The 72,089-nt window shown below is 37.9% G+C and overlaps 3 protein-coding genes and 1 long non-coding RNA gene across 13 annotated transcripts; 1 reads left to right on the top strand and 3 right to left on the bottom strand.

The window, feature by feature from the left end:
* Positions 1-8,673: 8,673 nt before the first annotated feature.
* Positions 8,674-9,501, top strand: LOC121053150. The gene is made up of 3 exons (XR_005810912.1): positions 8,674-8,821; positions 8,953-9,287; positions 9,394-9,501. It is a non-coding gene; the product is annotated as an uncharacterized LOC121053150 (long non-coding RNA).
* A 24,962-nt stretch (positions 9,502-34,463) lies between these two features.
* On the bottom strand, positions 34,464-37,125 carry LOC112167865 (60S ribosomal protein L7a-2-like). Of its 2 annotated transcripts, XM_040507478.1 has the most exons (5): positions 36,494-37,125; positions 36,228-36,328; positions 35,671-35,733; positions 34,879-34,978; positions 34,464-34,774 (listed from the first exon to the last, which is right to left on the bottom strand). In XM_040507478.1, exons 2-5 carry the CDS (start codon positions 36,315-36,317, stop codon positions 34,770-34,772), a joined length of 258 nt encoding a protein of 85 aa, XP_040363412.1. In that variant the 5' UTR covers positions 36,318-36,328; positions 36,494-37,125; the 3' UTR covers positions 34,464-34,769. The 2 variants fall into 2 exon arrangements, 1 of the variants encoding a protein (XP_040363412.1); XR_002923974.2 differs by lacking the exons at positions 34,464-34,774; positions 34,879-34,978; positions 35,671-35,733 and adding an exon at positions 35,750-36,057.
* Positions 37,126-40,926: 3,801 nt separating this feature from the next.
* Positions 40,927-46,519, bottom strand: LOC112166826 (factor of DNA methylation 4). 9 transcript variants are annotated; one of them, XM_040505420.1, is made up of 11 exons: positions 46,053-46,519; positions 45,884-45,921; positions 45,382-45,453; positions 45,167-45,277; positions 44,554-44,619; positions 44,239-44,469; positions 43,997-44,075; positions 41,904-42,001; positions 41,709-41,806; positions 41,402-41,473; positions 40,932-41,247 (listed from the first exon to the last, which is right to left on the bottom strand). In XM_040505420.1, the coding sequence occupies exons 1-7, from the start codon at positions 46,351-46,353 to the stop codon at positions 44,043-44,045; spliced, it is 852 nt and encodes a 283-aa protein (XP_040361354.1). In that variant the 5' UTR covers positions 46,354-46,519; the 3' UTR covers positions 40,932-41,247; positions 41,402-41,473; positions 41,709-41,806; positions 41,904-42,001; positions 43,997-44,042. The 9 variants fall into 9 exon arrangements, with proteins under 9 accessions (XP_040361348.1, XP_040361354.1, XP_024159516.1 ...); XM_024303748.2 differs by lacking the exon at positions 43,997-44,075 and having other exon boundaries at positions 41,671-41,806; XM_040505419.1 differs by lacking the exon at positions 43,997-44,075 and having other exon boundaries at positions 40,933-41,247; positions 41,671-41,749.
* A 2,288-nt stretch (positions 46,520-48,807) lies between these two features.
* Positions 48,808-61,073, bottom strand: LOC112203817. Its single transcript, XM_024344732.1, has 3 exons — positions 58,800-61,073; positions 49,029-49,082; positions 48,808-48,906 (listed from the first exon to the last, which is right to left on the bottom strand). The coding sequence occupies exons 1-3, from the start codon at positions 61,071-61,073 to the stop codon at positions 48,808-48,810; spliced, it is 2,427 nt and encodes an 808-aa protein (XP_024200500.1).
* Positions 61,074-72,089: the final 11,016 nt, after the last annotated feature.

Here is a 72,089-nt window from a genome sequence, read left to right as displayed (position 1 = left end):
TGCTGTGCAAAAATCCAGAACTTAGACCAAGTGTAAGTTTAATTTATCTATTTTGCTTTCTTGACAATATATTCTTTTATTGATACCTGCATGTAATCCCAGGTCATTGAGGATTCAGTCTGATTATGAGTTGACTTCATGTGTTGCATAATGTCTCTTAAGCTGCTTGGACTTGTTTCTTGGTTTTGTGGATTGCAAAGACTTGGTTTTGTTTCTCCCCTATTTTGGTGTTAATCATGCATGCTTCTGTGTAGGAAACTGTCAAGAGACAATTATGGCGCCTACGTGATCCCCAAGGGAAGCCACCAGGTGTAATGGGATGGTGGCCTTCAAGAGCTGTGATCAACATTTTTATTGATAGACTTAGCAGCAGGAAAAGATGGCATTGCCAAGGTTGGGGGGCAAAGTGTGTACATGCAATAATGCAAGGCTTTGTTCCAATGAGGCCATGAGAGCGGCAGAGCTTGCAAAGCTAGACTCGCTAAATAAATTTTTGGATGTATATTGCTAGGAGAGTACCATTAGATCTACTCCTTTTGTAGATAAAAGATTACCTTTGCACAATCCATTATGATGCTTGATGTGGATTATAACAATTTCTTCTATATATTACTGTTAATTTAGTATTTTTTATTCCACTTCCAGCATATATAATGCATTGAATCAATCTATTAGGACAACAATAACCGCACAAAAAACTATCATATGTACACATATGTTCACAACAGTCATATAATAAAAACTGTTGTCTGAGATTAATATAGATCACGGATGCTATCAATGTTTTAGTTGTATGAATAATAGTCACACAACGGTTATAAAAAAAAAACGACTTCTGAATCACACACTATGCCAATAACCTCATCAGACGATAGACCTTTAACGACAGACAATGTAAAAACTGTCGTCTGAATATAGCAACATACCATGGTAAGTTAGTTTTGAGAATTAAGTTTATTTTCAAACAACAGTTATCTGTCGTCTCGTCAAAGGAGATAAATTGATTTTGTTTTGGGTCATAACTTCTTTTTTTTGTTTGTATTCAAACAACATATATCTGTCGTCTCGTCAAAGGAGTAAATTGGCTTTGGATTTTGTTGGAACTATTGTTTTTTGGCACAACATGAAGGAGTTTAGTTCCAAACTTTTAATGATTTCTCTCTCCCCGACAAATTTATCAAACCAAAAAGAATGGTTTCGCGCTGCACATTTTTCAGATTCCCTCATCATCCAATTTTCAGATTCCTTGATTTTTTTTCAATCTGATTTTGAGTTGTTGTCAACTAGGGATGAAGGGGATTAGACGAGAAAGGAAAAAAGAAGAAGAAGAAGAAGGAACAAGGACAACGAACAGAGGAGGAGAAAGGGAGAGAAGAAAAGAAAAGAAGAAGATGGGAAGGGAGAAAGAGATAGAGATTTTGGGCTCGATGATGAGTCGGTCTTATGGAGAGTTTCTGTTCTAAAATAGGATTTTGGTCTAGGAGTTTCGGGTACTCCAACTAGGAAGATGTGAGAATTTGATCTCATGATCATGGAATTTCACCATCGAAATTCCGGATGTTGAAGAATTGAAAGAAGTTGGGCATAACTTCTAGAGCCTTGTTTTCATTCTAGTTCTGGTCCTGTTTAGGATTTGAGGTGAATGACTTCTTTACTTTACAATTTTACTTGATTCTATATTGCTCTATTGGTTTATGCTTTGATTTCTATAATGTTGGGTATCTGTTGTCATGTAAAGAAAGCTTGTCAACAATGCATACAGATTGAAACTTTCACATAAGGGTTTCTGTACTAGTGCAGCTGCTAAAGTCTCAAGCTCCAATTGTGCTCAACCAAGCAATGTAAAGCTCTTGAATTTTTCACCCTTGTTTTATTTTTCTTGTGATTTTCGGAGGTTCTTAGGTCCAAGATGCGAGGGAGTTGACTTGTTAGCTAATGGAGCTCGTTTGAGAGCTGTAGGTAAAGATAGTGAGAGTTCTAGTGGTACAAATGCTATTTTGGGTTCGAGTTTTGATTTTGTTAGGGTAATGGTGAAGTGTGGAGTTGTTTTAGCAGTTATGGTTTGTGGGGTTTTGGTGTATGGGTCTAGGAGAGCTTTTGCTATGGAGGGTGTGGTCAATGCAAGTTATGGGGTTGTCGACAAGTGCATATTGATGTTCAAAAATGCTTGGCTGAAGACGCTGCTGGTTCTTCAAGTTTTTAAAGAGCAGGGTTTGATTTTGGCTACACTTTTGGGTCTCTTGGCTTTTTTCTTAATGGCAGAGACTTCGATTACCACGTATGGCCTTAGAAGGTAAAAACTTTATGTGTTTTGGCCTTCTGGGTGCCTATGTTTTGATATAGTTTTGTGTTTGAAGTGTATCAACTAATTAGTGAATGATAGACTGCATTAGAATCTTGGAAGAATGCGAATGATCTAAACCATTAAATTGAAAGAATGTGAGTAACTAACCTATTAGAATCTTCAATTAGCACATTTGCCTCGGAATGTATGAGCTTAATAGGTTTTGGACTTTTGGAGGCCTATATCTAAATAATGTGTTGTCTTTGGAAAGTATCATTATCCAGTGAATTTACACACTTTAGAATCTTCATAAGCATGGCAATGATCCAAACCATTGATTTGAAAGAATGCGAGTGAGCTAACCTTTCTTTCGTCATGAAGTTGAACATTTCTTTCTTATTGTAGAATTTACTTGTGTACTTAGTGTTGTCAATATTGGAGCAACTACTTTAGTTACAGAGGCTGCAACAACGATATTTGGTGAAGCTGGTGGTGCAGCAACTGGAGTAATGATTGTATGTCTCATTTTCCCTGCCTGATATGATACATAGTTGAAGGTTTTAAAGTCTGTTTGTGACAAACTGGGTGCTGGTCAGTTTAAGTTTTAGTGGTCCTTATATCATAGATATTTTGTATGATCAAGCTTCTATTGTTGAAAATGCCAATAACTTTTACTCTATCCTATATCAGTAATCTCGTAAAACACAACACTAAAATATATTTGGTATCTGGAGTGGACACCGAAGAGATGTTCTTTCATATATAACTGAGTAGGGTATTTTCTATAAGCAGTCTCAAGAGAGAGATTGATCAAATTCGCTGGACTTCTTATCGAGTGTCAGAGGTTAGTTTTATAAACATTGGATGTTGAGATTGTAATTTTGTTAAAATGCAAAATTAGTGTTCTATTTTTTCCTCTCCTCACTTGTTAGGGAAGGCCATGACATATGAGGAAATACTATTTGTATAGAACTGATATCTAATATTGCTCTTCTCCCTTTAATGATGCAAGGTTCTTATTTTACTCCTCACTGAAATAACTCCCAAAAGTGTTGCTGTTCACAATCCCATAGAAGTTGCTAGGTTTGTGGTAAGTTAGATTCTTTCTCATTTTAACGAAGTTCCACATGTGAATACTAGTTAGACGTCCCTGCCTTTTGGTATAGTATCTTTGTGCTTAACTTCTGTTACTCTTGCCTGCCTTGCTTAATTCAACGTGTATTAGTTTAATGCCTCTAGGTTAGGCCGGTGGCAAAGACTTTAGCATCTTTGATATATAACTTTCGAAAGCAGAATGAGCCACTTGTGACATGCTCATTGTAAGCCTTAAAATTTTATCTATCAAATGATAGAAGACTATGTCATTAATGATCTGCAATATGAGTTGCTTAGGCTTTATCTGTCAAATGATACAAGACTCTTTGGTGATCTGTAATATGAATTATGCACCTTTTAAGTGTAATCAGTTCGATGCATATTGTTTTGGGTTGCAGGAGTCATTTGTTTTTAGCGAGCAAAGAAGTGGGTTTTCGAATTGCAAAGACAAGGTACATTTGAAAAGTTTTGGAGTGACCACTTTTTGGATTGATATAACTTGAGTAACTAATATTCTTGAAGACTACTAACTCAGTCAAGTTTATTTTACTTCTCGTTTGATATTAGCAAATCCAACTTTAATAATGTTCTTGGCTGGAAACAAGGCTGACTTGGAAGAGAAGAGAAAAGTAGGGACTGAGGTATATACTCACTACTACCTTCCCGTGTTCATTTTTTTGTTACCTCTATTCATGAAGTATAGTCAACTATACATTTGCATCTCGATTGAGTGGTCAATGAGTTTTCTGCTTGATACTGTTAATCAAACAATTTGACTATAAAAGTTTGACTTGTATTTCATGTGTTTAGCCCAATGGTAGCTGAACTAATGTTGGTTGATGTTGTCACAGAAAAGTAGTCCTCACTTAGGAAGCAGAGATCTAGCAGGGCAGAAATGGTTAGGAAGCAGAGACGATACATAGTCTGCAGAAGGCCAGCAAAAAACAAATAGTGAAGTCTTTGACCATTGCGCAATAGATACACTACTGATTTTTCATGGGACAAGTACACTCTTCATGAAGGACCTTTTGAGGAGGTTGGAGCAACGTGCTGAAACTTTTAGGACCTTTTGAGAATACTGTTAAATATTCTTCATTCAAAGCCAGCTTTGTTGTATTGTGACAATAAGGCAGCTTTGCATATTGCAGCCAATCCTGTCTTTCATGAACGGACTAGACATATAGAGATGGATTGTCACTATATCAAGGACAAGATTCAAGATGGTTTAGTAGCTACAAAGTATGTCAGCTCTTCATATCAATTAGCTGATGTTTTCACAAAAGCTTTGGGAAAGGAAGTTTTCATTCCTCTGGTTCGCAAGTTGGGAGCTCGAGATATTCACTCTCCAACTTGAGGGGGAGTGTAGGAAAGTATCATGTAATATAACTGTATTTGATTTAGGAGATGACATAGGATATAATTGTATGTGATTTAGGAGATTACGTAGGATTCCTTTTCCTGTTTTAATTCCTAGATTGTAGTAAATTGTTGTCTTACAAGCTAAGACATCTCTTGTATAAACCTCCTTTGTACGTATGAATGAATAGACATCTTCAACCAATATTCATTTTTTCATGGTTTTCGTTTTCGGTCTGCCCCGTACCTGTTGACCAGATGGTGGAGAAAGTCAAATAAGACAAGTTATGGAGAATAAGTTTTCTGATATATTTTACACCCATTCTGTGGTGTATATATATAGGTTACAATCGTACTACAACGTACTACAACTCGTACTACACAACATATACAAGGTAAGTAGTTACAACAATATATTCCCTTGTAGTTAATTCCTAATAGACACTATGCCAAAAACTGCATCACACTACACTTTTTAGACAACGAAAAAAAAAATTTCCGTTGTGTGATCACTGAAAGTGCTTCACACAACAGGTTTAATTAGATTGACGTTGTATAAGGAGGTCGTACATCAATTTTTTTGGGTCCAAGATTATTGTACAACAGTTTTAAGGATTTGTCTGTTGTCTGAATGTAAAAAAAATTTCTCCCTCACCTTGCTCAAATTTGGGTCGAAATTTTGACTCACCTTGTACAACAGTATAGTTGTATATGTTGTATGAGCAAAATATCATACAACACATTTTTTATTTGTGTTGTGCAAGTCTGGAAGAAAATTAGATGTTCACAAACTCGTGCCAAAATGGCCAATTTTTAGGTGAAATGCAGGTCATAATTGTAAGATCCTACAACGGAATTGCCTATTTTTGTTGTGTGAATGTGCCTAGACGGGAGAAATGAGTTTTTGATTTGCACTAGGCGGGAGATTTGCTTGTTGGGTCCCTCTAGGCAGTGCCTCACTTGCGACTCGCCTCACTCTCGACACGCCCAGACCCAAAATCAAAACCCTTACTCGACTCGCCTCACACTCGACAGACCCAGAACCAAAACTAAAACCAAAACCCTCACTCTCGACAGATTCTCACCCTCTTGACAAAGCCTATAGCCAAAACCTCACTCTTCTCTCTAACCAAAGTCTCATCTCTCCACCGGAAAACTCATTGAGTCAATTCAGCCTCTCCAACCAAGTCAACCCGGGCGGAAACTCACCGGATAACTCATTCCCTTGGAGGTAAAGATTCTGAAGCGCTGTTGGCGAACGGGTGAGCTTATTGGAGCGAAGACTCAGAACTCCTCAAGTCTAGTAAAACCCTAGAAATTTTGAGAAAGCAAACTCAGTCTCTCTCTCTCTCTCTCTCTCACTGTGGACGACGAGAGCTCGCTCTTCCCATTTGATTTTAGAGCCGAGGTATGAAATCCTTAACACCCATTTGATTTCTCTCTCCTTTATCTGTTTCCTCATTAATTGTTCTTTGAAATCTGCATTCCAAACGAAATTTCAGATCAGATGAATTTTTCTGTTTTGTGCAATTTTAGATCTGTGTAGATCTGGAGATTTAGAGGTAGGGGCGTTTGGGTTAATGGATATATTGGGGGTTTTCGATATCACTACAGAATTTTCTTTTTCGTGGCAAATCTTGATCTACAGAGTGTGAGGTGCTTAGTTTGGGAATTGTCAGTGAAATGAAAGTGCTTTTGGTTTTAATGTGAAATGAATTTGGAGTATGTTATCTGCGTTGTTTTGCTGGCTTTGAACATTATGATGATAGAGTGGTTTAGTGTTACTGCAACTAAAAGTATGATTTTATATGTTAGTTCAATCATTCACAAGCCCAGAAGCTGAATTCAGATATTTCTCCTCACAGTGCTGGTAAGCGTGTGTTTGGTTTTTTTTTTTCTTTTTTCAAAACTGAGATTGGATGTTTCCTTTATCTGCATTTTCAATGGCTTTGAAAGCAACATGAAAAGAGGTGTTGTAAGGATAATTGGTATGAAGTATGGGGTGTGGGACACTATGTTGTTTTGAATTTTGATGGCTTAGTTTCAAATTGCTTTGGCTTGCTCAGTTTCTGCGGTGAGATTGATGAGAATAGAGATGGGAGGTGCTTTTGCTGATCTTCTCAATGAGAAAGGGAAGGGCTCTGGTGAAAACAAGATGAGATATGTTGAAAGAACTCCCGGGTTTTGCACACGAGATAGAAGATCGTGATTTTAGACCGGTCAGCTCTCCGTTCCTCTTATCTTTATTGCACTTCGAGTTTGTTAGGTACTATAACAAGGTCTACCTGTAAATGGGGTTTGAATTATGAAGCATAAATGTTATAGGTGAAAATGAATATGGATTTTATCCTGGTTTCTTGAAGCTCAAATAGCACTGAAGTCTTGGAGGTTTAATTATATTTTCTTTTCAATTCCACTGTGTAAGTCACGATATTGTTATTTTGCTTTCTTAGTTTTTTTCATGTAAGCATAAGTGATAACGGCTAATGGTAGAGCACAGAAACCAAACATTATTGAATTTACAATAGTATGAGTCTGACAGGTTCAGAAACAAGTAGGAGCAAAAATTTCCAGCATAAGGCACAATGTTTGGCATGGTGATTTTCATATAGCTCAATGTAGTTATATTATGTCTATTTTTTGGTGAATGAAAAAATGATGAAGGCTACTATTCAGTGTTTTATTATAACACTTTCTACCATGTGCCATGTGGATATAGAATCTGAGCAAAATGTTTGGATTATAGAGAATTTTGTCTTTGATTTTTGTTTTTCTGGATTCCATTACTTAATCTTAGTATTGCCTATTCATATTCTCTTTTGGTTTCTTTTTTTGGTAAACAAAGGCAAGATCTAGCTCTCACCATGCAACTTGGTCATTACTGATTTGGATTTGTAATGGATGATATGGTTTGTCTATCAGCCTATTGTTTTCTTATTATTAGCTTCTTTGTGCACCCTTCTTATTCTATAATGAAACCCCAGCCCTAGCTAGCCTGCATTAGGAATGTAGACTATTTTTTGCCACTCTACTTCTTTTGTCAGTGATCTTTAGAAGATATGCACATTGCAATGTATATTTGAAACTTAACCAAGCATAGAGCACCTATAATACTCATTTAGGCTATTCACATTTTCAGGTGTCCAAAGGATTCTGGTGATGATCGATCTTTCCATTGCTTTCTTTCTATCAGTTGGTAGTGAAAGTCTCGGCCTTTTCTCTTTTGCAGGACAATAGTGATTACAACCCCTTCATCAAATGTGACTGTTCTGATAATGTCATTTGCCACATTACCCTACTGTAATTTAGTCTCTTAATTATGTTCTTACTTAAGTTTAAGGGCAGCTAGCTCTTGGTTTTTGCTATCTTTGTTTGTTGTTTGATATCAAACATTATCTGTTTGTTAATTGGATTAGGGAATGAGTTTGAATTATTTAATCTTTTCTTATTTCTGCATAACTTCCCACTCCTCCCGAAAAATCAAGTAAAATGAAGGAAATGCTTAGTCCATCAGTGCACTTTCGAATAAAGTTCATGTATGGCTATATTGATTGAAAAAAAAAATTTGTTTTAGTACAAGCATATTGTGCTTCATTACATATATATGGAGCGACTGCAAACATTGTCTATATTGATGTTTTTTATCATCTAATTTCAATTTCAATTGTAACAGGTTCGCCTCCAAAATCTGATTGCTAAACTAAAGCAGTCGAGAGGGATGTCTATGATTTCTTCTCCTTCTCGGGCTCAATTGAAACGTTTTGGTGGTTGGTTATTGTTGGATGATCATGGATGTCTATGATTTCTTTAGCCTCTAGCTTATTTCAAATGGATTTCGGTTAGTTATTGTTGAATTATACTGCAAGTGTTTGTTTCTTCTGTTGCTATGAGTCTTCCATCAGTTTCTTTGGGTATTTCAGGCATTTGAGGGAGTTATACCAAGTAGATCCTGCAAGTTATATGCTAGCCATTTTCAGAAATGATGCTCTTAGGGAGCTTTCTTCTCCAGGGAAGAGTGGCAGCTTCTTTTACTTGACTCAGGATGATAGATTCATGATAAAGACTGTCAAAAAATCGGAAGTCAAGGTTAGTTGCTACCTGTTTCACTTCTATCTTTCTGACTTTTACTTTTCTGGCAACAAAAGTACATGAAATTTGGCTAGTACATGTTTTGCTTGTTTTACTGAAATTTGGCTATTTTCTTCTTGCCGATCAAGAGAATGACTTGGTTGAACGATTCATGAATGTATTAATGAATGTCAAGATATCAAGGTAAATTATCTTGAAGTTAAAATTTTTCCCCCCTGATAAACGAACAATGATTAACCTTTTATGTGCACAATAAGATGTTGGCACTTGGTAAGTCTTGTTCTGTCATGAACAGTATTGTTACATCCAACCTTCTTTATTCTTTCTTTTCAGGTTTCCTCTTATTTATTGTGGAATTCCATTTGAATTCCACCGGAATGTGTTTTATTATGAAGTGAAGAGATCTGGATCATAACTTCTCTACATTCTTGTAAAATGTCAGCAACAGTTCATATGCAGCTAAGTAAATATAGTCACTTGACTCAATTTCTCATAACTTTGTTATCATGTCCATGCCTCATTCACCAAAATGATTAACTAATCCTTCTGATATAATAAACTAATTTCAGTGGGAGAGGAAAGGCAGCAGCCAATACACCCAACCGGATATTGATCGAGTGCGAAATGAGTGGGGGAAGTTTGTTGTCAACATATATGTGCATGAGCCATGAAGTAGCACTCTTATTGCTGGTCCATTTTGCTAAGGAAAGCATCTTTTTTTGTGATTCTCTACTGGTACATTGTCATGCACCATGTGTTGCATGTTTTGGAACAATGGATATATATGTATAAGATTTTTGATGTTCCAAGTAGATGGGCATGCACTAGAATGCTTTTCTTGTTTAAAATGTAGGGTTCAATGATTAGTGGTTTGCAATGTTTAATTTGATGGTTTGCAATGTTTATATTTGGTATGTAAATGGATCAAATGCACAATTTAATTCAAGAATGGGATCTGTTCAAATAATCAGACAACAGAACAAATAATGATAACTGTCGATTGTCTGAATGGCAAAAAATGGGGACAAATCACACTGCAATCATTTATATCATACATCGGTTTTTAACAAATTACTGTCTTCTAATCTACACTCACACAACAGAAGCAATTAAACTCTATTGTCGCAAAGTTAATCAGACAACAAAAGAAATTGAATTATGTTGTCCCAAAGTTAATCAAACAACAGATATAGTCTAAGAACTGAAGTTTGAATATCAGTCAGACAACACACAAAATAAAAGTCTGTTGTCTAAGAAGCTTAACATACAACAGCTTCAAAACTAGCACTGTTGTGAGAAGGAAGCGCCGCAATTGTCGCGCAGCTGCGCCTGGCATCTGCCTAGCCACCTGCCGAGACATCACACAACAGTTATAACACATACCCGTTGCCTGTTTGTTTCTTACACAACTGTGTTCCACCGTTGTCTGAATTTTCAACAGACAACGGCTCACTCTACAACGGTGGCACTCCAAATCAGACAACAGTTTTCGTCTGTCGTCTGATAAGTTTTTTGGCATAGTGAGGGAACGATGACTCACACTAACACTCCCCCTCAAGTTGGCGCATATACATCAACCATGTCCAACTTGCTTAGTGAGTCATAAAACGCCTTCCTGGAAACTTCTTTGGTAAGTATATCTGCAAGTTGCTCTTCAGTTGGAACAAAAGGAAAGCTAATAATTTTGGCATCTAGCTTCTCCTTTATAAAGTGACGATCAACCTCCACATGCTTAGTACGATCATGTTGTACTGGATTCTGTGATATGTCAATAGCTGCCTTGTTGTCACAATACAACTGCATGGTATTTTTGAGTTTGAAACACAGATCACGTAACAGATTTCTTAGCCACAACAATTCACACACTCCATGAGCCATACCTCTATACTCGGCCTCAGCACTAGAACGTGCAACAACTTTCTGTTTCTTACTCTTCCACGTAACCAAATTACCTCCCACAAAGGTAAAGTAACCTGATGTCAACCTCCTGTCAGTGATATTTCCAGCCCAATCTGCATATGTGAAACCACAAACCTCAAGAATGTTGTTGTGTTTAGAAAATAGCACTCCCCTTCCTGGAGCTGACTTCAAGTACTTTAGAATTAGCATAACAGCATCCATGTGACTCTCACTCGGATTATGCATGAACTGACTCACCACACTCACTGCATATGCAACATCTGGTCTAGTATGAGCCAAATAAATCAAGCGCCCAACTAACCTCTGATAGCTAACTCGATCAGTAGGTACCTGATCTGGATACTCAGCTAAACAATGGTTCTGCTCAATAGGAGTATCAATAGGTCTGCAATCCAACAAACCTGCTTCTGTCAGCAAGTCAAGAACATACTTCCTCTGGCACAGATAGATTCCTTCTCTCCCCCTGGCTACCTCAATTCCTAAGAAGTACTTAAGCTCACCCAAGTCCTTCATCTCAAACTCAGAGGCTAGCTGTCTCTGCAGTCTATCCATCTCAACAGTATCGTTACCAGTGATTACCATATCGTCCACATAAATAATTAGAGCTGTTACCTTCCCTTGTTGATGCTTGAGAAACAAGGTATGGTCTGAGTTGCTCTGCCTGTAACCAACCTTCCGCATGAACTGTGAAAATCTTCCAAACCAAGCACGAGGTGACTGTTTGAGACCATACAGATATTTTCTCAATTTACATACAAAATCACCAGGAGAAGCAACTACATATCCTGGTGGAAGGCTCATGTACACTTCCTCGGCTAATTCTCCATGAAGAAATGCATTCTTGACATCAAACTGTTGGAGTGGCCAATTTAAACTAGAAGCGAACGAGAGCAGAACCCGAATAGTATTCATCTTGGCAACAGGAGCAAAGGTTTCATCATAGTCGATACCATACGTCTGAGTAAACCCCTTTGCTACAAGGCGTGCTTTGTATCGATTCACTAACCCATCTGCATTATGCTTCACGGTAAACACCCAACGACAACCTACAGCCTTCTTGCCTTGTGGTGGAGGCACAAGTTGCCAAGTATTGTTATTCTGCAACGCCTCCATCTCTTCATCCATAGCCTTCCTCCACTTTGGATCCCTCAATGCATCCTGCACTTTGTTAGGTACTGATACAGCAGATATTTGATTCACAAATGATTCATATGACTTAGACAACCTCTTAGTGGACATATAGTTCGCTACTGGGTATTTTGATTTGGCAGTAAAAGTAGGTTCATATCTTTTGGCTGACTGACCTTGAGTGGTTCTCTGTGGTAACACATATTGCTCAACATTAGACTCACTACTACTACTATCAGTGGATGGACATACCTCAAGAGGGTGATCTTCAGTACCAGGAAGCTGTGGGTCAGGGGTAGAAGCGATGGCAGGAGGGGCAGTTGTGTCTTCCACCTCATTCTGAGTGATGGAAATTGGTGCTTGGGCTTGGGTGTATGGAACCTCTGCTGCTGGAGAAAGCGAGCTAATAGTCTCAACCGGATCCGTCAAAATACCTCCTGGCTGTGTGGCTTCTCCTTCTCCTTCTGATTCCTCCCCCTCTCCATGATATAGCTCTTCAAAATATGAATTCTCCCCCTGAAGAGTTGTATCTGAAGAGGAGAAATAACTCATGTCTTCAAAGAAAGTAACATCCATAGTGACATAATACTTTCTGGTTGGTGGATGATAGCACTTGTACCCCTTCTGATAGCCTCCGTAGCCAACAAACACACATTTAAGGGTCCAGGCATCCAACATAGATCTCTGGTTTCTGGGTACATGAACAAAAGCTACACAACCAAAAACATGAGCTGGAAGATTATGAAATAATGGTAAGGAGACATGAGAGGCAAGAACCTCAAATGGAATTTGGCCCTGGAGGACACTGGATGGAAGACGATTGATAAGATGCGAGGAAGCATGTATAGCATCGCCCCAAAGATACTTAGGCATATGAGCACTAAAAAGAAGGGCACGAGCCATATCAAGTAAATGATGGTTTTTCCTTTCGGACAGTCCATTCTGTTCTGGTGTTTGCGGACATGTGGTTTGGTGAACAATCCCATGAGTTTTAAAAAACTCTTGGAACACGTGGTTAACATACTCATTGTCCAAACGAAGGACTTTAATAGTGCTATGATACTGTGTTTGAACAAGATTACGAAATGTTTGAAAAGCAGGGAAGACTTCATCTTTGGTTTTAAGAAGAGCAACCCATGACAATCTCGTACAATCATCAATAAAAAACACAAAATATCTCATACCCGATACAGTGGGCTCTCTAGAAGGTCCCCAAACATCAGAATGAATCAACTCAAAAGGAATAACACTTTTATTAGAAACACTAGGAGAATAAGTAGCACGATGACTCTTGGCCAAAACACATGTTTCACAATGTAAAGCTGACTCATCCACACCAATAAACAGAGTAGGCATGGTTTTCTTCATAAGACTAAAAGATGGATGCCCTAAACGGCGATGCCACAACCAAATTTCACTTAACTTATCAGAATTCGAAGTCAAAGCGGCTCGGGACTGTGCTCCTGGTTTCTCTCATGCGTATGTCGGATCCAGATGGAACAACCTGCCCCTCAGATACCCCCGACCGACTATCTCCCTGGTGAGAAGATCTTGAAAAATCACATACATTGGATAAAAGGTTACAGAGCATTTAGACTCAGTGTTCAACTGTGGGACAGATATCAAGTGATGAGATAAATCAGGCACATATAACACATTATGAAGTTCTAAAGTGGGAGTAATACGCACGGACCCTGACCCTAACATAGGAAAAGCCTCACCATTGGCGTTGGTTACATAGGACACTGGTGGGGAAGACAACTCAGTAAAATATGATTTGTCATAAGTCATATGATCGGAGGCACCAGAATCAATAATCCATGTATCAGAACCAACAAAGTTAGAAACCTTTAAAGCCATACCAATTTTACCTCGATCAGCTATAGAGGCTGTAGGAATAGCTCCACCTGCTATATGATGATCTTGGCCAGCTACTCCATAGAAATCTGGTTCTTGGACTAATTGAACAGCAGCTGCTTTCGCCTTAGGACGATAAACTTGCTTTTTAGGTTTCAGGTGGGGTTCAACTTCCAACAAGTCTCCCGAACATGCCCAAGGTCGTTGCAATAAGAACATTGAGGACGAGGGCGGTTGGTGAAGCCTTGTAGGAAACCTTGCTGATGAAGAGGGGCTGAATTCTGCTGCTGAAGGAAAGGTGCCGGTGACTTGGCCTGAATGGCTAGGCTAGAGACTTCAACCTGTGCATGTTTGACACTTTCCTGCTGAGACTCATCCTTGCGGATGTATGTAAAAGCTGTGTTCAAATTAGGAGGGTCTATCATTCTGAGCAATTCTCCCTTGGCACTACTATGCTTCTCATCAAGTCCTCTCAAGAACACATGAACCCGTTCTAGCTCCTTCTCTTTCTGGTACCACACAAGATCTTCCTGATTCTTAATCTTGCAAGGACGCTTCTGATCAATTTCAGCCCATACATTCTTCAGCTTAGTGAAATACACGGCAACTGGTTGCCCATTCTGTTGCATATTAGCAGCTTTGCACATCAATTCATGAACCTGTATAAAATTAGATTCATTTGTATAGAGATCTCCCAACGTCTTCCATATCGCCTCAGCAGTTTCACACTCCTCTACCATTTGTAGCACATCATCAGTCATGGCTCGAAATAGAATTGACATGACAAACCCATCATCATCTTCCCACTTAGCATAGGCCTCCACATCATCTTCACTAGGAGCCTTAATTGTTCCAGTCACATGCCCCATTTTGTGTATCCCACGGAGATAAACAGACATAATCTTCTTCCATGTTCGAAAATTAGCACCAGTGAGTTTGGTACCCCCAAAAGAACCACCTTCCGAGCTCTTGACAGAGACTTCAACCCTCTGGACCTCATTGGTCTAAGCACTCTGACCTTCACTGTCATCACCACCCATTGCAATAATACACTAGAAAAATACACAAATCCCAAAGTGCGCAGCGGAAATAAGAATAATAGATGTCTCCAAACAAAATCAAACAAATAGTAACAATTTTTTTTTGTTTTTTTTTTTTTGAACTTGTTTGACTAAGCTGAATGGGTTGACCGAGTTCAGTTGACCGAGTTGAGACGAGTTGACTCAATCACCGAGTTGACCGAGTTGAGGCGGGTTGACTCACTGAAGAGATTGAGATCAATCTGGGTTTGGAAGATGATGAGTGGGGCGACCTGACCGGAGATGGAAGCAATCTGACTGGAGATGGAAGCAATCAGACAAGAGGTGTGCGACCGGTATGAGCTAGCAGCGACCGTCGGAAAACTGGCGATAGCAGTGGCCGATCTGTGAACTGGTCTGAGACAAGCGACAGCGGTCTTGGAGACGAGCGACAGCAGCCTTGAACACAACGACGAAGCCGATCGCAGATGAGAGACGGTGGTCCTGGACTAAGGACGAAGCCGATCGAAGATGGATGAGAGACGGCGGTCCTGGACTGAGGACGAAGCTGACCGAAGATGAAGAGCGATGTCTACTATTACCAATAGTAGAGAACGACGTCGTTTAACCCAAATAAGGTTTTAAGCAAACTGTCTTCCTCGGATTGAGAGAAGAATAAAAATAAAAAAAGAGACAAAGTCCTTTTCAGATCTTTGCTCTGATACCAAGTCAAATAAGACAAGTTATGGAGAATAAGTTTTCTGATATATTTTACACCCATTCTGTGGTGTATATATAAGGTTACAATCGTACTACAACGTACTACAACTCATGTGTAGTATATACAAGGTAAGTAGTTACAACAATATATTCCCTTGTAGTTAATTTCTAATAAGGAACGATGACTCACATTAACAGAGAAAACACAGTACCTTTTCCTGAGCCACCTTGTACGTTTGAACCCTTCCCAAACATGTCCTGAGCGGAAGGCATGCTTAACTGTAAACTTAGGTATGTAATTTAAGATGTGTCTTAACTCTAAAGGATGTTGGTTTTGGAGATAAATAACTTTGCTTTCCGATATGCGATATTTATAGCTAATCGAGGGTTGCTAGTAACTGGGGGATTAGTTCAGGAACTTGAGGGCAAACTTTACTACAATGAGTAACCCTAATGCACAGAAAGTTCAATTGCTTTTACGATAGCGAGTTTTATTAATGAACCCAAACGGTCATAACAACCAGTTTTCAAGAGATCAGATATGGTTAGTTATCTGTTTTTCAACAGTCCAATGCAAATTATACAATGCTGCCCGGCTGTTATACAGAATTACACGATTTCTTGAAGAATTGCTTCTCTTAATGGTGCCCGCTTTCTTTCTTATTTCTCATTATTTTCCTTGAGAAGATTAGTTACCTGAATTTCCTTCTGTAATTAACTAACGTTATTAATTGACTTCAAAACCAGTCGGTTTATAAAAATGACCGGAAAATACGGATTAGCCCACGGCTAAACACGAATCCATCCTTGATCAAATCCATACGTACAAGTTAGGAAATTGATTGGGACATACTAACTAATGAGATCTCAAATGACGTACAGAAGAAATGGTGAAGAGCGACCAACCAAAGAGAGTGCAGCAAGTTCTATCTAGTCGACTACCCTTCACAGACCCAGAAAAATATTCATAAAAGACTCGGGAAAATCTACAGTAGTTCTTGTAGGAATTGCTATGCGATTCAGAGGAACTTGCATAACTTTGCTCAGATAAATTCTAAACCGCGTTTAAACCGCATGGTTTGATGGGTCTGAATCTCGTTTTCATTGCCTCCTACTGGTGCGCAGAGCTTGCTTGGTATTGTATATCTGGCCTGCAGATTTCGTGTCCTAATTATTCATTGTTTTCTTATTTATTTTATTTCACTCAGGCAACTCTTGACACCAAGATCGAACAGCTGCATCGTTTCCTTGAATATTCCTAAGGGCATTGGTTTGATAGTCTTCTGTGAAAGCTGTTCCGGGGAAAATATTTGAGGAAATTTTGCACTGATTTTTCAGACTGTGGTTGGATTAGGGATGGCATTTTTTCCCACCCACGGGTACCCGTACCCGCGGGTAATTTTTTCTTTTGGGTATTTGTAAACAGGTAATATCTATAGTTTATGGGTATGGGTAATTACAAAATACCCATATAAAAATAGGTGGGGTATGGGTATACCCGTAGGTACCCAAATTTTACCCAAATACCCATTAAACCACACCTAAATTTTTTTTTTAATTGAGAACTATTATTTTTCAACCAACATATGGGGCATTTTTATAATGTTTTAAAACGCTGAGACGTAGGCCGATGCATTTTTGGGAGAGCCTCAAGAAGGCGTTTGCCTTGAGGCGTAAGGCGTAAGCCTTACGTATAAATGAGCTGTATAACTGTATTTATGTAATCATTAGTCTTATATATAGAACATGTATTGTAACAAAAAAAACATTATAAATTATCATCTATTCATAATAAGTATGTACTAAAACCATATGTAATCTAGTTGATAACAATAGTCAGTCCATAATGTGATAAAGATACAGACCATGATGTGATAAAGATACTGACGAAAGAAAACCGATTTAATCGCCTCTCAATTTCATAGTTCATTATTGGAAGTTAACAAAACTCACAACTAAAATAGAGTCCTAAAAATTAACAAAGCTCACAACATGACCTGCATTTGTGAAATTATTTGCATTAATACAATTGTGTCTCTATTATATCTCTGCAAGACAACCTATTGAAGAACTAATGGTAATATGATTGCACATGATAAAATATCCAATAGATTCAAGCTAGATGGTAGCTTGTAAATCCAATCAAAAATGTCAATTTGTAAATCCCAAATTGCTACATAACGACATACACATAGTACTCTACTCTATCAAACACGTCTTCAACAATCAAAGGGTCACCACTATAGTACAATCACGTGCATGCCACGTGCACCAAAAACAACAATCAAAGATTGAATCAGTTTCTTCTTCTGCATTTTCTTTGTTTTTCTCTAGCAGATACACAAAGCTTTCAGGGGCTCCGGCCGGAACCTCGCCGTCCGGCCATCTCTGGCAGTCGAACCGACGCCAATATCTTCGTCTCGGTGTCGCTGTCCCATCTCCGGTCTTCGTTCATCGAATCGTCAAGTTTGGAGAGCAAATCGACAGTGAGAAGCTTGAAGACTCTGACAGTTTTGCAACAAATTCCGGCGAATCAGTGCCTTTGCGCCTCATCTGTAAAACAGAGGCATTTTTCCGTACGCCTCACGCATATGAAGCCTCAAAGCACGCCTGACGCGCGCCTTTTAATTCATAATTTTCTTATTCTAAAAAACAAAAAACAAAAAACCTATATGGGGTGTTCCAATGACTTTGTGTGGTCTCAGATGAGGATCTAACCGTTGGATCATCGTATAATTGTGAAAAAATGGTTCAAAAGGCAATCCATGAGGATCAGACCGCTGGATCTTCGTATAATTTTGAGATAATGATACTAAGGGCGATCCGTGAGGATCTGACCGTTGGATCATCATATAATTGTGAAAAGACTATTCAAAAGGTGATCCGTGAGGATCTGACCGTTGGATCATCGTATAATTGTGAAAAGATGGTTCAAAAGGCGATCCATGAGGATCCGACTGTTGGATCTTCATATAATTTGGAGAGGATGATCCTAAGGGCGATCCGTGAGGATCCGACCGTTGGATTATCGTATAATTGTGAAAATATGATTCAGAAGGCGATCTATGAGGATCTGACCGTTGGATCTTCGTATAATTTTGAGAGGATGATCTTAAGGGTGATCCGTAAGGATCCGACCGTTGGATCATCGTATAATTGTGAAAAGACGATTCAAAAGGTGATCTGTGAGGATCTGACAGTTGGATCATAGTATAATTGTGAAAAGATCCAAAAGGTGATTTATGAGGATCCGACCGTTGGATCTTCGTATAATTTTGAGAGGATGATCTTAAGGGTGATCCGTGAGGATATGACCGTTGAATCGTAGTATAATTATGAAAAGACGATTCAAAAGGCTATCCGTGAGGATCTGACCGTTGAATCATCGTGTAATTGTGAAAAAACGATTTAAAAGGCGATCCGTGAGGATGGTTCATTTACGAACCAAATTGTATTATTTTACATTTAATCGCCAAGTTGTGAAAATTGTTTTACAGAAATAAATATTTTTTTAAACGTATTGCTTCCTCTTGACTAAACCAACAATTTCTTTCTGAAGTATTTGAAATACTCAATTGACTATTTGAAAATATCCCTAGATGGGGAATGGGGGCGCTTAAATAGTGAATTAAAAAAAAAAAAACGCTGCTCATATTGAAAACAGGTAAATGAGTGGGTATAGGTTAAGTTGGGTACATACCCATACCCGTGAATTATTTGATGGGTATTACTCACAAACTATTATTGGGTGAGTATTACAAGAATCCTTAGTTAGAATGGGATTCCAACTCAGCACCTTTCCTTTTTTTTTTATGAGATTTTGAGAAGAGTTGCTCTTTGGAGAGCACAGTACGACAGTACGATGAAAGTTGTAAGCTGTGTTCGGGGGGGGGGGGGGGGGGGGGGGTGTGTTATTGTCTATTGTCGGCCTCTATGGTAGAATCAGTCGGGGGCCTGAGAGGCAGTAGTTTACCCTGTGGCGGATGTCAGCGGTTCGAGTCCGCTGGATGGCCCAGCTGCACCAAGGAAAAGAATAGAAGAAGCATTTGACTCCTTCATGCATGCTCCACTTGGCTCGGGGGGATATAGCTCAGTTGGTAGAGCTCCGCTCTTGCAATTGGGTCGTTGCGATTGCGGGTTGGATGTCTAATTGTCCAGGCGGTAGTGATAGTATCTTGTACCTGAACCGGTGGCTGATATCTTTTCTTTAGATGTTACATCTAATTGAATCATGAGAATATGATAAGCTCCTTTAAAAATTATTGGAAAACAACCCGTTGTATTTACATTTTACCTGATCTTCGGTTTCGAATCCAAAGCCAATAATGAGGAAACCTTATACTATAAGTAATTTTAAGGCTCTTTGCTTTGCATCTAATTAAACCACATGCTCCACCGCTTGTGAGGGCCCCCGTCAATTCCTTTGAGTTTCATTCTTGCGAACGTACTCCCCAGGCGGGATACTTAACGCGTTAGCTACAGCACTGCACGGGTCGATACGCACAGCGCCTAGTATCCATCGTTTACGGCTAGGACTACTGGGGTATCTAATCCCATTTGTTCCCCTAGCTTTCGTCTCTCAGTGTCAGTGTCGGCCCAGCAGAGTGTGTAACGTTTATCCCCCCCTGTTCCGGTCATGGAATAGATGAAATAAATCACAAAATAGATTTTTGTTCAAGAATGAAATCTTATTGGAACTGTCCAGTTCATCCTTTGGAACCATATCACATCCCGGATCTGATGAAATAGGATGAATTGAGACGGTATTTTGTAAATATGTAATTATCTTGAATATATTAACTATTTCTTTATTTTCCAATCGCCTGGAAGGGACAAAAGAAACATCTTGTTCAATGGGTATGAATGCCAACTCTTGGATGCTGTTCACGCAAGTAAGACTGTCATAAATTGCCCATGAGGTGGACGGCTATATTTTTGTACACGTATTTCTATTTTAAAACGTCTCTGATTCTTAAGGCCTAGCCTAGATTTTATGAAGCATTTTTTAAGGTTTTTGACCATTTAACTTAATTTTAGGGATTTTTTTTTCTATCTCTCTTAGAGAAACTTCAACAGATTCCCTATATTTTGATTTTTCTCTACTTTAGGGAAAAATGAGCCTCTTTTGCTCCAACAGATTCCCTATAACTATCTCTATTTTAGGGAAAGTGAGGAGAGAGAAAACCAAATTCCCTATATTTACAACAGACTCCAAAATTTTAAAGAAGAATATGGAGATTTTATAGATTACTGTAAACTAGGGAATCTGTTGAAGTTGGAGAAGAAAAATAGGCTAAAGGTTTGACTTTTGCTTCTCTATAATATAAAAATTATAGGGAAGCTGTTGGAGTTGCTCTTACATCACTTATTTATTTTTCTTTCTCATTTACACATAATAATTGTAATAAGTTGTTCCCTAGCTAAAATAAGAACTAGTTGAAGACTATCTAATTAATGGTTTAGGACTTTAGAAGACCAACTTTTCGATTACATTCCGGCAAATCACTCATTAGATATTTATATGTGCATGAATAGATCACTTTTGAAATTTTTTTGCCAAATTACTAATCGTTAAGGTACCAAACTCTATTAACTTAATGGACGAACCAAATATGTCAAACATGAACCGTTCATGTTCATAATTGGTAAATCACGATTATGAATGTCTATTTGGTTGAAAATTTTCATAAATGATCTTCACATAATTTTCTAAACATCTAACGGTTGATTTGCCGAAATATAACTGAAAAATGGGTTTAACACAAAAGTCATAAACTAGTCCTCAGTAGAAGGGCTCCGTGTTCCCTAATACCAAATTAATTTTTTTTTTTAAATTTTTTTTAGACTATTTTACTATCACCCCTTTGTCACATAGAAAGAGAAAATAATGAAAGAGAGAGAAGCCATATGAGACTGATAGGAGCATTTTAATGCGACATTTTAACTGTTGTCTCCTCATATTTACTTAGTTATTTCCTTAAATAAATCTTCTTTGTTTAGGAAAGTTTCTATTTCCTATTTTTAGAAAGTTTCCATTTCTTAGCTTTAGAAAGTTTCTATTTTCCATTTTTAGGAAGTTTCTATTTTTAGTAATAGTTTTTATTTTCAGGTCCTTGAAGTAAATGAGCTCAAAAGAGGAAAGAGGAGCTAGAGAACGTTGGAGGGAGCTAAGACATTTCAACCTTAAATGGGGTGAGTGGGCACAATAATCTGGTAATGGGGTAAGTGAGAATTATTTAGGCCAAATTTGGGTATTTGGTCAAGAGCCCTATTCCATAATCCAAGATTTGCTTAAATTTACAAAAAGCCTTACTGTTCGCAAAATTCTTCACAAACCCAGATATAACCGGTAAAGAAATGATTGAATTCCATATTGGCTGTCGATGATCTCTTGCATGATAGATTATACCAAATAGAACAATCACGTGGTTACTGCTTGTCACTTTTCACATGAGAATGAAACCCATGTGTCAAATTAACATCCTCCCATGCATGATTTGATTTGATAGCTCTAATCAAGGATGCAAAACAATACAAGATGAGTAAGTTTTAACAACAAATTTAGCCAAGCAAACACAAGAACACGCACACATCAGCATCTGTTCTTTTAGTAACAAATGACTATCTTCCATGACATAGCCTAAGACTTTCTGCCGATTTTTGTGAATGTCTAAATGAACAGATTAAGCGTCAGCATCTGTTCATTTATTAAGCAAGTCAAATTTCAAACTTGAGATTACTGACGAAAGTGCATGCTTATCTTTATCTGCACAACTTATATATTAACATCGGAAATTAATTACATGTAAAGCATGCAGCAAATAACCTCCAACAAAAGAACTATGCTTTGAAGGGCAATTAATGTACTGCCAAATGCCCACAGACGGCCAAAGCAACTCCTTCAAAAGCAAGGAGAATAATGTAGCTTGGGATGTTCCACAGAAGATGTAGGTAAGCTCCAGCAGCTGAAGCAACAAGTCCCAAAAAGATCTGATGGAAGTGAAAGCAGCCCATCGTTGAAGGAGGTGCAGCCGTCGGAGGCGATGGTAGAAGTGGAGGTTTTTTCTAGTTTTCGGTGGTGGTTCATAGAATCGTAGTGATCACTGGGCAAGCTCCTCCGACCCGATTTACCGGGTAAGCTCCTCCACGGTTCTAACGATTATAGAAGGCTCAACGCTGGGACCGGAATAGGCTTCATGAGATCGGAATCCGGTCTCAACAATTCTAGAAGCTCCTCCACGGCTTCACGGAACCGGAATCGGATTTTGGACAGAGAGAGAGAGAGAGAGACCAGATCGAAGGTAGGAGAGACAAGAGCGACATAATGTAATTCTTTAATTAGGTTAAGGGTAAAATTGTTATTTTATGTTTAAATTCGGTAAATGGGAATAAGAATATGTTGGTGGTGTAAATAGGAATACTTTGACCCAATTTTTTACACTTAGTTTAAGTTGATCTTTGAGTATCACAATTATTCAATTGATAAAGGTATACATATTTAATTTTAGGGTTATTATCATAAATAGTACCTGAACTATACCTCAATCTTATCGATGGTACCTGAATTTCAATTTTGATCACAACTAGTACCCGAACTTTTCGATTTCATTTTAAATAGTACCTAGAGCCACCTCCGGTCACTATTCCAACTAAAAACGGCATGTGAGGCAATCATAGTGATGATTTTTGATGATTTCAATGGTTGCGATCATATATAGTGATGATTTATTGGTAATATACTTGCCTTGAACTTTTTTGTTTCTTTTAGATTTAGCTTTTTTTGCTTGAATAGTGACCGAAGGTGGCCTTAGGTACCATTTAAAATGAAATCGAAAAGTTCGGGTACTGGTTGTAATCAAAATTGAAGTTCAGGTACCATCGATAAAATAGAGGATAAGTTCAGGTACCATTTGTGATAATAACCCTTAATTTTAATCTCGTATAAGAAAAACTAGTCCTAATCTTTTTCTCATTGAACAAGTGCGCGTTAATGTTCTAGAAATTGTATTGGTTTAAACTACTTGCCCATTAATGTAGGACACAACTATATGATGTTATTCTATTATGATACAATTAGTGTATAGACTAATGAAATCTTCTATTTATAAAAAAAAAAAAAAAAAAGGGTCAAGTTGTTCATTAGTTTGCTCTCACATATCTTTGGAGCTTATTTCAACTCAGTAAACACACCAGAATTTCATTTATGTGAACCAAACGAAGATCATATTGAAGACTCTCCCCATTAGTTGAGTTGAATATATATGCAAAATTAAAATTTTAATCGCACATCCTCAACTACTATTAATACACATCTCTATGTTTTTTTTTTTGTTCTTTTATCTCCATAACTTCCTATTTTACAACTGGTAATAACTAAATATACACCTCCATCCATTTAGTGGCAGCTCTACATCCACCACTGCCGCACTCCTTCATTAGCCCACTCTACCTAGCTTCGTCAAAACTCCATCACCCAATTTCCGTAGCACAGGAACTTGGTTCCAAGAACAAAAACCCTCTAGTCTGAAGGGCAAGGGAAAAAATTGTAGTTTTATTTTCTTTTTAGACTTAGCCTATTTACTATGTTATTTAGTTGTTGACCACCCGACCCAAAATTGTCTAGATCTAAAAGAATTTCAAAATTCAGTCAGATGCCGATTAGTCCTTGGCGTCAACCTCCGGATCTCCCACTCTCCTCGGTCTCTAGTCTCTGGCTTTCTCACTCGATGGTTACCTCATTTATATTTTGGTGTCGCTATCGGTCCTTTTCCATAGAAAATGAATCCGGGATAACCAAGCCTACTGCATGGTTATATTACTTTTCTTTTTCTTCTTTTGTTTTTGCTACAGCCGAATCTAGAGATTTAAAGAAAATATTAATTCTCAATTTTATTTTAATTTTCCAAATGTTTGTTCTCAATATGGAGGAAGATAGTTTCGGTATACATGTCTTTTTTGCTTGCAAGTCTGATTTTGCCTATTATTTTTCCTGCAAAAATCACTTTGTATTGGGTCTACTGGCCTGCATGTCCGTTTTGGTCCAATTTCTGAAATATTTGGTTGATCACTTATTTTGAAATTATTGTTCTCCGATGCTATGAGTCACTTAATAGCAAAAGTCTGAATCATACTCTAACTATCCATGAGCAAAGAAATCAGATTTCATGTATGAGAAAATCTGAGCATGAGGGAGTTGTAGTGATTAATTTGTAATGGAGTATAAATGGTGATTTAATTAATATATTAGGGCAGCATTTAGACATTAAAGTTTGATTACATTGTACCTATCAGTGGTTCTAAAGGTGAATGATATTGGGTTAATTTTGTTTCCTTTGTACGCACTTGTTTTATAGAAGATTTAGGTTATAATTTTGGTTGTTTTTATTGGACACATATGCTATAAACTTTGATTGGTAGAGAACTTTGTTATTCAGCTTATCATTAGAATTGGGTTTCGTATTTATTTTTAGGGATGCAGCCTCAGGAGTACACTCTGCAGAATTGGGGCTGTTGCCATACATGTCATGAAATCGAGGTATCATGGTGTAGTGCATGTCACCTATAGGAAACATTATATTTATATTAAAGAATGAAGTGTAGTAAATAAAAATTCTTATTGTGGTTTCTTTCCAATAATCTGTGTTTGAATCCTCAGTAAATTTTTTGGACCACCGTCTTTGTTTATCTGAGATTTTGTCTCTTTAGATGTTTCGAGTTTGACTATGATTTCTTTCTTAGAAGTACTTCTTTCCTAATGCACTACGCTTGCATTTATGTTCCTCTAAGTTGTTTTTATTTGGGTCACCCCACCGACTGAAACTCTCTCTCTCCATAGAAAACCCCCGAAAGAAGGTTTCCTCTTTCCTCCCCTTCTCTTGCCAGATCTTGATCAATGTTTTGATCAGGATTCTTGGCTTGAGATTGGGGGAGGCTTTCCCTTCCGTTTTTCCTTTTGCTTCTGTTAGTTTCGGTTTTCTTTTTGGTTTTCCCTCTCTCATTTTGTCCATGCCCACCGTGTTGGGTGGTTTTGCTCGGAGCACGTCTCCGTTTTGGATCTGTTCGATATTTCTTGGTTTCGATCTTCCACTTTTCAGTTTCATCGGTACTCACCCTTTTCATTCCACTGTTATTGTCTTCTGCTGTGGTTCGTTTAAGTGGGGTTTGCCCACTAGTGCTCTTGGTGAAGCAACAAGGGTTTGTGTATCTTCGGATGCCAATCTCTTAGCTCTCATCTGTTCTTTTCATCCGGTTTACCCGGACTCCTTTCATCCGGTTTATCCGGTTGTTGTTCCTCTGGTTTCTTGGCGGAAGAATTTCGGTGTGGTGACGATGATGATTTCGGTGATTTCTGGATCTCTGGAGGCTGGTAACCCCGAATTCGATATGGGTCTTCCCCGATCTTTTGTGTTGGAAGATTTCTGCTGCTGTTTCCCTCGCCGTGGAGTAGTGGTGGTGCTTCTTGCCGATCTGATTGCTGCTGGTGGTGTGGTGGTCCGACTTTGGGCCGATCTCTGTTCTTGTTTCTTTTATGTTGGGCTTTTGGGCCTGTGTATCCATGCTAGGAGGCCTGTTGGCACAGGCCTCCTATGTACTCGTACTGTTTACTAAATGAAAGTTCTGTTGACAAAAAAAGTTGTTTTTATTTGATATGCCTAATGAAGGGGGCCTGGTCCTGCAATTATATTAGTGTAGTAATTGAAGTACTTTGATTTTTTTTTTATTGTAATGTATATATTTTTCCCTTGATTTTCGTATCATCTGTCTATACTTATCAACTGATGAAAATTTGCTATTTTGTGGTTTCAAATTGCAGGTTATGATGAATACCATAAAACTTGCTTCCAAAAGTACATTGGAAAGGAAACTTGAAAACTAATGATCACTCCTTTTATTACTCTCTTATGTGCCTTATTGGAGTCATAAGCAGGTGTGTGATCGATTTGTCAGTTTGTAATTTGGCCATGTATAGCTAAAAAATATCATCTCCTTCATATTCTTTTTTGAGTGTTCTACATTGTGAACTTTATTCTTTAGAAAATTATGCAGCGGTATCTTCATCATATTTGCTTTTTGATTGAGGTCACAACCCTCTTTTTGATCTTTTTTCTTGGATATGTAGAAAAAGCTAATAAGCATTGTTGCTTCTGACAGATTTGGCCCCTATTGTTGTTCATGTGACAGGTCTTTTTGTTTATGGTCCAATTTGCACTGGGCGATTGTGTTCATTCTGGTTGAAGGTAATATACTTGTGGATTATTGTTTCATCCATCTTTGCTTTGTTTTCTGACTGTGGTGTAAAATTTGCACTTAATGTGTTCATTTTATGTTTTCTCCTTTCTGGTACTCTTTTAGCTGTAGAATGTGCACGAAATGCTTCTGATGGTACCTTGGTGCATTCTTTGATGGGTCACAGTGAATCTGCAAGTAGTCTGGGATGTGAGTTTCCAAATTCCTTATTCTACTTGGAATTTTTCATAAGTTTTCTGTTCTTGAATGTTTAACTTGGGATATGTGTGCCTGTGTGGTTATGTATTTTGCCAATGTTGCAAATGATTTTCAATGATTTCTTACTGTACTTCTATACACTCGTTAATGCTTTGATGAGATCAACTCCCCATCCTCTAATACTTTTATTGCTGTGATATTCTTTTTTTCTGAAGTGTAGGTACCTATTCAATTTTCAATTGCTTTGAAGGGTTGCACTTGCAGGTATGAGTCATTATACTTTCCTACATGGGGTGGCTTCTTTACCATAAGTTATTATGCTTTTCTACATGGGGTGGCTTCTTTATCACAAGTTATTATGCTTTTGTAATTTGGGGCACTTAGAATTAGACTAATATTTTGTTTTCTTTTTAAGATTTGGTTTAGTATGCAAACAAATGGTGACAGGGTTGTACTCGGTGTTGTGTATATTCACACATAAGTCTATATATAGCCTACTAAGTGTTTAACATTTTACAGGCGGACTTGAAAAGTTGGACAGAGCTAAAGACCAGAGAGGGTCTTCATAGAGCGCAAAGTACTAGTACTCTGTAACTTATTGTTTAATTTCAGATGTTCGGTATACTTGGAATCACTAAATGTATTTTAGTGTTAATTATTTTGTTATTATCAATAGTGTGTGTAACCATGTATTGTGGAATGCTATAATATGATGACCAGGAAGAAAAAAGGAAAAAGAAGAGAATCTCTAGTGTGGGGCCATATTTATGAAGAAAAAAAATGGCACCACCTTTTAAAAAAATTATTTGGTGCACGTTTCTCACCATTCAAAGAGTTGCTAAGTGAAGCGGTACTACATTACATTGTTGTGGTTGGTTAGGTACTAAAGCTTAAGAGGGAACGCGCCCTACGCGCGCAGACGAAAAGGAAAATCCGGAGTGTTTTGTTTCTCTCCTGGCCGAGCGCTACTGGCGATTGCCTTTGCTTTCCGGCCCGGGAGGGGATGCTGTTGCTGGTTAGTGGCGGGCTTTTAGGGCAGAGTCGCGGTCCAGGGGAGGAGGGTGGGTTCTTGACTTCGGGTTGGGTGGATCTCTCTATTCGCCCCTCTCTGATTAGGGACAATGGAGATTGTTGGGATGCAGCAACTTGCTTCTGGCCGGCTGTGGGAGATGGCATCATCGAAGGAGAGATATGGGTTATGGTGGATGCGGGCATCTCGTGGCAGAAGGGATCCCTGTTTGGATCTGTTTCTATCGTGATCCTGGATCTGATTGTGTTGTCAATTGGGTGTAGAATCAGTATGCATATTGGCAAGGTGGAGCGACGGTACTAGGAAGCGGCGAGGCCTTGGGGTGGTGTTGATGGTGCTTGCCGACGGCGGGATTGGGTTTCTGCATTGGTGGATTGCTGCTCGGGGAAGTGGGTGTTGGGCCGGGCCCCTGTTGTTGGGCCTTGCTGGTGTGGCTTGGTTTCTTTTTGTTTTGGTTTTAGTTGTGTTTTAAGTAGGGTTTTCTATTTGGTTTGGTCAGGTTTAATAAGTCCCTACTCTTCTGAGCTAGGGTTGGTCTCCTACTTTGTTAAGATAGGAGGTGGTCTAGGTGGTCTGCCATGTAAATGGTGTCATTCCCGAGGATGAGAATGATTGTGTTCAACTCTGGTTTACTTTTGTTGTCCATTTGCTGGTATGCGATCCTTTACACGTGGTCTAGTACTTTCGGACATGGTGTTGAAGAGGACGCTGCCTTCTTTGCGGTTGATTATATGGTTTTACTGGAATTTTCGGGTTCAAATGCTTAAAGTAGCCTTGGAATTAAGAGTTTGGTGGTTAGAGTTTGGGCCCTTTGGCCTAATGGTCTCTGTAACCGCGGTTTCTTGGGGTTTAGGTTCATGTCGCCCCCAATGTAAACTTGATTGATTAATGGATATCTTCTGTTCTAAAAAAAAAACAAAAAAGAGTTGCTAAGTGAAGACATAAATGGTGTTAAAGATGACGTGGCACTTGATAAAAGTAATGTGAGGGGGCGATGTGACAACCATGTCAGTTTGATAAAAGTTTTCCCACAGTATTGGTGCCCTATGTTGCTCTAAAGGAAACTAGAACAAAGGGCACTCTCAAGTTATGGGTGGTTGCATAGTGGCTAATGAAGATTTTGGTGGCTTTTGTGAACAATGAGTACCCTTAATGGAGGGTGTCCTTTGGCCAATTTTGTAGTAGTGAGCCTATAATTAGAGGGGAAGATTTAATTGTTCTGATTCATGGTTTATGGAGATGCAATATTGCAGCGACCAAAATGTTGTTAGTAAGAAAATTAAAGAACAGAAGCAACTGTGAATCGTACGTCTACTGAACAATTAATTAAGAAACAATCTAAATCCTCAACTACAGCAATATCATTTATGAACAAGATCAAATAATATATTACATGTATTATTTCTTATTGCATAGTACAACAGAAAGCAAAAATTGAATAGAGAAACATTAATTTCCATAATGAATAAAAACAATCGTATTATTTCTTATTATACTTGGGGCTCATTTGTTAACTACATACCTTCTTCTTTTGGTAGTTTCTTCCGAAGCTTGGAGGCCAAATGGAGATTGATGAATGGTAAATACGAAGGAAAAGAATACCGGAAGAAAAATGGTATCAAATGAGCCCTTTAGTTAATATATATGTATTATGACTATTATCAACATATGAAACAGAAGCACAAAAAGCTAGCTTGTGCACAATACGTCATTTGATTTGCTTATTTCCCTTTGTTGTTAACTAAACAATCTTTAGTAGTTTGCTGAGTAGCCACGGACTTACTAGCTGGTGGATTTGAATTTGTTTCGGGTTCCCTGCGCCCAAAAATGGCACGGCCAGTGGGTTGAGAAGAAGTAGATGGATTTGAATTTGATTCGGGTTCCCTGCGCCCAAAAATGGCACGGCCAGTGGGTTGAGAAGAAGTAGAACCAGAAGACATGATAAATGGCTTGCTGCTTTATCTTGTATGAATGATATCTTAGAACTTATGGCTTATACACAGGTCACATATGTCTATATATAGTTGAGGAAGTGAGTTGCTTGGTGTACAATTTTGGTTTGGGAAATTAAAGGGATGTTGTGTTGGGATTAGGGAGAACTTTACCATGGATAGATTAAACTTGATAAGTAAACATTCAAAACAAAAAAAAAAGAAATTTACCAAGAAAATTTCGGTAATCGTCTGTTAACTCAAACATAACCATGAACTATGACAGCAAGTTCATGTTGTGTAGTTTAAAAGAACTTGTTGCTGAAAATTGGGGTATGGAAACAAGTAACCCTAATGTCAAAGCAACACTATTTCCAGTTAGTTTCATTTTCTATGACGGGTTTATTATGGAACTGAACCAACCTTCTTTCTGACCTTGGATAGACATACAACTCTTGTACAAAGCTAGGACTTGTATTATTTTAAACAGATTATAGCTTCTTGTTCTTCTTTTCTTTACAAACTTGCTGCATCGCAGCATACTTAGAAATTGAAATTTCCTTCTCTGCCGGCTGTTATACAGAATTACATGATTTCTTGAAGAATTGCTTCTCTTAGTGGTGCCCGCTTTCCTTCTTATTTCTCATTGTTTTCCTTGAGAAGATTAGTTATTTGAATTTCCTTCTGTAATTAACTAACGTTATTAATTAATTGACTTCAAAACCAGTCGGTTGATAAAGATGACCAGAAAATACCCACAGCTGCACTGCACACGAATCCATCCTTGATCAAATCCATACGTACAAGCTAGGAAATTGATTGGGACATACTAACTAATGAGATCTCACATGACGTACAGAAGAAATGGTGAAGAGCGACAGACCAAAGAGAGTGCAGCAAGTTCTATCTACTTGACCATTCACAGACCCCAGAAACAAATTCACAGAAGACTGGGGAAAATCTATAGTAGTTCCTGCAGGAATTGCTATTGCAGGAACTACTATGCGATTCAGAGGAACTTGCATAACTTCACTCTGACAAATTCTAAACCGCGTTTAAACCAAAGGTTTGACGGGTCTGAGTCCCATCTTCATTGCCACCTTCTGGTACACGTAGCTTAATTGCTTGGTATTATATCTTTGGCCTGTAGATTTCGTTCCCAATTCTTTGTTTTCTCATTAGGTACTTTATTTCATTTGGGCAACTCTTGAGACCAAGATAGAAATCCCGCGTCGTTTCCTTGCAGATTTCTGAGGGTATTAGTTTCATAGTCTTCTGTTAAAGCTGTTTCGGGGAAATATTTGAGGACATTCGTTCTACACCAATTTTTTCAGGCAGTGGTTGGGTGCTGTTCACACAAGCAGGACCGTCATAAACTGCCTAATGAGGTGGAGCGCTAGACTATTGTACACGTATTTCATTTTTCAAAAGTCTTCATTTCTCAAGGGCAAGTGGTTAGTGGGCTTGGGCCTCATGCTTAGGATAGCTGCCTAACATTCATATAAGTGATTCTTACGATTAGTTAAGTGAATTTCCAAGTGCCGCAATTAGTGCATTGACGAAGGTATACATATTTAATTTTAATCTTGTATAAGAAGACTGGTCATGATTTTCCTTGCTGAATAAATGTGCGTCAATATTCTAGTGAATGGTAATAGTTATGTCTAAATTACTTGCCCATTAATGTAGGACACAACTATATGATGTTATTCTATGTATCATTCAATTTGTCTATGGACTAATGAAATATTCTGTTTATTTAAAAAAAAAAAAAAAAAAAAAAAAGCTCAAGTTTCCCATTATTTTGCTCCTAGTCTCCCACGAACTCTTGGAGTTTATATCAACTCAACTAATGGGGAGAGTCTTCAATAAGGTCTTTGTTTGGTTCATGAAAATGAAATTCTGGTATGTTTAATGAGTTAAATATATATGCAAAATGAAAATTTTAATCGCACATCTTGAACTACTATTTAATACACATCTCTATGTTTTTTTTCTTTTCTTTTTTGTTCGTTTATCTCCATAACTTCCTATATTACCGCTGGTGATAACTAAATATACACCTCCATCCATTTAATGGCAGCTCTGCATCCACCACCACCATACTCCTTCATCAGTCCACTCTACCAAACTTTCTCATAAACTCACAACTCCATCACTCAATTTCCGTAATTTGTGGTTTAATTGTCTAGGAAAATGAAATACTGAGACAACACATCAAGCAAAAAGAAAAGCGAAGAATCAGGATCATAGCTCGTAATTGAAGACACCAATCGAGCACCTCCATCTTAATTCAATAATTCATCAAGCTTGTGTCACAATAATATAGCAATATATATATATATATACACACACACACACACACTTGTGTCACAATAATATAGCAATATATATATATATATATGATTAATTTCCTTTTGTGCTCAATAATATAGCAATATATATATATATATATGATTAATTTCCTTTTGTGCTCAATTTGGATCCAAGTTGAAAAAAGAACAAATTTGTGCCTCAGTTACTTTGACGAAATCATTATCTTACCTTTCGTGCTCTAAACCTCATCCTTCTTTCTCAATTTGTGAGTAAAGTTTACATGGAAATTGAGTTCTTATGTTTTCATTGCTTGTAGAAATTAATTCCCAAACATTACTTTTCCATTATTGAGAATGCATATCTTTTTATTGAAATTGTGATAGTCATGCAATAATAGGCCATTCTGTAATGATTGACACGTTCTTTATTAAATTGGTATTGTAACATGAATTTTATTGTCACTAAGTATATTATAGAAAATTTATTGTTTGACAATAAGAAATAAAATTGAAATTCATATCACCACTTTCATCTCTCATTAATCTATATATGCAGTTGCAAGAAAGGTTATGTATCAAAATTCATCATTGTCAAAAGTAATGGCAGAGATCCTATTCATGTCCAAAACAAACCCAAAATACATTAAATTTGTACAAATAACTTTTCTATTTTCTTGTACTAGACTATTGGTTGTTCTTGTTGCTACTGTATTTCTTTGGTTGGCGATCTTTTAAGTCGGCCTGTAATGTGCCCAATTGAGAAGCATGTACCTATATAGGAACCTGATCTGGTTAATGAAGTTGTTATGACTAGCTTCCTCTCCAAAGAAGCTGAAGGTATTGTTGCCAGAACTGCTGAACAAATATGCAGATGTGCCTACAAAGAAGCTGAGGCTGCCGGATTCACTACAAAGTTCTCTGCTAAGTCTCTTGGCATGATCAAGGCTCCATGAAGCCTTTTGGTGACTAAGGAAGCTGTACATGAGGAGAAAGTTGAACCAAAGAAGAAAAGGGGCACACCGCCACTTGGTTCCAAGAACAAAAACCCCACCAAGTCAAAGAAGGTAGCTGAAGCACAGGAAATTTCCCTAGCTTATCTTACAAAGCCTCATAGCCCTAGTTTGAAGGGCAAGGAGAAAATTGAAGTTTTATTTTCTTTTTAACTTAACCTATTTATTATGTTATTTCCTAGTTCATAGGCTAATTTTAATAAGTGAACATTTGATGTTTTAATGAGTGTTGCCTTTTATATGTCACTTTTCTTATTTGCTTGTGTTCATGACAATAAAAAGATATGTAATGTGTCACTCTGGTTTAAGTTAAATGAGAAATCATTGTGATTTGATTAAAAAAAAAAAAAAAGTCAGCAAGTAATTAGTGAGGAAGAAATAACTGTTCTGGTTCACGGTTTAGGGAGATGTCCCCCTGTGCAGCGACCAACATTTTGTTAGTTAGAAAATTAAAGAACAGCAACAACTTTGAATCGTCTACTAGACAATCAATTAAGAAACAATCTAAATCCTCAAGTACAGCAACATCGTATATGAACAAGATTGCATAGTACAACTGAAAGCAAAAATTAAATAGAGAACATTAATTTCTACAATGAATAAAAACAATCGTATTATTATACTTAGGGCCCATTTGGTAACTACTTTCCTCTTTTGGTAGTTTCTTTGTACCAAATGGAGATTGATGATAGAAATGGTAAATGTGAAGGAAAAGAATACCACAAAGAAAAATTGTGTCAAATGAGCCCTTCAGTTGCTGTGCATTATCAACACTAGCCTTTCTGCACGCGCGTGCGAGAGTTCATTCCATTTGAGTGGGAATGAAAAGGATTGAATAGCTATTTTGCAGTTAAATTTAATGTGCTTGGGAAGAACAAAAATGTTGGCGCAGGCATTATACATAGACTTTTCCTCTTATGGGACAGAAAACAAATGAAAGGAAGATTGCGAATATTTGAAAGCATGTTTGTGATTGCCTCTAACTTTTCCATGAAAAAATTAATTCAAAAGATATATAATTTGACCTCGTAGATCATAGACCGAAATGAGGAAAATCAAATAGCATACATATATATTAATTTTTCAATAGATGCGGCCATCTTGAGTTGCTTCTTTCTCTACAGCGTAGTTTTCTCCCCGCCTTCTAAATTTCCTTGCTACTTTGCCGAAGTGTTCTCCTCAGACTCATTTTCACTCTCTTTTGCTTTTTCTTCCTTAATTTCTTCTTACATTATGGAGCCATGCCTAAATAGTTGCACTTGATAATAAAAGTGTCAAGATTTAAAAATGAAAAAGGAAAACAAATTGAACATACTGAAAATTTACAAAAACTGTATTTAAGAAAGGGAAATAAAACCTCTGCTGTTGGTATGAATAAACTTAACAATCACAAAATTCAAGTAGCAAAATCCAAGTGAAACAAAATACAGCAAGGATGAAAATCAAGTCATTCTTTAAGCAGCTTATTTTGTGAGGAGCCTTTCCCTCGCCTTAGTTTTGGCCTGGGATTTGGAACCGACGATGCTGCCACCCCCACTTTTTCCTGTATTCCTCATACTTGTCATTAAAGTTACCCTACATTGCAAGTGAAACACAAAATAAGTTTGAAGCTAATAATATAGCACTCTCGAACAACTTCAACAGATTGTCATCAAATCTTCCATTTTATTCTAACCCACCTTTATTAATTGCTTCTAGGACCTTGCTGAACTCCATCTTATCTTCATTCTTGATCGTTGTCGAGCACAAAACCGAAGCAGCAGTATTGTAATAGGCAATCTGATAGTAAAATTCATAAAGGAACTTGAAGCTTCCACTAAACTTTTCCTTGCATCTTCACTCAAGCTTACGATTTCACTCGTCCGCACGAAAAAAAAAAAAGAATTAAAAAAAAAAAAAAGAGTACATTACTGATACAATGAAATTTAGATGAGTAAATTCAGTCTAAAAGAAAATTAAACTTAATATCAAGCTCTTTCATGGCAAGAATCTAAACTAACCACAAACCCATAGATCACTTAATCCTAGTACATCAGTTTACCTCAACAAAAAAGGGTGGATTCTACAAACTGAAGTTCGAAAGTCACTTCTTGCAATCCACCCAAGAATAATAAAAATTTCAAGCATTGTGTTTAACCAAACAAATTATGCTATGTTGAAACACTTTTGACTAAAATTCAAAACTAAAGAATTGATATCATATTATACATCTATTGATCGTGTAATGAAACAATAGGAAGCAAATTCAAAATCCAAAACTAAAATTGATGACAATATGAAGCCTATTACACGTCTGCTGCCAAAGTTAAGCAAAAAAAAAAAAAAAAAAAACCGAAAGTAATACAAATCTATAGGAAAGTATAATATTGCAGTTAATACGGTTGAAAAGGAAATCCGTACAAAGAGCCATTTATAGAACAGATGAAAAAAATCAAAGATTATGTAACCAAAAAAGAAAATCAAAGATTTACCATTCCTGGATGCAGTCTGTGTCTTAAGAGTTCAGAATCGATCTCAAATAGTACCTGCTCTGCCTGAAAGCGACGAAAAACAAAACAAAAACTATGATATCACTTGAGACTGATTTTCCAAATAACTCAAGGTTATGCAAACTCATTTTCACTCTCTTTTGCTTTTTCTTCCTTGATCACCCCATTTACCTAAAACTTCAGGTCATATAACTCTGCTTACAAAAACAAATCAAATTGCCCAGGTGGAATTCAGGCCATCTTTCAAAATGGCAATCAACCAAAATTGAGATCCATGTGCTAAATCCATGAGATCAGATATTAGATGGAAAGAGAGTTGGTCTTATCCTTAATCAGAGAAGAGAGAGTAGCTATCTTTGCTGTAGAGAACTGGGGAATAAAGGAAGTTGTTAGTACGCGACCTTTTTTTAAACCACAAAATCATCATCCAAAACATCAGTAGCCTATTCATCAAAGAAAACAGCAATCTGCCAATCACATACATCCCAACTTATCTTTTTAAAGATTAAACAAAATTAAACTCAAAGCAATGAACTCACCTGTTCTGAACCCCTATAATTCCAAATCTTCAACACCTTAACCCAAAGCCCTTGATTATTCGGCTCGAACTTTAATTTGCAATTTTGCATAAAGATGACCCCTGAAACATTAAAAAATACGACAAAATTAATCCAACCCTTTCCTCCAGATCAATTGCAATACCACACGAAAAAAGTAAAAACCCAATTAAAAAGTAACAGCAACAGAAAAACTGGGAGTTGTAGACTAAGCAAAAGTAAGTTGGAATTCACGTACATAAACCTACCTGACTTGTTTCCTTCTTCAGTTGCCTGATTTCTCTTCTGTTTTCATCGTTTGATTTTCTTCTTTTTCTTTTTCTGGGTTGATCATCCACTTTCCCCCTTTTATAGTCGGTAAATTGTGGTGAGTGTCCGTCGATAACTCCCACGTTCGTGTTCAGAACTTCATATCGTGCCGACCCACGTCTATCTGGCGAAGTATGGAGTTCCAAGTATGGCGAAGTGGGTGAGTTCGTGCGTACCCACATCTATCCGTCCCGTATAAAAGTGTTTCCGTCTCTTTTTTACGGTAATAGCCCCAGCGTTTGTGTGTCAGAGACTGGTGAAGTATGGGTAAATTTGGAAGTTTATAATTTGGTGAAGCTTTTGGACGCTTCGCTTTATTGTAGTAGAGATATGAAACAGAAGCACAAAAAGCTAGCTTAAAAACTGGGGCACATTACGTCATTTGATTTGCTTATCTCCCTTTGTTTTTTGCTAGACAAGCTTGAGCAGTTGGCTGAGTAGCCACAGGCTGACTAACTGGTGGATTTGAATTTGATCCGAGTTCCTTGCGCCAAATAGCTTCACGGACACTGGGTTGAGAAGAAGCAGAACCAGAAGACATGATAAATGGTTTGCTGCTTTATCTTGTATGAATGATGTCTTAGAACTTATGGCTTATACCTAGGTCACATATGTCTCTATATATAGAGTTGAGGGAGTGAGTTGCTTGCGTACATTTTTGAGTTTGGGAAATTTAAGAGATGTTGTGTTGGGATTAGGGAGAACCTTACCATGGATGGATCAACTTGAAAAGTAAACATTCAAAACAAAACATGAATGATGACAGCAAGTTCATGTTGTGTAGTTTACAAGAACTTGATGTTGAGAATTGGGGTATGGAAACAAGTAATTAACCCTAATGTCAAAGCAACACTATTTCCAATTAGTTTCGTTTTCTATGAAGAGTTTATGATGGAATTGAACCAACTTTTCGTACCAAAGAGTTTTGTGGTTTGGTGTTCAGAGAATAAGTGGGTTTGAATGGTATGTGATTGCTTCTCCCAAATCACACATTCCTGGATAAGGAAAAGAAACTTTTGGCTGATTATGGTTTTACTTCACGAAGGTTTCTTTCTTGTATGTTTTTATATTAGGAGTTTGATCTTTGATCTGAAGTGGCTTCTGTAAATAAATGTTATTGACTTTGAAAACCATCGAAGAAGATGAACAGAAATCAGGGATAGGTATGTGGATCAGAAGATGTATATGATCAAATTACAGAAGAAATAATCAAACTTAACGGATCAACAATTAATTCTGGTCGACCATGCAGGCATTTTCTTATTATCTTCTGAGAAACAGTCGGACATGGCATGCCAGCTGCACAGATCGATGACCAAACAAACAGAGCTAGAGAGATTGAGGCACAAGGAATCGACGTGTACAAGTTATATATGTAGCTTACTGCATCCAGTTCTGCGAAAATATCCCCAAAGCAAAAAATTGAACCAGCAATGTCGGCAATGAACCCAACCAATTGTGACCCTGTTGGCTTTAGGGGAAATATATGAGCAATACGGCAGCAGTTTTTTCAACAGTCGAAATTTTCTATCCCTCTTTCCTTTTTCTTTTTCTTTTTTTTCCCTTAGTTTTTCTTCGGTAAATGTAGTAATATGGATCTAATTAAAAGATTGCTCTCAAATGTGGTTCGACTAAGACCTACGGATGGGTATTTTAGCCCGAAAGCCCGGCCCTTGTTACGGCCCTACCTAAGTGGTCTGGTTTTTCTGAAAATTTGAGTGTTTTAAAAAAGGGAGGTCATATTCATATTTTCAAAATTGATATTTAGACCTCCCCATTTAATAGGCATTCAACTTACTTTTACAAATAACCAATATGTCTCCCTAATTTTTTCAAAATGCTCATCATCTTATGAAATCAATAAAAGCCTTTAATTTTTAAGAGGCTCTATTCATACCTTCAAAATCGATAGTTGCCTCTTAATTTTTTAAAATTTTGCAATCCTATTTTACATTTGATACGAGAGCTGAAAAAAAAAAAAAATAAACTTCAGGTGGTAGTCGTTCCTCTATGCTACTTTTATATATCTCTCTCTCGCAAATACAAGGCATGGCGATTTCCCAAGTTTTTCAATTTCAATACCGTGAGCAATTTTTTCTTTTGATTGAAGTGAAGTGTGTCAACATGGAGTCGTGTATGGTTTTCAGGTTAAGAATTGATTTGTGGGCATTGAAGTCGAGTAACAGAACTGTGGGGTGAAAATTTTGGGATTAGTTTTAAAAACTCAATAAGAAGGTATCTCATCGAGAATACCAAAGAGGTGATATCTCGTTTAGGAAAAGATATCTTGTTGAGTAATAATAGAACCCATCGAGGAAGATCTTGATAAGGCAAATTCCATTGAGGTCAGATTGGAATTCATCGAGGAAGATCTCGACAAGGTACCCTTTGAAGAGGATCTCAATAAAGTAAAATCCTTCGAGGAGGATTTCAATGAGGTGACCAATTTCTTGACCGCCAAAGGTTTCACTCCCGCTCCAGTCCAAAGAAGCAGGTGATAAAATTTTCTATTGATTTTCAAAAATTCAATGTCAAATCCCTTTACTGATGTATATTTTAGAGTTTATGTTGGAGGAGAAAGTTTTCTCCAAGTTGAAGACTACTATTGTTCATAGAGGTAAGAAGAGACTTATGTTTCCCTCTTTCGTGTCTTTATTGGTAATTTTGACATGAGTTGACAAAGTAAACTATTACTTAGAAAAAGAAAGAGATCCAAATACCAAGTTTAAAGGTATGACGGGGCGGAACTAAAATTTAACTTTTAGGGGGTCCAAACATAAGGTATTAATCAGACAACCGAATTATTATAACATAATTTGAAAGTCAAAAATCTATTAGTATCGTACAGCTTATTTTGACTCGCTATAAATTATCTCGAGAGGTTGACAGCAATGATAGGGTTCCTTGGTAGCGTTCTGGCAATTTTGGGCGGAGGGTTTGGATTTTCTGCTATCTCTGTCTACCTTGTGGATGACGGCGGCGGTGGAAGGTTTCTTTATTGCTAAAAGGGTGGGGTGATAGGAACGAAATTGCTCCTTGTTCCTTTGGTTGTCTTTGCTGGTGAAGGCTGGTGGCACGCTTGGAACTGCTGCCCAGATCGAGAGGTTCGGGTACTGACCCTTGGTGGCACGTCGGCTACTATTGTTACTGACGATGGAGAGGTTGCGGTTAGATTTGCAGCTGGGGGGTACCGTTAATCTCAAGTAACTGGCTATGTCATTAGCCATGTCACAGTCATAAATATGACACTGAACATATAACTGTCAAAGTCATTGATCAAGTAACTGTCAATCACATGCCACTTGTCAAGTCACTAGTAAAGTCACTGTTATATCCATGTCATTGGTCAGGTCACATTGCATGTCATTGACCATGTCCCTGTTATGCACATGTCATTAACCAAATCACTGGCTAGGTTCCTAGTTAGTGCCAACTCACTGTTAATCTCAAGTCACTGGCTATTTCACTGGCCGTGTCACAGTCATGAACATGTCATTGATCATGTAACTATCAAAGTCACTGATGATCTTCTCATTTTCACAATTTTGTATAGGTTATACAAACAGGACACATGGGCCGGAGTAGAAGAAAACAGAGGGAAGAAAGTGAAGAAGAAGATAATTATGAAGAAGAAGTAGAAGTTCCAGTCAAGAAGAAAAAGGTTATGAAGAAGAGTAGTGAGTATAGAAGAAATTTTATAAATTTGTTTATTGCTTAAGATGCAAGTCACTAACTAGTTTGTTGGCCACATAAAACTTCAAGTTAGTGAATTTGAACAGTATAACAATAAAGTAACATTTTAACGTGTTGTATACTTACGAGGCTTCTTCCTGTGAAAATGAGAAGATTATCATTGACTTTGATAGTTACATAATCATTGACATGGTCAGTGACATGTTCATTACTATGACATGGCCAGTGACTTGAGGTTAAGTGGTTAACAGTTTTACCTGGCCAATGACTTGGATATATCAGTGATCAGAAAATTTCAAAATATGTTAGTGACATGTAATGTGACTTGGTTAGTGACGTGTATAATAATGGCATGGTCAGTGATATGCAATGTGATCTAGCCAGTGATATGTGATTGACAGTAACTTAGCTACTAACTTGTGATCAACATTGGACGTGACCAGTGACCTAGCAAGTGACTTGACCAGTGACTCAGTCAATGCAATTAACATACTCTTACTAACTGCTGCAGAGCTGCTGAACGAACACCATAGGCGGCAGCTCCTGTAGAAAGCCCTCTTACAATCGAGGTCAACAATATGATGGAACCTCCTAACTTATGATCTCGCATTCTTCTGCCAACGGCCTTTACCGGAAACCAAGCAGACATCAAATTTATCTTCATTATCTGTTTAAACTCATCTTCAGATAATGCAGATATGCTCTTGCATCTCTCAAGATCAAGTACCACTTCCAACATACACATCGACATAAAATTGTCAAATCTTATTTCAAAGGTGAGTATGGGGAATACAGGACTAACAAACAATCATCAAAAGAACACCTATTTTACATTACACGATACAAATGCCTCTTACAGTGGAGATATAGAACCACTATGAGATGACGGCTAAGATAATACGCTTGGCTTTTGCCAGCCAATCACAGGATCTATTCGGTTCCAGCGGTCTTCCTCTTCAACGCATCAATATATGTCTGTAGCTAGTTCTTTTCTGCTCTACTGATAACAAAATAGAATTGGCACTTGTTAGAATTATATAGTTTACATGCCAATTCAAGTGCTGTAGTTCTAATAGTTGTTAAAAATTATGAGCAATGCCTCATCTTGTAGAAAATAATGACATGCAACTTTAAATTGATAGTTCTAAACTTACCTTGAAGAGTAGGTAACGGTAGACGAACCAACCAGTATATCCTAGCCCTACCAACTCCAGGACCTTCGGAAGCTGAGGCAGCAGAGAATCAATCAATTCAGAGTGCGTTGATTGATATTTAGCGTAAGAAAAACAAACGTTCAGAAAATCTATAATGCAGAATCAAATCAATTAAGTGTAAAGGCATTCATCATTTCTGATGAAATAAAATTGAAGAATCTAAAGCCTTGTGGTTTTTTAAGAAATAAAACTGAATAGACGGCACCAACAAGTATTGAAGACAGCCACACAGCGACGATTGCCCCACCTCCATACAGAAGTACTGTTGACTTGTTTTCAACTGCATGGCTTTGATGAAGAGAACATAAAGTTTATCATTCTTAAACCAACCATAGGTGTCACTCCCTTTAGAACAACAAACAGCAAAATCTAAGTACATAGAAAAGATTCAATGCAAAGGGAAACAAACTGCTTGCTATGAAGTAGTAAGCTTATTGTTTACCTTCTCCTTCAAGTATGATATCAGTTCACCAGTGTGAACAGAAGTGGATGTCTCTTCCGAAGATGATGCTCCGATCTGAAGGGAACGCCTCCGGGACTCTGAAAAACATAAATAAACTCAATAAGCTTATAGTCTCAATTCATTTGATGCATTCCATAAAAAAGAGAAGCAGACAGAAAAATAAGAAGTTAAGAACTCGACTCCAAAGTATTCAATGAATACTGAAGAGGACTCAATACTCATGAGCTAAACTTAGGAACTATAGAAACAACCAAATGAGCCAAGAAATTGGGATAATGACGTGTGATTACACTCCAAATCTTCTAATTATCATCTCAAGGTGAAGTCTTTTATTACATGCATGTGCTATAGAGTTGCACAAACAACAAGCAGAGTACATTTGCCGACTGTAGCTTTTGCACAGTACATGGGACTTAGGTCTCACATATTTCGATGGCATCATTCAACTTGGATGCCCTGGCACCATTTCCCACTCCAAAATATGAAAACTCTGATTGGCTAATTAACGTGAAAAGAAAGAAAATTAAGAGAGAAAAAAAATAGTCATTAGTTCATCCACTTTCAATGCACTATATCAGCAACAAACTCACAATTACTAAGTGCTAAGGCGCACACAGGTGTTGGAAAAGAAAGAAGGAAAAAAAAAAAAATCTTGCCACCTTCAGAGAGTCTGTCGAAAGTCGAAACTGATTTCACTAATGGAGCTAAAGATGAAATCTTGCAGGCGCATTATAAAGTATTGAACTTAATCAACTCAAATTCAGGAACAAACATTCACCTTCCTAGCTTCTTCATACCTTCATTATCTGTTTATTAAAGAACATCCACAAAATTCCTCCACTTACCCATTGCCTCTCTCATATAACATTTATGACATCCCACATAATAGTTGACATTCATATTCATCTGTCAAACTACTTTAGTTTCTAAAACCATCAAGAACAGGAGCAGAGCCAGCTACTTGAATTTGAATTCCACCCAGTTATCTAGAACAAGCTGATAAGCTCATTGAAACCCACCTAATTAATTCTCAAACAAATCCAATCCCCAAAACCATTTCCCACTCTCCCACATTTTTATCAGCTACCAAAAACAGCAACAAAAAAACACACACAACTTCACCAGCACAACATTCAAGAACAACCCACAAAACCCAACAAGACAAAAACCTCAGAAACCAAAAACACAACCTCAAAAATCTTGCTTCCAACTTCATTCCAACTAAACTACATCAACCTTAATCTCAGCACATAGAAATGCTCAAAACTGAATGGGAAGTAAAGAATGACACAAAAATTCATAGAAGAAGGCCTTTACATTTCTATTTACAAGATCGTTTCCAAGAGGCATCATTTTTACTACTGAATGTAAAAACATATGCAAGAGGGGAAACTGTTTGACCTTGTTGTCAATCAATTCAATTCTACATAGGCATTTTTGTTTTTCCAGCAAAACTGTGGTTTCTTCCAGTTTTGTCTTCTTCTTTTTTTGTAAACAAGCCTTCAAACAACTCATTACGAGCAGCAAACTCTTCAGATGAAAGCCCTTTAGGATATGTAGTGTGCCAGCTATGTATTGGGTATTTTGGATATGTAGTGTGCCAGCTATGTATTGGGAAGAAAGGGGAAGGCATTTTTGGATATGTAGTGTGCCAGCTATGTATTGGGTATTTTGGGTGGAACGAAATAGACGGATTCTTTTTTACCTGTTTTTTTTTTTTTTTTTTTTAGAACAAGTGTTTTGGATTTTATCTAATTTTTGCTCTCTTTAACCTGTGAGCAAATAGTAGCATTTATAAACCTCACTGCACAAACCCTAAGCAATCAGGAATTCTATACTAAATAGGTAAAATTGACAACTCAACTACACGTTCTTCCACTTCAATTTACTATCAAGTACTAAAATACCGTATCCGAGTGTAATCATCTTTCAATTTTCAGTCTTGAGTAGAATGTAGCACACTAAACATCAATTTCTCAAACAATTTTATGAAATGCACAATTACGAAGAAGCACGATAATAGATTTGATTCAAACAGTGGAGCTAGTAAAATATAAACGCAGATGCCTTACTTCTAGTTTCTTCGCCGCTTCGTGTTCTTAAGCACGTTCCATTGCTTTAGAATGTAAGCAACTCCCTCTTTAAGTGTTGCTTCCCAACAAAATCGATTATCAAAAATAGTGAATCAACAAATATGACTGAGAGACTAACTTATTCAAGGCATTCTGATTTTAATCATGCATTAGTTCCAATATATAGTGTAGGGAAATAGTTTATAAACTATATCGAAAACATGCTTAGAATATGAACATACATCAATTAACTCTTTACGGGCCCCCTGTAGCTCATCATTATTGCTCCTCTCCTTGAAAATCAGTGCATTGTAAAATTCTGACAGATCAGTAAGCTCCTGCTCCTTCTCCTTTAACATTTGTTCAAGTGCTTTAACATTCTTCTGGGCCTCAAAATCCTCATTCACTGCCTGTTTGGCTTGGAGCTGGTCTTTCAATTCAATTATTTCTGAGTGAAGCTTCTCATTTTCTCTCTGCAATTACCAATAAAGCGCAAGAAATATCAGAGATTTATTCATCCAAATCTCAAGGTTCCGAAAAGAAAATAGACTACAAACCTTTCTCTTTTCTGCAAGCGCTATCAGATTTTCTGCTTTCTTCTGCTCTGATTCTTCTCTCTCATTCTTACATAAATAACCACAGTATTAGCTCATATCAAATAACATATGCCGAGAATATAAGCCAATCATATTGTGGCCTTTAGATTACCCAAAGGAGAGAACTAAACAAATAAAAGATAAGAAAAATGATGTATACTTAAACTAGAAAACAAAGTAGAGCATTACTAAAAATGGAACTTGAAAATGAGGTTGACGTTGCATCACCCCATGGTACCCTCTCACTAACTCAATCTAAATCCTACTAGAACAATTTTTTCTGATTCATTATATCTTCATCGAATATCAGATAAGTGGACAAGAATAAAGTTGGAGGAAACTTCATTGGTTTTTTATTTCTTTCACGTCATTTCTCCCAGTTACCATTCTCTCCTCCCTCTGAAAATTTGATTCCCAATGAAGGCACACAATAGTCCACAAACTATATTCCAAATCAGAGTGCGTATGAACGAATATCATATACAAGCCGGAAATATATGTGAGTTGTAAAACCATTATAACAGTCCAATAGAGTCTAAGTTGATCGATATTAACATTTCAACAGTATGATTACCATATGCTGTAGCTCCTTGCAGCAGTGCTCCAGCTCATTCTTTTTCATATCAATCTGATTCTCCAATTCAATGTTCTTTAGTTGAAGCTGATGCTTTTCTCTCTGCCATAGCTGGTCAATCATGAAAAATACAAATTAATCTCAAAGTTTCATGTACACACGTGATTGCTCCAACCAACCAAATTACCAAGTAAAAGAAAACAAGTACAGCAAACCTTTCTCTCTTCTGCCAACATTAGCTCCAGTTCATAAGTGTCCTTCTTTCCCTCTGTGCTAGTTGTCTCATTCTGAAAGAGAGGCTACATTAGCTCCTAGCATGTCAACAAAACAAGTTCTGAACACTAGAGAAATAAACAACCAAAAAGTTATTTTGCAAAGGCAGAGATGCTAATTAATCAAGACAAGTATCAGAATTAAGGAGCAAATAGTAACGGCACCAACGAATGCCTATGCACCCAATGATCAAGACAGTGTTTTCTGAAGCTCAACCTCTTTCTCAAGATACTTCTTTTCAGCTTCAGATTTCAAGAAGCCTTATCCTATTCTGAGAATGCCTTTTCAAAGTAGCCATGTACATTATTGCAAAACTTTCTATTTAAACAACACATAACATGAAAAGATAAACATTTCCAATTTTACAACTTCATGACTCAGAAATTTTTAACCTTTCTTCAGGAACAGAATCAGAAATATCAACCTTAAAAAACAGAGACTCACCCATATCTCTTTCTCCTTGTATGTGAGATACGGCAAACCTGATACACAGACACGAAATCAGAACTACAAGAGACCCAACAATAGAAACTTAACATAAAACTAGAAACAGTGAATACTACTAAAATCAAAATTCAACTAAAGAGACCCAGAGCCTGTAAAACCTTGTTACCTGGTGATGAAGGTGGAGCTATATGAGAAGGCTGAGCCGGGAAAGAGAAACACTTGGTGCGTTTGGGCTGGGGTGGTTGTGGGTTTTCATCGAAGTAATCTAAGGCCAACCCAGCAGCACAGCACTCGGCTTCTTTCTTAGAGGTCAGCATAGTTTTAGTGTTGAAGGTGAAGCCATGGACGAGCACAGAGGCTGAGAAGCGAGGTCGGTGAGGTGGGCCTTGCTGGTTGCTGCTGTACTTGGGGAAGGTCCAACCTCTGGCTTGGCACATCTCCTGAAGCTTGGATTTGTTCAAGTTCATGGTGATTCTTAATTTGGAGGTGCTAAGGCAATGTGGGTTCTTTTGTTGCTTTTGAGCTTGTTGCTGAAATGGAAATGCTAACCAGAATTGAGGGTGAGAGGTTTTGGTGATCAGGGATTAGGCTTGGTAGGGGAGCAGTTACCTGTCTACGAGCCCAGCTGCCTGTTTTTTTCTGTGTTCCGTCTTTCTTTTAGAGGTATAAAAACAAATTTGATCAAAATAAAAACCCAGACAAAATATTTGTTTTTTTTTTTCATGAGAAGGACAAATGTTTTTTGTAATTGTCTCTTTTATGCAATGAAAAATTAGCGCTTTATTTATTTCCCTAGCTACTTTTTCATTGTTGAGATCGAAATAAATCAAACAATACAACAACCCTGAACAGACTTAATTTTTTTATTTGAGCAGTTAATTTAGTTCTCATTAATTTTCAGGTAGTGAAATCATATTGTCATCGACCTATTACTACAAGAATTTTGACATCTTCGATTTTATAAATATTGTGAAATATCCTTAGTGGATCGGAGGAAATCAAATTTTAGCAACTTTTCAACTCCAAAGGGTAACCAAAACATAGTGAAATTTGTTTCTACCTTATTCGCTATAGTGCATCCATCGGGATTTCGGCTCTACCTCTAAATTTCTTTTCACATGTATCAGGAAAGGCTTTTGTTGAATTTCAAGGTTCGAGCCCTTTTTGAATGGAATTTTCTATGACAAGTGTTTTATGGGTTTCAACGTACTATTTAATTTCTTTCTTGCATTGCTTTGTTGCCTCTTGGTAATTTTCTTAAATTAGTCATAAGAGTAAGGGGAAAATTTCATGAATGGTACCCAACTAAGGCTCACTATGCATTTCAGTACATCAAGTTCCAAAATATAAACTTCGGTACATCAAATATGAAACCCGACCCAATATACGTACACGACGTTAATGACTCCGTCAGTCAGCATGCCATTACACACATAATGAAAGGCAAAATTGGCTTTTCATTTGTTAACGTGTTTCCTCTCTCTTCTGTTCAGAACCACTTTGAGGAGAGCGGAGCCGTGAGAATGGTGAAGGGAAAAACGGAGAGAAGAGAGAGAGAGAGAGAGAGAGAGTATCTGAGCTAACGATCGTATTTGGTTTTGGGTTCAGCCATTGCTTGATGGTGTGGTTTGTTCACTCTGAGAGACCAAACGGAAGTCTAATAATTCTGCTTAATAGCTACGCACAGCTTCTCACTCATTTGTGACTTGTTGTGAGAATTTGATGCGGAGAGTGAACAAGAATTGGGCTTTGCTATGCCACTTCCTCGACGACCCCGAGTGTGTGAAAAATCCAATTGGATTGGAACGCATAAATTTCCAAACACTAAGTTTCCAAAACAAGAACACTGAATTAAGAAGAATAAGACTGGGAGGACCTGATTGACGTTGGGAGAAGCAAACAAAGGATCAGTGCGATCAGATGTGTTGGCGGAGCAGGAGAAGAACGATGAGGACGAGGAGGCTTCGAAGTCGGTGGAGGATCTGGACGGCGAGGGCTCGATGACGAGGTGCTACTGCTACTGCGGCGTGACTTCACTAGGCCAAAAAAGCGAACAGACAACGGACCAAATTCGTTGTGTGATTTGGACGATTTCCGTTGTGTGATTAAAAATCACACAACGGTGGAAACCCATTGTGTGAATCACAAACAGTCAACACTTATTTGGTTAAAACCGTTGTGCCTTCTCTCGGCAGATGGCAGCCATAGTTGCCGCGCAGTCACGCTGCATATGTCATTGGCATCATTCACACAACGAAAGTTGTTTCCGAGCCGTTGTATGAAAGGCAATCAGACAACAACATTTTATTTTATCTGTTGTATGAGTTATCCTCACACTTCACTTTTGAAAATTTTATTGTTGTGTGTTAGTTTTAGATAACGTATTCTAGTTATTACAGTTGTGTGATTGTAAATCAGATAACGTATATTTGTTAGAACCGTTGCATGTTATATAAGGATTCATTGTGTGAACATCCAAATTGTTACTTCAGACAACATTATTAACATTAGAAATTATGTTGTGTGATAATCGTCTTTTCTGGATTGTGTGCATTGATAATAATGCTCCATTTTACCTAATGAACAGTGACTAATTGTAAAGAAAAGACACCGGAATCTATGAAATAAGTAATCCAACTCATACTATTTGAAGAAAAGCATTCAAACTTTAAAAAGGAGGATTTCCCAATCATCCAAGCCAACATTGAAAGAAGAAAAGCATTCAAATGCATGCCCATTTACTTGGGACATCAAAAGCTGATACAAATACAAACTATTTGTTACAAAACATGCCACACAGTGCATGAATATTGTACCAACAGAGAAGCACAAAATTGATGCTTTCCTTCAGCAACAACCTACTTCCTCTTATGTTTTCCTTTAGCTCCTACACATACGCCTTCACGACATACTTTGCCCATTCATTTCTCATCATATCTATGTCTGCTTGGGTATATTGACTGTTGCCTCTCCTCTCCCATTGCTTGGATATTTAAATGGAAAACGCATGCAGCTCCAACCTACACAATAGATTGATTCAGTTATTCACCGTTTCAATTATAATCCAAGCAATGAAAGAATGCACAAACTAATATCCACAACTATTTGCAGTTTCCTTACCTCATCATCTATAGTATCAAACAATAACTAAGGAAAGTGAATTAAGCTTGTTATTTTCTTCAATGCTACTTTTTACCTTATATTTAGACACCAAACATGTTGTAATTTTAGGTATTATAAATGAAACAAAGGCTTAGAATTTAGCCAGCCATCAACCATTGTAGAATCAAAAATCGAGAGAATACATTGCATACCAATGTTTGACATACTAAAAGATTGCATATTTGTAATCAAATATACCATATACACCCAGAACTCCAAATGCATCCCAATCATTCATTATTAGGACAATTCGACAGATTACAAACCAAAAAAAAACCCAAAAAAAAGCTACAACTGCATGTGCCTCCCAGATATGCTCAACTACTTGTAAATCAATAATCACATTTAATTTAAATTTCAAGGATAGCAATATCATGCATTGCCCAAATCAAAATAGACCCATTCATGCTCCTCCCCCATTATTACAAGTCTGTCTCAGATCTCTACATGTCCATTTGAATAAGAATTTCAGCAAACTATGGACCTCACGAGGCCAAATCATTGATGTGCATTTGTTCATATATAAATGGATATATACAATTATATATATGTACACTTAATTATAGATATAGAAATACATGGAGATATTCAATAAACCAAGATCAGTAATTGAAAAGCAAACACCAACTAAGATGAAGATCACTTAAACGTAACGTAGACTAAGCAAACTCCACCCAAATGCCCACCAATCTTTCGGCTTAAGACAAATATATCAATTCCATTAGTACTCAGTGTTAACTCCCAGATTTGATTACCAAACTGCCCAAAATGGGATTCTTTTGAAACCCTTAAAATGATAGGAATCCTCTTAAGACACTTACTTCTGCCACTCAAACCCAGATGGGTTGAACAAATAGGGAGCAAAAACCCAAGAAAGTGCCATCAACCAACTGGTCATTGTAAGAAGAATGTATGATAGAGCACTGCCATCATCATATCCATAAGCAAGGTACACTATCAACAAAAGAACTACTTCCAACCCGCAAACTAGAAGGAAAATAAATGATCAGTACACATACAAAAGCTCCAAATCAATTTTCTTTTATAGGAAGCACATATTTCTTTGCTAACAAAGAAAAATATGGATTATATCTTTTTTTTTTAATGCATTATCTCTTGATATATCACTAAACTGCACATGATAATTGATCATGTCTATGTTGTGAAACAACATTGCTGGGAGATTATACTTGAATAAACGTGAAAGTAAAAAATTAGAAATATCCCAACATATCTGCCAAATTTTATTACTTCCCAACCTTCCCAGATGCTATAGCAATATAGAATTTCATAATTCACCATTATATAGTGCAACTTGTCAAAAAGAGAAGAGCGAAGAGAAAGAACAGGAATCACACTCTTGGACAAAATGACTGCAGAAGTAAAGCCTGTAATTCTCTGTAAACTTAGTGTGCCGGACTGCAAATCCCTTGCCAATTGCTTGATGGTATTAAAAAAAATAAGCACAAGCCCAATTGATGAAAATCCCAAACTGAAAACAAAACCACTCAAGAGCAATCAAATCAAAAGTACTTGCCCTCTGTGTGTTTCCTCAGATACTACATCTAAAAAGACATGACTATGCCCTCAGATTCAGCTAATTCAGCTACTTTGCTCAACAAATAGAATAACTTATTTTCATTCCTTGTGACTCCTAATGGGTTTCCACCATAAAAATGTGCAAAAGGAACAAACTTAATCCTTAGATTTAGCTACTTTGATCTTCATATACACAAGCAAATTAACTTATTTGCATTGCTAGTGAATCCTAATGGGTTTTCTCCACAAATCTATGCACATATTCATAACACGAAAGTAAAAAGGTAAAAGACCTGGGAAAAAAAATTACCTTATGAGGTGACTTGGGGACCTTTCTGGGAGGCTTGGGATGGGTACACGTACCCAAGGCCTACATGTCTTTCCCTACTTCCATAGTTCCATATTTAATCCCGTTTGTTCGCTGCTGCATTATAATATCAATGTGCAGCTACTTGGCTCTGACTCTCTGACCAAGAAAAACATGAACATGTTAAAAAATTAAACAAATCGATGCAATCTTGAATTTTAGTTGGTGTATATATATATATACTCCTAAATATCTCTTTTTTCACCAAACTTCTATTTGTGGTAGTTATGGACTTCACTGCACAAACACAATTCATTGCCAAATAAGCAATTACACCAACAAAGAAACCCACAATTGAAACCAAGACACTGGAAACTTAAACTACTTAAAAAGAAACAATCAATCAACTCCCTATTACAAAACAATAATCATATTACCAATCAACATAAACAAAAGAATCGCAACCCATATAACAAACACAACCCAGAATTGCAAATTTACAGCTACAAACCTTGGTGGCTTGTTGCTTCCTTGAAGCCTTTCCTCAAGTTGACTTATAAGTAGTTTGCTTAGTACAGGTCATCTGAAACACATAATCAAATTCGCTTTAACATAGATCATCAACAAATTACAAGTCCAAGCCATATCAAGAACAGATCTGAACCATACCACAATAAACAATTACCGAAACGCTCAATAACCCAGTATTCTCCCTCGTCCTCACCTCACACCCCTCTATCACAACATCGTCCTCCTCACACCTCCTTCTCTTTAGTCATAACCAGCCTCCGCTTCTCTCTCTCCTCCGTGTTCGCGAACAGTGGCCTCCGCTGGTTGTTGCGATAGTCGCTGAGATCGGCCTCAAAGCCTCTCTTCTTCCCAATACCCTGAACTAGTAAATCGAAGAATCTCTTCTTCTTTTTTTTCAGTATGAAGAACCCTAATCTCAAGTCGAGATACTGGAGAAAGGAGAATTACACACCTCTTAAAGTTTGAAAATCGGAAATCGAAGAAAAGAGAGGGTTAGGGTTGCAACTCAGAGAATCGCAGAGAGGGAAGTGAAATGAGAGAGAGGGGAAGTGTGGAAGTTTTTAGCTGAAAACTCTCTGAGGCCAAAGTGGGAGTGAGAGATGGAAGGCTCGGGATTTTGCTCGAAGTGAAGAAAGGCTCGGGGTTTTGCTCCTAGACTTGAAAAACAAAAGTGTGTGTACTGGTGCCCTCAAGTTGTATAAGGCACCACGCATGAATTTTTTTTTTTAATTACTCAGACAACATATAGAGTTATATATGTTGTTGAAGTGTAGCAAAGCTAAGGGAACAAAGATGGAAATTTCCCGCCTGTGCAATCAAAATTTCAGTTTTGGCGCTGAGGTCAGACATTTCTCAATCACACAACAGAAATAGTTCATTGTGTTGTAGGAACTTGTAAGCATAACAAACCATTGAAGCCAAATTTACTCGTTTTGGGGAGAGAATGAATGCCATTTTGGAGACTTCTCCAAATTTTGCCACTCACTTGCACAACGGCACATTAAAAACCATTGTATGATGATTTGCAAGTACACTCCTACAACACAAGTAACTAAACTGTTGTACAATTTAGTGGCATCTAGGGTACAATTTGGAGCCAAATTTGAGTCCATCTAGGAGGGAAATCCGCCGCATTTTTTTTTTATTCACACAACAGATTATTCTTGTAACCGTTGTGCAATGACCTTCTAAAAAAAATTCAGAATTTTAACCACCTTATACAACATAAGTTTAGTAAACATGTTGTGTAATTCACTTTGCCACATCACACAACGATTTTTTTTTTTCGTTGTGTAAAAAGTGTTGTATGTTAAGGTTATTGGCCTAGTGCTTCGATCCTGTCCAGGGAGGCAGAGGCCATGGCCATGGCTATGGCCTATCGGGTCGAGAGAGTCTGAAAGCGAGAGAAGGAGGGGAGAGAGGGAAGGAAAGAGGTTCAGTCGGAGTTTGGTGGTGGAGTTAGAGTGAAGGAAGCTTCTAGAGCCAAGACTCCTCTTTTGTAGCCGAGTAGTGGTCCACTGCTAATGGTAGCATCGGATCCCGGAACCTGCTTCAGATTTCCAATTGAGGGAGAGAGAGAGAGGGAGCTGGGTGCCCAGAACAAAAGAAGAGAGATAGCTGGGTGCTCATAGTAAAAAATGTGAAGAGACCGTTTTACCCCTTAAAATACGACAGCTGACACTAAACTAACGGCGTCATTGATGTCGTGTATGTATACTGGGTTAATTTTGAAACCTCATGTACTAAAGTTTATATTTTGGAACTTGGTGTACTGAAATTAATAGTGGGCCATACTTCAAGTACTATTCATGAATTTTTCCCTTAGAGTAAGTTACTTTCTAAAAAAATTAATGCGGGCTAACCATTTCTTTGCTATTATTATTTCTTAGGTCCCAAAGGAGATCACTTGTCTCCAAAGAGCGCCCAGTCAATCATGTTTCTTTATTTTTTAATTGTATTATGAAATTACTCATGTTTAGTTAAAATGAAATACTCAAAATACATCTTGCATGGACACTGATTAGTTGCGCGTACCACCACGTGGCACACCTGCTCTACCTAAAAATTGCCTGTCCCATTCTGTGCCATCCACTAATATCTCGACAAGTATCATCTCAATTAACTAAAGCTAACTCTGTTAGCAAAAAAAAAAAAAATCAATAAACAAGAAAAGTACGGGGATCTATATGAGACTTCACTAGAATCCAGTCACTAGTCGTCAGAATCCCGTCGCTGGTCACCTGACTTCTCTGAAAACCTCGCCAGAGGTCCCCGAAGAGGTTGTCGGAGATCTTTTGGTCACCTGAGACTTTTATTACCCCCCAAATAAACGTTTATTTCAACCTAATAAAAGTTTTTTTTTTCTTGGGCAGCAATAAACATTTATTAGGAGTAATAAAAGTTTATAAGGGAGTATGGGGACTAATTTCCCTAAAATTAGATAAATAAAAATTTGATTGTGGTAAAAAATACGGAGGTTACAGCAATTCAAATTGTTTTGTTGGGAGTCAATAAACATTAATTGGGAGGCAATACCCTAATAAAAATTTAATTCAGAGTCAATAATCAGTTAAATATATCACTGGCGAAATTTGACATATTCCATAATCCACATTTGCATAAATGTACAAAAAGCCTTACTATTCGCAAAATTCTTCACAAACCCAGATGTAACCAAGAAAGAATGATTGAATTCCATATTGGATGTGGATCAGATGATCTCTTGCATGAAAGATTATACCAAATAGAGTGTTACGTCCCGAACCTAAATTTACTGGTTTACTAGTCATTTAGACGGTAAACGACAATTACTTTCACTTTTTACTCTGTTTCGATACTTTTAGTGGCCCTAAAAGTTGACTTTTTGTTTGAATCAGAATTTGAGAAAATTTCCTTCATAAAAGTCGTAGAGGACGTTAAACCGAGTCCGTGCATATATGATACGTAAAAATCGGAGTTCATATGCAAAAGTTATAGCTAAAATATTAAAGTTACTGTTTATGGTAACTTCCTATATATAGGAAAAGTTACCTAAGTAAGTTTCTATTACCGTCGATCTCTCTCTCCTCCCTCTCTCTCTCCCCGATTCTCTCTCCCTCTCTGACCTCTTCACTTTCTTCAGGCCATAATTCCTTCATCCGGCTACGGATTTTGTTAGGACCCCAATTTCCTATTAGGCTTACTATGACTACCCAGCCCATCCTTATGGCCCATTATTGATTTATGCAAGCTGACAATGTCGTTTTGGTCTAGAGATGAGTTGACTCTGTGGAACTATATAGCTCAATTTCTCGTTCTGTATTCGAAAGCTTGAAATGAATGAAGTTTAGTTTTACTTTTCTCTGCAATTTCCATTTCTTATTAGTTTAGGGTCCTATTATGTGGTATCAGAGCCCATCGATTGGGCCGATGGGGCAAGGGGTACCGGAGCTGTCGGTTGCTGCGAGGCAATATCGGGTTTCACCTAGTTTTTCACCGACGAGGACGGCGGTGTTGGACGACAGTTTTGCTCAACCTACTGGTACATACACTGGTTTCTCTCTCTATTCGCATTCATATACACCACATATTCCACCACCGCAATAGTACCTACCATCACAATCGTTTACCCAAAATCCTCAATTTCCATCAGCCCATACTCACCATTCACTTGATTCTACCCCAAAATCCCGGGATCTATCCTTCGATTTCACAAAGCCATTCCTATGAACCATAAGTTACCGGTGTTAATTCACACTTCGTCCCGACCAAAACCGTGCCTACACCACCTAATTACCATTTTGCTCCTTCACCTCCCGTTTGTGAGCAACCACATACAAATTCATATTCAAATCCATTCTGTCCCATTCCCGCGTCCGGCCCTTCACGAATTTCTCTTCACACTGACCAGCTGCATAATTAGGAGGTCCCAATTGTTGAGTCTAGCTGCTACTCTCTCATACCTGAGCCTACGGTCAAGCTTAAGGAGGCTGAGAAACCACATTCACCACCACAAGGTTCCGACAAATCGCAAGAATCGGTGAAAAGTTTGATGGATACCTTCATATCTGAATTCAGGGAGGAGCTACGATTGTTAAGGGGTTCATTGCAATCTCCGACAAGCCAAGTTGATAACCCACTAAAGTTTGGCTCTCCACCGCCGTCGCCAACGCCCAAATTGATTCCGGCTGCAACTGAGGCTTCTTCATCACTTATTCCTGCTGATAATGGTATTATTCATAAAACCCATGTGGATAGTGGCTTGAATTTATCTCACACTGATGTGATATTAGGATTTAATGATAATACTAGTACGGATCATATTGTGGGTTTTGTGTTTGCCATTGATGAGAATTTAGAAACTGGGGAGGGAGAGAGTTCTAATAATCGGGTTGAGGTAAATAGTGGAGATGGTAGAGAGTTCAATGAGCTTGAGAGTGTTAGTGCTAAGCAGGATGATTTGGGATTGAGTTTGTGCGAGGAGAGGAGAGAATGTAGCGCTGATAAAAGTGGAAACGGGATATTGGAGAATGAAATTGAGTATGATCAGAACCGTTCGACTCCAAATTTGAATATTGGCTTTAGCAACACCAACACCTTTAATCAACCAGAGTTAGGCAACACAAGTGGCCTCGTTGGTTTAGCAGGCATTTCTGGTCAGAGCAACTTTGGACAATGGTCTGTAGCTCAAGGCTTTGCAGCTGTATAACCAATACATGCTACAAGCCCAATTGGAACGCTTATTGTGATGCCTTAGATGTCAATTGCTCGTGTGGGAACTGCACCATCAATTCAATATGGATTTTCAAGCATGCCTGTCATACCTGCCACTAGGTTAAATAGTTGTAAGTCTCAGTTAAGTACCATGCAGATGACTGCTTGTATGGTGAAGAACAAACATTTTGGGAGTAAAATTGGTAGAAATGATGAGCCTGCACTTCTAGGTTCTTTATTACAACTATAGGAATCCGTTGAATCAGTGAGCTCGCTACCGTCAATTCATACTTCTTCAGGACCAGTTCAGCTAAGGTCTCTAATGGGAAATTAAGTCAGACCCAGATCTCTAACTCTACCACTTGACACCAGAAACAAGATGCTTAAAGAACTCACACGTATTTGCAGCCAAAGCCACATTTTCTTATATCATATAACTCAATGATCTAAAGTCTTACAAGCAGCAACATAAATAGTGATGAAAACCTAGCCTAATCTGGAAAGTAATAATAAAATATATGAGACTTAAATGTTTGATACAAAACGTCTTTAAGGAAAAGAATCATAATGAAACTAGGATGATTATTTCCTAATGTAATCATGCAAATAAGCAGGAGGTTGTCCTTGAATTGTCCTCTTGGACCTTCCTTCCTCTAAGTTGGAGGATACACCCGTATCAGGCACCCCAGGTTGGACAGGACTCGCCCTCGAGTCCACAGTAGTAGATTCATTCTCACCATGATAGACTTGCAAATTAGCAACATTAAAAGTAGGAGACACTCCAATATCATCAGGGAGTTCAAGAACATAAGCATTGTTACCAACTCGTTTGAGAACCTTGTATGGTCCCCTTCCTCTGTCATGTAGTTTACCACACTTCCCACGTGGAAACCTCTCCTTGCTCAAGTTGATCCAAACCAGGTCACCCTCTTTGAACTCAACATAACGACGATGCTTGTCAGCAACCTCCTTGTATTTCTGATTACTCTCAACAAGTCTTCTCCACACTTGTTCATGTAACTTCTGAATATGGTCTGCCATATCTTTGGCATCACCGCTGAATCGATTCGTGATAGGTAATGGAATTAAATCCAAAGGCCCATTGGGGTTGCTACCGTATACAGCTTCGAAAGGACTGATATTCATAGTACTGTGCTTGGAGCTATTGTAAGCAAATTCAGCTTGCGGAAGGAACTCAACCCAACTTGCTTTGTTATGCCGAACTAGTGCTCTCAATAAGTTTCCCAAGCTTTGATTCACCACTTCTGTCTGCCCGTCGGTTTGAGGGTGATGAGCAGTACTAAAATGAAGCTTTGTACCCAACTTTCTCCACAAGGTTCGCCAAAAGTGTCCCACAAACTTGCTATCTCTATCAGATGTGATAGTACGAGGAACTCCATGCAGCCTTACAATGTCACAAAAGTAGATATTGGCAATATTACTAGCATCCATTGTCTTTTTGCAAGGTATAAAATGTGCCATTTTGGAAAACCTATCCACCACTACAAAAATAGAATCAAACCCCTGTTTTGTCCTTGGTAATCCTACCACAAAATCCATGCTAACTTCTTCCCAGGGAGCTTTTGGTTCTGGGAGGGGTGTGTACAACCCTGTGTTTTGACTTCTACTTTTAGCTAGGTGGCATATACGACAACGTTGTACATACCTCAGTACATCTCTTTGCAACCTGGGCCAAAAGAATTTCTCCTCAATTAATGACAGAGTTTTAGTCTTCCCAAAATGTCCACCAAGACCACCTCCATGCACTTCTTCAATGATCCAGAGTCGTAGTGAACAGTTAGGGACACATAACCTGCTACTCTTGAATAAGAAACCATCTTGAATATGGAAATCTTTGATAGAGTTCTTCTCCTTGCACTCATTCCATGTCTCACAAAAATCTACATCTTCTTGATATAACGTCTTTAAGTAATCAAAGTTGTCAACTCGTACTTCCATCACAAATAGAAGTGCTCCACGCCTACTCAAGGCATCAGCCACCCTATTTTGCACCCCAGCCTTATGCTTGATCACGAAGTTGTATTCTTGTAGCTCTTCGACCCATCTGGCATGGCGCCTATTAAGTTTTTGTTGTCCATTGAGGAACTTGAGGGCTTCATGATCAGAGTAGAGAACAAATTCTTTGAAGATAATATATTGCCTCCAATACCGAAGAGATTGAACAATGGCATAAAATTCAACGTCATATGTGGAATACCTCTGCCTGGTGTCATTTAATTTCTCACTGAAGAAAGCTATGGGCTTTCCTTCTTGGCTCAAGACAGCTCCAATACCATTCTTGGACGCATCACAATCAACCTCAAAAACCTTATCATAATCAGGTAAAGCCAAGACAGGGGCTTTGGTCATAGCTTCTTTTATTGCATGGAAACTCTTATTAGCCTCTTCAATCCATTTGAATACATTAGAACGTAGACAATTAGTCATTGGAGCAATAATGGAGCTAAAATTGTGAATAAACCGCCGATAAAAAGAAGCTAGGCCGTGAAAGCTTCTAATATCATGGATGGATTTTGGTGTTGGCCACTCTAAAATTGTTGCAATTTTGTTTGAGTCCACTTTGATTCCTTCAGCAGAAATAACATATCCCAAGAAAACTAAGCTTTCAGTTAAAAACTCACACTTCTTCAAATTGGCATATAGCTTCTGCACCCTCAATACTTCAAAAATCTCTTGTAGGTGCTTCAAGTGTTCTGCTTCATTAAGACTATACACAAGAATATCGTCGAAATAAACAACCACGAATTTTCCAATAAAAGGGCGAAATACCTGATTCATGAGTCGCATGAATGTGCTAGGGGCATTCGTTAACCTGAACAGCATTACAAGCCACTCAAACAGACCATCACGGGTCTTGAAAGCAGTCTTCCATTCATCTCCAGGCCTTATCCTTATCTGATGGTACCCACTTCGTAAATCAATTTTTGAAAATACCTTAGCTCCAGATAAGTGGTCAAGCATATCATCCAAGCGTGGGATTGGAAACCTATACTTTACTGTTATCTTATTTATTGCTCTACTGTCAATACACATACGCCAGGTCCCATCCTTCTTAGGTGTGAGTAATGCTGGTACTGCACACGGACTCATACTTTCCCGGATCACTCCTTTCTGTAGCAACTCAATTACTTGCCTATTGAGCTCTTCATATTCTTGTGGACTCATGCGGAAGTGAGGCCTGTTTGGCGAACTTGAACCTGGTACGAGATCAATGTGGTGTTGTATGTCACGCATAGGTGGTAGCCCAGAAGGTAACTCCTCAGGAATGACTTCACTATATTCCTCCAGCAAAGGTGCTAACACCTTGGAATAACTAAAATCATCAGTACCCACTTCTTTCACCATCAACATATACAATTCCCCACTCTCTTTGGATTCAGTTAAAAACTTCTTTGTGGAGAGAAAACTGCAGCTCTCTGCTTTGGATGATTTTGGTTTGTAGTCTGCTCTAGATGGACCCAAAATAATTTTCTTTCCATCCTGCAAGAAAGAGTAGGTGTTTTGGTACCCGTCATGGTGAGCTCTCCTATCAAATTGCCAAGGACGGCCTAATAAGAGATGGCAAGCATCCATTGGTGCTACATCACACCATTGTGAGTCTTGGTAGTTTTTTCCAATAGAGAATGATACCAAACAACGTTGGTTGACAACTACATCACTACCTTTTTTGAACCACTGCAGCTTATAGGATATTGGTTTCCTTTCTGTTTGCAAGTTCAACTTGTCTACCATCTCTTGTGCCACAATGTTTTCACAACTCCCCCCATCAATGATAACTTGACACACCTTACCATTGGAAGTGCACTTTGTATGAAATATATTATGTCTTTTCCAATCTGGGTGCTCTTCTATTTTTGATGCATTCATGGTTCTTCTTATCACAAGTGACTCACCTTGATCACTACAGGTAACTTCTTCGTCATTATAATAATGACAATCATCAGATATCATTAGTTCACCATGTCTTGCTTCACTTGTTTCTCCTATTTCCTCAACCAAGTTCACCACCCGCCGATTAGGACATTCAGATGCTATATGTCCCAACCCCGAATAGTTGAAACACTTCTTAGGCTTGCCACCCTCCTTGAGATTGGTGCGGTTGTTCTGGAATTCAATCTTTTGTTCTCCGTTTTTATCAGTCTCAGATGGTGCAACCCACTTGGCAGCAATTTGTTTGTGGTAGGAGTCCTCATTGCTAGGCCGCTTCTGACGTACTTTTAATTGTTTCTCCACCTCACTAGCCAATTTATAAACATCATTGTAACTCCAATATTGTTGTAAAACCACCACATCATGAATTTCTTTTCGTAACCCTCCAAGATATCTTGCAATTAACTGCTCCTCTTCCTCTATCACCCCACATCTTGTAGTCAAGAGATCGAACTCCTCTGTGAACTCATCAACTGTTCTCGACCCCTGCCTTATGTTGTGAAGTTTCATAAAGTTGTTTTGAGTATAGTTTTCTGGTAAAAATCTTTTTCGCAATTCTTTCTTCATCTTTTCCCAATTCTTGATCTTCGGCTTTCCTAGGCGTTCACGGCGAGATCGCAAGGATTCCCACCAAGCAGAGGCCTTGTGTGTCAATTTGATTGCCACCATCTTCACCTTTCTTTCATCAAGAGTGTGCTTGTAATCAAAAATTCTTTCAATGGTGTTAAGCCAATCAATGAATTCATCTGGTCGCATTCTTCCTTCAAACTCAGGGAGGTCCTTCAAGTTTAAAGAATGGTGATCATGGTTATTACCATGCCTCCTATCACCATGAGAATGAACACTCTCCTCCCCGTCGGAACTCTCACCATCATCACGGCCTTGAGTTTCGATGCGAGCAAGGCGTTCACTAAGTTGTTCAATCAACCCCTTGATTTCCTCCATGTCGTTGGTATTGCCACGACCCTCCATCCGAAAACCTCCCCTACCACGTCTGTTAGCCATGGAAACCGTCTATCGATCCCACCAAACAAAATCCGGGCTCTGATACCAGATTAATGGGAAATTAAGTCAGACACAGATCTCTAACTCTACCACTTGACACCAGAAACAAGATGCTTAAAGAACTCACACGTATTTGCAGCCAAAGCCACGTTTTCTTATATCATATAACTCAATGATCTAAAGTCTTACAAGCAGCAACATAAATAGTGATGAAAACCTAGCCTAATCTGGAAAGTAATAATAAAATATATGAGACTTAAATGTTTGATACAAAACATCTTTAAGGAAAAGAATCATAATGAAACTAGGATGATTATTTCCTAATGTAATCATGCAAATAAGCAGGAGGTTGTCCTCTTGGACCTTCCTTCCTCTAAGTTGGAGGATACACCCGTATCAGTCTCCAACTAGAAGTCTTGTATCAGAGGAGAGAGATGTCGTCAAATAGAAGACTGGTGAACTTACAGAGCTTGATAATCTATCGACTAAGGTAGGCAATTACTTCTAGTATGCCTTGCCTAAGTGTTGTGGGTATGGAAAGGAAACTAGTGCATGTTCTGTGGTGAATGTTTTTAATGCAATGTGTGTAATGCTTAAGCATTACATTGAGAGTCCAAAGAAGATTAATCACTATGTTCTGCAACTATGCTTCTCTGGGTTTGATAAGAAGGTACGTGATAAAGGTAGTGGCCACACTAGCTTAACAGATGAATTTTCTATCCTGAATAGAAAGTTTGTAGAGAATATGAGGCTACTTGGCATTGATTTTCATGTAATGAAAGCTGTTGTTGTAGAAAATGCCAATGATCTTAATGCAGCTGTCAATGATGTGCTGAATGAGGTTCTCCTTTTCTTGAACAAGCATCCTGAAAGTCCTCCAAATGTTCAGTCTCCTAGCAGCCATTCAACTGCAGCTGAATCTGAAGAGCAGAGTAAAGAATTGATTCACCAGCAGGTAGATAAGGAAGTAGAGGTTGAACTATTTCAAGCAGCAGGATTCTCTGATGTTGTATCTAAAATCAGTGCTCATGAGGAAGAAGGAAAATATTCTTCATGGGTAAGGAAGTAGAGGTTGAGCTATTTCAAGCAGTAGGATTCTCTGATGTTGTATCTAAAATCAGTGCTCATGAGGAAGAAGGAATCTATTCTCCATGGGATGAAGAATATTTTCTAGAGGAAATTGTTAGTACGAGACCTAATTCAAGAAATATTGTGCAGCAATATGAATATTCAAATATTGGAGCTACTGAATTGATTTTATCAAATGGCATGAGAGTTGGCTATAAGAGTACAGACTTTGTTGATGATCAGGTTATCTTTACAAGTTTCTCATATGGGGGTTTGGCCATACTTGTTGAAAGAGAGTACTTTTCTTGCTTGCTGGGGCCAACTATTGCAGGAGAAATTGGTGTATATGGTTATAGACCTTCAACTTTGGTAGATAAGCTTGCGTGTAAGAGGGCCGAAGTCAGCACAAAGCTTGGAGTATACATGAGAATCTCTAATTACAATGCCAACAATACTGATCAAACAAATTTCACAAGTTGGTTGTGTGTTATCTGAGGTATTGTTCTTCTTCGGCTATCTCAATTGTTGCTACTCTTCTTCTTTCTGTGGCATTAGTTATGTGTGTTACTGCTTTTGGTGTGATGAAGACTATAGAAAAAGCACACATTGATGCAATTGTTGAGAAAGCTAAGAAGAGGCAACTTGATGTTATTTTGGGATTAGGTGAGGATAAGTCATTTTTTACAATATTGCTGCAACATGGAATTCCTATGGTGGGAGGAGAATTTCAAGGTGATATATTTTGCATGAAATTTTTGCTGAACTTGGAAAGAAAAATGCCGCACGCTTGGATATGGGAACCGACAGAATCCTTGCATACTCAGATGACTGCTATTAGTTTTGTCTGTTCCTACATGGTAATTAAAATTGCTAAATTTCGAGAGACAAGGAGTTTTCAAAAACAACGTGTTGTCATCATATGGTCTAGAGCTCTTTCAAGTTTCAAAAGATATGTGGTACTGACATCAGCCATCTTGCATAGAAGATTTGCAATGAATAGAGCAGCTGCAACAACATTTTTCATGAAACACTTGTACTGTAATTGGTTTCACTTCTGTGCTGGAGTGACTGCTGATATACATTTAAACCATGATTGGGAAGAGGGCTCTCCTGATGATCCAACTGGGAGATTTGATCAGTTCAAAGCATTTGAAAGAGATGTCCAGATTTTGACTCAAAATGTGAAACTTAAGGACAAGTTTCTGTTTAAGGGGGAAGCAATGTTAGGACCCCAATTTCCTATTAGGCTTACTATGACTACCCAGCCCATTACTGATTTATGCAAGCTGACGGTGTCGTTTTGGTCTAGAGATGAGTTGACTCTATGGAACTATATACCTCAGTTTCTCGTTCTGTATTCGGAAGCTTGAAATGAATGAAGTTTAGTTTTACTTTTCTCTGCAATTTCCATTTCTTATTAGTTTAGGGTCCTATTAGATTTTGAAGCATAAGCTATCATTGGAAAGCTCTCTTCCTCCTCTTCATTTCTATCGTGGTCTGGTAATTTATTCTGAACTGTGGTAAGTGCAGCAAGGAGAAGAAGTGGGCGATGTCGCTGTTTTCTCAAGTGTTTGGTCAGAACTTGAGTTTCCGGCCACCTCTGGCGACAATTCTTATTGGGTCTTAGAACTCTTGGATCATACAACCATCCCTCAAAATTTCCTGGTCCAATTCAAAGTATGGAGCACGAATCGAATGATTGAAGGTAAAGGATTTCAAATTTTCCCTCTTTGCTTTAGGCTCAATTCTGGCCAACCAAGATAATTTTGGACTTTATTGTAGTTATAAAAGTTGTTGGGCTTGTTGAGATGATCATGCTGTTGAATTTTTGGTGACCGTAATCGGAGGTTGGTCGGCGGCGCGTGCGTGTAGGGCAGGTTTTTGGCTTCGGTTTTTAGCTAGTTAAATCCTATATTTGATCTAGAGCTTTTATATGTAAATTTGGTGAAGATTGGAGAAGTTTTGAATCGATTTCTAATTTTTGAAGATTTAGAATTTCGATTATCGATTTATGAGAATCCGACAGTCGGATTTCTCTCGAATCTGCTCTAGAACTTGTAAATTAATGAAATGGTGTTAGTGGTAAAGTTTGGGTTGAATTGGAGAAGGAAATGGAGATGTTGATTTAAGAGGATTGATTTTGGAATCGTATTTAATTGCCGAATTGTTGTTCACGGAATATAATTGTGTACAGGGCACTATACCGAGTTACCTCTCGACGAAGAGACTCGTATGCGTGGTCGCCTATATAGTTCTGTGAGTGGACTTTTGTTTTAATGTTGACGCATGCATTTATTTCTTAAATTAATGCTTTATTTAACTTATCACGTTATATTTTGAGCATATAATTTAATTTCAGAATTTGATTTTCGATTTATCTTGTGGATTTGCTTTCAAGGAAGATTCTCGGAGATCGAATATACTTTACCTTGATTATGATTTGCGAAATGGATTTGTGTTCCTATTTCTCGGATATTGAGCTTTCAATGGTTTATTTTCCATATATGAGTATTATTCGAATTTATGATTTATCTCGGTTATAGTTTCAGAATGAGTTTGGCTCTACGTTTTAAAGAGGATATTGTGAATTTCAAAATAAAGTATGATCTACGATTTTATTAATGATTTTCGACTAATTATTTTCTGAGATGGTCTCCGGAATTAATTATATTTCTATTCCTCGATTTGTGATTTCTAGAAGATTTTCAAAATGGGATTTCGATGGAGATATTGTTCTTATTTATTTATCGACTTTCTATTTTGGCATTGGGAATGCCTTAATGATGATTTTGGATTTGGTTTTGTTTCTGATTTACAATTTATAATTTGATCTTGCCTATTTTGTTATGAATTTGTGAAAATTTTGGCGTGCGGGGCCACGTCATTGGAATATACTTATTTTTTATTGTGAGAAATTGGGGAAGCTTTATGGATTTACTGGTTTTCGATTATTTTCTTCACCATACTGGGGTTGTTCTATAGTGTCTCCTCCTCATTACTTTGTGTTTGTGAGTGACAGTCGATGTGATTTATTCTCCTCCTCACATGAGTGGTAGTCGAGGTTATTAGTTCTCCTCCTCACACAATCTATGTGTGAGTGGCAGTCGAGGGTAGATCCTAAGGGGCTCTTTTACCCGTATGGTGATATCTCTTCCCCATATCCTATTATTACTTGACTAGCAGGGCTAGTCCGATTTCTCTTAACCAGCGGGGCTGGTATGTTTTCATGAGATTTAAGTTTAAAGAAATTTATTTTATAAACGTTGCATGCATTGAGGTTTTATAAATTTAAATAAGTGGGAAAATATTCAAGTTTGCTTCATTTAAATTATATTAATTATTTATTTTTGTCCACTCACACTAACGTGTTTTACAATTACTTTCCCTTGGCCCCTTCGGTTTCAAATGCCCAGTTTGTTGGCTAGATTAGTTGAGGTCAGGCGTACATGGAGTTAAGGCATAGCCAACAGCACAGCTTGCACGTACCTATTTTATCCATGTTTTCCTTGTTTACCGTCTATATTAGGATTGCTCTAATAACTGTGGGATGAATGTTATTAAGTTGAAACTTGTACTTATGAAATGGGAGATGTTGAGATTTGGGGAGCATGGTGGCTCCAGGAGTATAAAGATGGATGGTTTAAAAGTGTAAATGTCTCTTTACAGGTTTTGGGCAGTCCATTTTTAGGAGAAGTTCTGCCAAATTTTTTTTAGAATTTCTTCTAAGGTAGGCCCCGCTGGGCCACTTTGGATTCAGGGTGAAATCCGGAGCGGGTCCTGTCATAGAGCAACCACGTGGTTACCGTTATGGGTTTTTCAAGTCACTTTTCACATGAGAATGAAACCCATGTGTCAAATTAAGATCCTCCCCTGCATGATTTGATTTGATAGCTCAAATCAAGGATGCAAAACAATACAAGATGAGTAAGGTTTAACAACAAATTTAGGCAAGCAAACACAAGAACACGCACACATCAACATATGTTCTTTTAGTAACAAATGACTCTTCCATGACATAGCCTAAGACTTTCTGCCGGTTTAAGTGAATGTCTAAATGAACAGATTAAGCTTCAGCATCTGATCATTTATTAAGCAAGTCAAATTTCAAACTTGAGATTACTGACAAATATGCCTGCTTATCTCTATTTACACAGGTTATATATTAACATCGAAAATTAATTACATGTAAAGCATGCAACAAATAACCTCCAACAAAAGAACTATGCTTTGAAAGGCAATTAATGTAGTGCTAAATGCCCACAGACTGCCAAAGCAACTCCTTCAAAAGCAAGGGGAATAATGTAGCTTGGGATGTTCCACAAAAGATGTAGGTAAGCTCCAGTAGCTGAAGCAACAAGTGCCAAATATGATGGCACTACAACACATTTGGGTATATGCAAGGGGTTTATATCACTACTACAAAAACTGCATCACACAACACCCATCAGACAAGAGATTAAAAGTTTACCGTCGTCTGATAACGTGAACTCCATTGTACAACGGTGTTAATGAAGTTCTGTTGTGGGAATGCTACCAAATTGATGACTTTTTCTTCAGAGTTCTATCACACAACACAATTATGCATGTTCTATTGTCTAAATGACACAAAATTTAGTGGCAGATATCCTGCCATCATTGAACTCAAAATTCCCTCCCAAGACAAGTTCACCAATTTAATCACACAACATAATTATGTTTCATCTGTTGTAAGAATTTTGCATGCTACAACGGTGTAGTTGTTTCTGTTGTATGATTAGAACGAGGCGCCAAATTCTGCGCCAAATTTTGAGTGGGCGGCAATGTTGTAAAAATTTGACACCTTCTACTAGGTATACCAAGTGTGTGATATAAAAAATGGCACAACAGATTGTGGGCATTCTGTTGTGTGAAGGCTCAAATCTATTTGAATTGCTTCCCCCAAACCTAGCTAGGCATTCAAATTTCCCTCCCTGCTTTGACATTGTATACTCTCCTACGACAGTTGTTTAATTATCTGTTGTATGATGAACTTAACTCTTCTATGAAAAATTTGTTGAAGTATTCAAGTCTCACCAAACTTAGACAAATATTCTCACCAAACCTAGCTATCTGTCGAGAGAAAGAAAAAAACAGAACCCAGAAACCTTCTTTCCCTCTCGATCGCTATCAGAACTCTAAATCACTATCAAAACTGTCTAACCCGAGTCAAAACACTCTCAATCACTCTCAATCGCTCTCAAAACCTAGATATCGGGTTCTAGCTCTCAAAACACTCTCAATCACTCTTACCAAATCGCCGTCGAAAATGTCGAGAAAATAATCCACGCCCTCGCCGCCGATGGCCTCTCGGTCCTCCTCAACTGCCTCTACGATGCCTTCACCAACCCCAAACCCGCCGTCGAGAAAGAGTCTTTTGAGTCCACGCCGATTTCACATCCATCCATCTCACCAAAGGTGCAAGAACGCCGACTCCGGCGTGGGGGAAGGTGTCGCGATGCCATTGGGATTTGCAGTTTCACCTGCAATTACCTCATCTACATCCATGTCCAAGTTGATGGGAGAATTTCCAGGAATTGGTTGTGTAGGCGTATGTTGATTTCCTTCATTTGATGTTCCTCCAGATGTATGACTAGGAATGTCTTTAAATTGTGCAAAGCCCTCCACAACAGCGTAACTAGCGAAACTCTAAAAATTGTGTTTTTTTGGCTTCTTTTTTCTCTTCATCCCGGTATGCCACAATTTATGTGCTTCATCTCGCTACGAAATAAATAAAAAAACAATAAAAAAAAGGTGGCGGAAAATTACAATTACTACAAATATAAACCCTATTATGAATGGTCATCTATTATAAAAGTCATAATTTTAATGAAGACATATTTTAATTATAACGAAAAACAATTACTACAATTAAAACGATATTATAATTACTACATTATTTATCAAGACATATTTTACTATAATGTATCAATAAGATTTATCAACAAATATAAAGGTCATAATTTTAATGAAGACATATTTTAATTATAACGAAAAACAATTACTACAATTAAAACGATATTATAATTACTACATTATTTATGAAGACATATTTTACTATAATGTATCAATAAGATTTATCAACAAATATAAAGGTCATAATTTTAATAAAAAAGTATCTATCCCGTTTTACAATAAAAATCAATTAGTACAAATATAAACATCGTTGTAATTACATCATTATTTATCAACTACATTATTTATCATGTAATATTTTAATTTAATGTATCAACAAATTAAATGATTTATCAAAAAATACATACTTCATCAACCGCATTCGAACCGCTCTTGTACCAATTTTTCGCTTGCCTTAATGCACAATGCCACTCATAGAGTTCAACCTTCAAAATTTTCCACCTTCCTTGCAAAGAGGAAGCTGATCGGCTCTGGGGCCAATTTACGACAAAGTGTCGCCTCACACGCATCCATAAGTCGTTGTTTTTCTGATTTGTGCCCACAGCCGGATCTTGCCCAACAATTTTCCAAGACTTGCACAATTGAAAATCTTCCTCATCCGTCCATCTCCTTTTGTCTTGGATATTATCATCTTCATTTTGATCTCCCTCTTGTCCGGCCACTGGACCTGTGTTTCCCCTTTCTTCAGCCATATTGGATATAAATAAATTTGGAAGATGAGAGCTATATGAAGAGGAGGAAGCACAAAATTGGGTTACTATGAAAGATAATTTTTTGGGTGTGAGATGTAAAATAAATGGTAGGTATTTATAGAGAAATGTTTAGAATTTTTTAAAATTTACTTTGTTACCGTTTTATTACTGTTTTCATAACGTTACAAATATATATATATATATATATATATATACATGTTAATTGTAAGCTGTAGGATTGCAAATTTGATTGAAATGAAGGGCTGGGATTGCTTGACCGTTAGGCCCAGAATTCAAAACCCACCAACGGGAAGAATCCACGTGGCATGCCGGCCCCATCTCTGGCGCGTTCCACTTTCTGTCAATTGCGGCGCCACGCGTCGATGCCGTTTGGTCCACTCCCTCCCAAGGTGCGTCAACCACTTCTAATCCACTCATGACGTCAGCCACGATCAGGCATGGGCCTAGCTGGCATCTGGGCTTGATCGGTCATGAAAATAGTCATGGACTTGACTTATTTCTTGGCTGTAGTCAAGAAAGGCAAAACCCACCCCTGTCAAAAAACCATCGGTGGAAGTAGCAAAATCCATCTCAAGGTCATATAGTCAGATTTTTCTTGACTATGCCCAATCAAGAGCAAACCAGTGGACTTGCTCTTAGCAACTCTTTGAATGGTGGGAAACGTGCACCAAATAATTTTTTTAAAAGGTGGTGCAATTTTTTTTCTTCATAAATATGGCCCCACACTGGAGATTTTCTTCTTTTACCTTTTTTCTTCCTGGTCCATATTATAGCATTCCAATAGTGGGAGATCCGGAGGTTGAGGCCAAGGACTAATCGGCGTCTGACTGAATTTTCAAATTTTTGTAGATCTAGACAATTTTGGGTCAGGTGGTCAACAACTTGGGAGGAGAGAGAGAGGAGAGAGAAGGGAGTTTGTACGTTCAAATGTACATAGTAAATAGGTCAAGTCTAAAAAGAAAATAAAACTACAATTTTAGAGCCCAATTCCTTTCTATTGAAAGTAGTACGCGCGTCACGCGCTGCCCTGATTCCATTCTATTCTATTCTTCGTCCCTTCTACCTACTTTGACCCACCTACTGTTGTTGTTACTCCGTTAACTGAACGGCGACGGCGACGACCACCTTTCGCTTCTTCGCTACTCCATCGGGGAGTGGCGGAGGAGCCTCTACTCCACCATCTCTCTTCAAACGTGTTCGGTACAACGATTCGATCTGTGAGAAAACCCCAAAAGTTCAAACTGATTTGACGGCACCTACATCTTTGGAGTCGCCAGAATCTGCTACCTTAAAAGCACCGATGAGCTATGGGAACTCTGTTTTGCAACCCATTAACCTTTTCTCTACTGCTATGATGGAGGATTTCACTATGAGCGATGAAGATTGCACCATTATTGAAGGTAAGTTGGGTCCTAATATTGTCTTTTCTCAAAGAGTGGAGGATAAACTTGATCTTGAATGGACTTGTGCTGTGGTTGTTAAGTTGATGGGGAGGCCTCATACTGAGAATGCAATTGATTTTATGCATCGAGCCTTGACTAGAAAATGGAAGCTCAAGGGACCATGGCAGCTTATTGATTTACCAAATTCCTTTTTCATTGTGAAATTTCAGCTGTGTGAGGATATGGAATATGCTCTCTGTGGTGGTCCTTGGATCATTGCAGGGCAAACCCTTGTTGTCCAAAGATGGAGGCCTGATTTTGACCCAAATGAGGATAAAATCACTCATATGGCTGTTTGGGTTAGAATAAATGGGCTCTCTGTTAAGTATTTCAAGCAATTTACTATGGAGAGAATTGGCAATATGTTAGGGAGGATTGTCAAAGTTGATCAGCACACATTAGCTCACGCCAGGGGAAAATTCTGTAGGATTTGTGTTGAGATTAGCCTTGACAAGACTTTGAAACCATTTTTGGAATTGGGATCCAAACCTTATAGTGTGGTGTATGAGGGTATCTCCACTATCTGCTTCAATTGTGGTGTTTATGGACATGTATAGGATCATTGTCCTTATGTTGAAACTCAGATAAATTCTATGCCACTTGCACCGAAGAAGTCTGGTGGTGAACAAATTAAGCAATTCTGATGGTCATATTGATATGAAAACAGATGTTCCCAAGGGAGATGTCAATGAAACTAATCTAGTGCCTTCTCCTCTGGATACTAATAATAGCAAAGTGACAACTAATTCAGGCATGGGTCCTTGGATGATTATGAGCTATAGAAACAAAAGGCATGGTAGCTCTGGTAATAGTGGTGTCAAAGGGAAAGCTAACAATGGCTCTAGATTTGCTCCATTGCAAACTGATCATGAGGATGAGGAAGAGACCATTGATACCAATGCTAACATTGAACCTGTTGATAAGCCTAGTGCTTCTGAACCTAAATCAACCAAAACTTGGAGAACAGTGCAGGACAAATCTGAGAAAAATATTACTCAAGCTAGCAAGCTGAAAGAGAAAGTGTTTGGGGACACTACGGTCTCCATATCCAACAGGTTTGATGCTACACAGCTGAGAATGCCACTTAAAGAAGTTTCTAATACCAAGAGTGGTATAGATAAGATCACTGTTCCTTCAAAGAGTAAGGCTACTTCAACCAAAGGTAGAAAAAGCCATAAATTTAGTAGCTCTAAAAGTTTGGCTTCTTCATCTATGATGCAGGGAGTGTTTAAAACTGGATTTTCATATTTTAGTGCTCTACTAAAGTCTGGAGATGGTCTTAATCCTTTTATTCCTAGTACAACTGCTGCTTTTGGTCACACACCACCTGAGGTGACAGTCCAAGTGAAGGATAGTGATGGTGATTGTGTGATTGTCAAAATTGGTGAGACTACTCACCAAAGTCTTGATGACTCAAATACCTTGGTGCAAGGATCTGCAGTGATTGATACAAGTATGCATACCGATATGGCCTCTCCAAAGGGGGAGGACATGATTTTCTCTTGATCCTTGGGTTTTCCTCCCCCCCCCCCCCCCCCCCCCCCCCCCCCCTTCCTTAGGTTATTTAATGGATAATATCTTATTTTGGAATGCTCGTGGAGCTGGGGTGACGATTTTAGGTATGCTATTTTAGATCTTGTTCGAATGAATAATATTGAATTTCTCATTATATGTGAACCACGTGTACAGTTTCCAAAGCTAAAAGGCATTTACTACAACAAGGTTTCAATGATTTTGAAGTAGTAGAAGCTGCGGGGTTCTCTGGTGGCATATGGATGGTTTGGAAAAATACTAGTTTTAAGGTGGATGTTGTTGACTCTGTCCTCAGGCTATCACTGTAAAAATCTCTATCAATGGTGTTC

Source organism: Rosa chinensis, chromosome 5 (assembly GCF_002994745.2).
Source record: "Rosa chinensis cultivar Old Blush chromosome 5, RchiOBHm-V2, whole genome shotgun sequence".
Taxonomy (NCBI): domain Eukaryota; kingdom Viridiplantae; phylum Streptophyta; class Magnoliopsida; order Rosales; family Rosaceae; genus Rosa; species Rosa chinensis.
Note: the sequence above shows the minus strand (reverse complement) of the source record. Positions and strands in the feature narration are given on the sequence as shown.

Coding starts and splice junctions, on each gene's coding strand:
- LOC112203817 (XM_024344732.1), bottom strand. CDS start 61,073: ATGGCTAACAGACGTGGTAGGGGAGGTTTTCGGATGGAGGGTCGTGGC. Junction 49,083..58,799: donor ACCTACAAGAGATTTTTGAA/GTATTGAGGGTG, acceptor TCTAAATATAAG/GTAAAAAGTAGCATTGAAGA. Junction 48,907..49,028: donor ATTCACTTTCCTTAGTTATT/GTTTGATACTAT, acceptor TCTATTGTGTAG/GTTGGAGCTGCATGCGTTTT.
- LOC112166826 (XM_040505414.1), bottom strand. CDS start 46,353: ATGAACTTGAACAAATCCAAGCTTCAGGAGATGTGCCAAGCCAGAGGT. Junction 45,454..45,883: donor ACAAGGAGAAAGAGATATGG/GTGAGTCTCTGT, acceptor CCTCTCTTTCAG/AATGAGACAACTAGCACAGA. Junction 42,002..44,238: donor CCCGTAAAGAGTTAATTGAT/GTATGTTCATAT, acceptor TATGTTTTTCAG/AGTCCCGGAGGCGTTCCCTT.
- LOC112167865 (XM_040507478.1), bottom strand. CDS start 36,317: ATGCAAAATTGCAAATTAAAGTTCGAGCCGAATAATCAAGGGCTTTGG. Junction 35,734..36,227: donor ATTATAGGGGTTCAGAACAG/GTGAGTTCATTG, acceptor CGTCGCTTTCAG/GCAGAGCAGGTACTATTTGA. Junction 34,979..35,670: donor ACAGACTGCATCCAGGAATG/GTAAATCTTTGA, acceptor TTTTACTATCAG/ATTGCCTATTACAATACTGC.